The following is a 72,089-nucleotide window of genomic DNA, read 5'->3' on the forward strand; positions in this document are numbered from 1 at the left end:
TTATTAGACACCTGAGAGTTCACAGTGGCAACAAACCGTATGAGTGCTGTGATTGTGGGAAGTCCTTCAAATATAAGTCTACCCTTAAAAAACACCAGACAGTTCACACTGGAGAAAAGCCCTGTAGGTGTAAAGAATGTGGGAAGTCCTTTCGTCTAATATCTCACCTCACTGCACACCTCCAAGTTCACACTGGGGAGAAGCCATACGAGTGTAGAGAATGTGGGATGTCCTTTCGTCAAAGGTCTAAACTCAGTATACACCTCCGAGTTCACTCTGGAGAGAAGCCATATGGGTGTACTGACTGTGGGAAGTCTTTTAGCCAAAAATCCAGCCTTGATAAGCACCTGAGAGTTCACAGTGGCAACAAGCAATATGAGTGCTGTGATTGCGGAAAATCCTTCAGTGATAAGTCTTACCTCAAACAACACCAGAGAGTTCATACTGAAGATAAGCCTTATGAGTGTACTGTATGTGGGAAGTCTTTTAGGCAAAAATCCAGCCTTACTAAGCACCTGAGAGTTCACAGTGGCGACAAGCCATATGAGTGCTGTGATTGTGGAAAATCCTTCAGTGATAAGTCTTATCTCAGACTACACCAGAGAGTTCATACTGGAGAGAAGCCATATGAGTGTACTGAATGTGGTAAGTCTTTTGGCCAAAAATCCGGCCTTACTAAGCACCTGACAGTTCACAGTGGCGGCAAGCAATATGAGTGCTGTCATTGTGGAATATCCTGCAGTAATAAGTATAACCTCAAACGACACCAGAGAGTTCACACTTGAGAAAAGCCGTATGAGTGTACTGAATGTGGAAAGGCTTTTAGCCTAACATCTCACCTTTTTAGACACCTGAGAGTTCACAGTGGCAACAAGCCATATGAGTGCTGTGATTGTGGGAAGTCCTTCAATGGTAAGTACTCAACACCAGAGAGTTCACACTGGAGAAAACCCCTGTAAATGTAAAGAATGTGGGATGTCCTTTCATCTAATATCTCACCTCACTGCACACCTCATGGTTCACCCTGGAGAGAAGCCATAGCAGTGTACTGAATGTGGGAAAACTTTTAATCACAAATCTAGCATTATTAGACACATGAGAGATCACACTGGAGAGAAGTGTTAAATGTGCAGCAAATGTTTTACTTTTCTCAGTATAAGAACACTGAAGGCGACTCTTTGGGACCTGTTTTTCTGAATTTAAACCCCTTTTAATGGAACATGTACTCTGATATATTCCTCATAAGTTTCAGGTACAAGTGAGGATTGAAGGATCTGCATTTGTATTTGCTAACATGCCCAGACCTACTACCCAATTGATGTCACAGTGAGTATTTGTGGCCGAAGAGATTTCATCTCTACCACCTGGTTCACCTGAAGAGCGTACATCAGTCACAAACCCTGTGTGCTCACGGGAAATGTATTCTGTGTTCTTATTTGTGCTTGAGAAAATTGTGATTACTTCAAGTTCTTGACAGGATCTTCATTCCTTTCTCTCTGACTAGGGAATGGTTCTGACCTAGGGTTTCTACAGAGCACCCATCCTAAGCTAAGGAGTGCTACCACTTTCAGGGACATTGTGGGTCTCACATTATGTTTTTATGAATTGTTTTACTTTCTAATTCACCAGCCTGCAAATTGCTTACTGTCCTCTGTTCTGGTTTATGATCTTTAGTAAAGATGTTTTTTTATTTCATTGCTTTATTTTTTTTTAAATTTCACTCTCTGGATGATTTGATACAAAAGTTGTGATCTATCATCATGGTGAGATGAACAGATATGGTGGGGTCCCCCAAATTTTCTGTGCTTTGGAAAGCATATACTGTAATAATGTCAGAAAAATCACTCTTTGTCCAATAATGGCTTATTTTATACCACTCACCAAGGCAATGAAATAAAGTTTAAATAACTTTGTGGTTCCAATTTGCATATGGGGTAGTGTCCATTGTGTGTGTGTGTGTGTGTGTGTGTGTGTCCTTTGGCACTGTCTAGGTGGCCCCAATTTTCTATTTGTGTGTGTGTGTGTGTGTGTGTGTGTGTGTGTTCCCCATGTCTACAGTGTGAGTCTATGTGAACCTGGTCATAAGCCCAGCTCCTGAGCACCCAGCAGAGGCTGGGAGTGTTCTGCACCAGCGTGTTTCTGTGCTTGGGTTATCTGTATGTTTCTCTCTCAGTCTGTGCACCCCCACAATGAGCAAGTGCATAGGCATTCTCTGGAGAGGCATTGTAGAGGCACCCTCCTCTACATCAATATGTTCCTGTTCCCCACCTCCAGGTGAGTGCCTTCTTCCCTTCCAAGCGTCTGGTGTCCTTCTGGAGGTCCCATCTCAGGTCTCAAGGATGGATTAAGCATAGGGTCAGTTCAGAGAATTCCCGACTGTGGGAAGGTGGGGAATTGAGGAAGACTCTGATGACACAGGAGGTATAGAGTGTGGATTGGTAACATTTGTGAAGGACACTGGTCTTTGTGAAGGAGTTGGAGGATCCAGGATACTTGGAAAGGAATATGAGGATGAGTTCATGTGGGGGAAAGCTGAGGGGGAAGATTTCTAGGCTCCTCAGTCCCCACTGATAATGAGGAACTGGGCATCCCAGGAGAGGGGTGTCCCTTGCCATGTCAAAGCTAGGCTGACAAATAATAGAGGAAGGTGCCTGGGGCTTCATGGAGCATCACTCTTGGGATTCTTGGCTCAGGTCATCTACTGGGTGTGCATGGCCCACCCAACACTGGGGCCAGGAGGGAGAATTAGGACCAGTGTGGAGAACCGTCCAGAGACCCTTTAGCACAGGTTCACCATTGATGTCAACGTCAGCATTTTTCACCATCCTCACTGGGAGCTCTCACCAGGGCCATTCAAAAGAAAGGAGACTTGGAAGCAGGTACTGACTGATGTTAGTTTTAAAGAACAGGGATGCTGAGATGCTTTCAGTCCTATACCCTTCCCAGTAAACACTCTTAACATGTGGGTCTTGACCTTGACCAAAGTAGGGGAATCCATGCAGCCAGGGATGTTCCCAAAGTCACACTCAGAATTGGTGTCGAGTTTGCTGCCCATGACATCTTACCAAACTCCTTTTTTGGATGCTCACTCCTTTGAATCTTGAAAGTGATGGTTTTGGGCAGCCTGGGGACAAAATCCTGACTGACTACCAATGCCCTTGCACAGCCCAAAAGAGGTTGGCACCATATGGTCACCTTAATGAGGCCCATCAAGTATACCAGGTTCTGCTGCTGACCCCCTGAGGTTGGCTGCAGCTCTGTGATGTGCTTTAACCAATGAAATGTGGTGGGAGTGAAGCCTGTCACCACTAACAGAAGACTGGAACCACTGAGACTGGCCACCCTCTCTGCCCATCTCTGATAATGTCAACAGGTATCTACATGGTGGCTCCTCCTTTATGCCAGTCCCAGGAGAACCAGAATGGACATATGGTATGAACAAGAAAGATAACTTCTATATGCAAAGCCACTATAGCTTTCTGGGTGTAACATCTAGCCAGTCCTAATGGTTATAAAGTAGCAACTCTACTCTCTAATTTCAGCCTAACATTAGATGCCAGACCTCTGTTGTAGACACATGGTTTTGACTTCTAGTCCTGCCTTTTATCTCTATCATCAGGTAATCTACATTCAGTCTCTGAGCCTTTACTCTCTATGAGACAGAGGTTTAAACCATTCAGGTTGACACATCACCTGGTTGCCTCCTGTACACACCCTAACCAGTGCCAGTGATGAACTCTGTAATGGAGGTACATACACTTGACCAGAGTCAACCTGCAACCCTTCAGTTGAATGGCCAACACTCTATCCACTGAGCCAAACCAGGGAGGGCTAACATGTACACTTTTTAAACATGCCCTTTTGATGTTTCCATTCATGCCTACATTCCTGAAACCAAGTTCCTCCTGCCCTCCTCAGTGCTTCTTTCTTGGCAAATAATATAACTGATGCAAGGACCCATTCTGCCTTTGAAATAGCTTATTTGAAATCTATCCATATGAAGGAAACACTTATGAAACCCCATGAATCCTAGCCTTCCATCATCTACCATGATAGTTGTTCTTGTATCTATCCGTAGGTACATTAGTGGGTTACTTAACGTAAAACACCCAATATGTCAGGATGTGTGCAGATAGCTCAGTGGGTCAGAGCATAATCTCAATAACGCCAAGACTGCAGGTTCCACCTCTAGTCAGGGCACATGCAAGAAAATGTATGACCCTGGCAGGCCCAACATAATCCACTGTAGGAAGTTACAGGAACAACAAATTAATGCTTCTATCTCTCCCTATGTCTCAAATCAATCAGTATACATGTTTTATTCTCCCAGTCAGTCCACACACATGTGAACACCAGCACAGCTCAGGGACCCTATGGTGACAGGCAGCCAGGGTCCTCATGATGGTTAACCATGCAATGACCCAGGGAACAATGTGGGAGGTGCCCCTGTTGTCAGTGTGGAGTTTGGCGAACCCACCCAGGGTAATGACATCTGTGCTCCCTGAGACTAAAACCTAAGGGGCCCGGTGTAGATCTGGGTCTTGACATTCCCCTTGAGGTCTCTGCACCTTCCAGCCAGGGCTTGAGACTGGGCTGTTTCAGAATTCATGTGGTTGAGGAGCTCAGATTCCTCTCAGGTGTCCAGGCTGGGAGCAGCAGTGGCAGCTGGGCAGATTTGTATGGGCAGGAATAAGCCAGGGCAGTTGCCAGGGAGAGTTGGTGCTGGACCATGTGTGTGGACCTGCGGCCACTCTAGTCCCAGTTCAGGCTGGTGTCCACTCTATTCTTTGGAGCCATGGTTAGTGGGAAATGGAACATAAGTTACTAGGGTACTCATGACCTGGGAGTTGGCATGTGCTTCCAGAAAACTTGAGACTCAGTCATACCCAAACCAGGCCACTGTAATGAAGTGCTCCAGCCATTGACCTGCTCATGGAGGGAGAGGAGCTGTCTCTGCAGAGGCTGATGCCCTATCTCCCCAGCGTGATGTGCTGCAGGCTGCTGAGACTCAGGGTCCCCTTGTGGGATGCAAGTGTTTTGAAGTTTAGCCACTAAAATTGTAGATATTTATCAATCTAAGGAAACAAAATGGTCTTCTTTTTTCCTTATTGGGTCAACATCCACCATGGCCTGGCCAGTGTCGCTTAATGGTAAGAGTGTCAGCCTACACACATGAAGGGTGGTGAATTAAATCCTTGGTCAAGGGCAAGTACCTGGGTTCCAGGTTTAATACCTGGAAACTATTGGGGGCTCATGCAGGTGGAATCCAGTTGATGTGTGTCTGTTACATCCAAGATATTCTCTACCTTCATTTCCCCCTTCTTCCCTCCCTCCCTCTCTCTCTCCACACCCCATCCCCACTCTTCCAATCTGAATAAAAATCAATGGAAAAATATCCTCCTGTGAGGATTATGAAAAACAAAATAGAACCATCCACCACCGCTACCCTGACAAGGGGCCTCTGCCTGCACAGCCCACCCCTCCTTGTGCTGTCTTGCCATTTCCTGGGATGTTCCCACTGCAGCTTGGACAAGCTCTGTTTTTCCCAGGAGTTGGTAGAGAGAAGCCCCAGGCAAGGTCCTGGGAGGAACTTGGGTTCTGTCTGCCTGAGAGGAGCTGGTGAGGGCTCTTCTATCTCCATCCAGAGGTCTCTCCAGCCTGCTCCTCCCCATCCCCCAGGCACCTGGCTCACTGCATCTGCACCTACTTCTGTATTCGGGAGAAGCCCATGATGCTTTGGGCCCACAACCCAGTTCACCTTTGGAAAGTCCTGCCTCTGGCCAGCACACTCACACCTCTGAAGTTTTTGTATTGTTTGAGTCTGTTTTTCCATCTTTGGGGTAATTTTCCATTTTGATTTTATTAAAAATAAAGCTGCCCCCTCCACACACACGCACACAAAGCCAGTCCCAGAGGTAGCATGGATTCTCCAGGAAATGGTGCTATGTTTTTAGTTACGAGAACATTTGGTTATACATTGGCAGAGAATGTAACCTAATGGTTTTGTGAATTGTGCTGGCCCCTCTAAGGTGTTCAGCTTAAGTGTGATGCTCAACAGGCAAGAACTCAAAGATAGAGGAAATATAACCCTCTAACCCAATGGTCGAAAAATGGGCTCGCAAGCCACATGTGGCTCTGTGGTCCTTTGAGTGTGGCTCTTCCACAAAATACCACGTGTGGGCGCACATGTAAAGTACTATTGAAACTTCGTGGCCCATGCGCAGAAGTCGGTATTTTGAGTGTAACCAACCCCAGGTTGTGCCTTTTGTAACCAGTCAGCACTCCTGTTGGTTCTGATGGCATAGACTACACTGCTTGCCAATATTTCCTGCCACTGAGGCAAGGCTGTTGGCCCAGCATATGAGAACTGGCATGCGACAAACTGCTCTTTTCTAATGTGTACTGTTTGGTGAGCTCTGATGTACATATAAATCTGTGAAACCATCACACATGGGAGAAACTTATCTATCTCTAATATACACCGTAGAGCAAAAATAGATTTAAAATTTTGAGCACCCAAAACACAGAGTTTATTCTTTTCAAAAGTATTTTAAACATTACTTTCATTGTTTCTTTTAGGGAAATGGAAGGGAGTGTGGATGAGAGAGAAACATCTATATGAAAGAGATATATTAATCAGCTGCCTCCTGCTCTCCCCTAATGGAATTTGAGGAAGGCATGTGCCCTCACCTGTTCCAGTCACCTTTTAGTGTGGGGAATGATGCCCAACCAATTGAGCAACACTGGCCAGGACAGAGTACATTTTTGTATTATTATTTGTTAATTATCATATTAATTTATATACCAACAACTCTATATCTTCTTTTGGCATACCCTATATTTACCTCCTGCCCTTTTATAATCTCTCTCTCTCTCTCTCTCTCTCTCTCTCTCTCTCTCTCTCTCCTTCCCCCAGTCCTATATCCAGGCATTGATTTTTCTTCCATTACAACACATTAGTTCTTATATTTCATATTATTTTAGGCACTATAATGTGTGTGCTCTTTAATAAATATTGGTTTCCTTCATGCTGCACAGTTATTTTGAGATTCAACATAAACACTTATGTGAATAGTTATTTTTTTTATTGCTGAGTAGTATTGTGATCTGTGAGTTACCACTTTAACTATTGATCTGTCTATGATTTTGTTCATTTCCAGGGTTAGGATAGTATAAATAAATCTTCTGGGAATATTTGCATTCACTTCTTTATATAGATATATGTTTTACTGATCACAATCTTGTAGTGTAGGTGAATGTGTTACATTGTAAGATACGCGGGACTGTGATCTAAAATGGTCATGCCCTTTGCCCCCCTACCCACCCACAGTAATAAAAATTCCACTTTTTCTGCAACCCTGCCAGCACATCCCATGGTTAATCTTTTTAAATACTAACACCACAAATGAGTATAGTATCAACTCCCTTTCTTTTTAATTCTATTTACTTAAGATTTTTTTGGAAGAACCAAGATGGCGGCATAGGTTAACGTCGGAGTTTGCTGCTTTGAACAACTACTTCAAAAGTGAAACCAAAAAACAGAAGGGACATCACCCAGAACCACAGGAACGCTGGCTGAGTGGAAGTCCTACAACTAGGAGGAAAGAGAAACGCATACGGACACTCAGAGGAGGCGCAGTGCTGAAGTCAAATTCGGAGGTGCGGAGTGCACGGAGCGGGCTGGCGGCGGAGGGCGCGGTTGGCGTTTTCAATCGGGAGGGAGTCGCAGACTCTGAGCTCCAGATCCGGGCGAGTCTTTAGGGACCCAGACTCAAACGGGAGAAGCGGGACTGTCTGGCTTCGGTCAGAGCGAGTGCAGCTTTCTCTCCGAGGTGTGCAGCGGGTGCTGGGACTCAGAGAGGCAGAGCCCCTGGGGACAGGACTGAGAGCCACCATAACTGCTCTCTCCGGCCCACCCTGTTGATCCTGTGCGACCCGCCCCGCCCAAGACCTGCACTGAGGCATTTGCCGGATAGCCTCAGGCAAACGCCAGATTAGGACCTCCCTAGAGGACAGAAGTTCTCTCACTGCTGACACAGCTGATTCTCATAGCCACTTGGCCTGGAGGTCAAACCCTCCCTGGAATTAGCTACAACAATCAAGATTTAACTATAAGACTGCGAACAAAGACCACTAGGGGGTGCACCAAGGAAGCATAACAAAATGCGGAGACAAAGAAACAGGACAAAATTGTCAATGGAAGATATAGAGTTCAGAACCACACTTTTAAGGTCTCTCAAGAACTGTTTAGAAGCCGCTGATAAACTTAATGAGATCTACAAGAAAACTAATGAGACCCTCGATCTTATATTGGGGAACCAACTAGAAATTAAGCATACACGGACTGAAATAAAGAATATTATACAGACTCCCAACAGCAGACCAGAGGAGCGCAAGAATCAAGTCAATGATTTGAAATGCGAGGAAGCAAAAAACACCCAACCAGAAAAGCAAAATGAAAAAAGAATCCAAAAATGCGAGGATAGTGTAAGGAGCCTCTGGGACAGCTTCAAGCGTACCAACATCAGAATTATAGGGGTGCCAGAAGATGAGAGAGAGCAAGATATTGAAAACCTATTTGAAGAAATAATGACAGAAAACTTCCCCCACCTGGTGAAAGAAATGGACTTACAGGTCCAAGAAGCGCGGAGAACCCCAAACAAAAGGAATCCAAAGAGGACCACACCAAGACACATCATAATTAAAATGCCAAGAGCAAAAGATAAAGAGAGAATCTTAAAAACAGCAAGAGAAAGAAACTCAGTTACCTACAAGGGAATACCCATACGACTGTCAGCTGATTTCTCAACAGAAACTTTGCAGGCCAGAAGGGAGTGGCAAGAAATATTCAAAGTGATGAATACCAAGAACCTACAACCAAGATTACTTTATCCAGCAAAGCTATCATTCAGAATTGAAGGTCAGATAAAGAGCTTCACAGATAAGGAAAAGCTAAAGGAGTTCATCACCACCAAACCAGGATTATATGAAATGCTGAAAGGTATCCTTTAAGAAGAGGAAGAGGAAGAAAAAGGTAAAGATATAAATTATGAACAACAAATATGCATCTATCAACAAGTGAATCTAAGAATCAAGTGAATAAATAATCTGATGAACAGAATGAACTGTTGATTATAATAGAATCAGGGACATAGAAAGGGAATGGACTGACTATTCCTGGGGGGGAAAGGGGTGTGGGAGATGCGGGAAGAGACTGGACAAAAATCGTGCACCTATGGATGAGGACAGTGGGTGGGGAGTGAGGGCGGAGGGTGGGGCGGGAACTGGGAGGAGGGGAGTTATGGGGGGAAAAAAAGAGGAACAAATGTAATAATCTGAACAATAAAGATTTAATTAAAAAAAAAAGATTTTTTATGGTGAGCATTTTGTTCATACATTTACTTACACTATCTCTATCACATTTGTTAAAATGTCTGCTCAGAATCTTTTAACAATTTTTAAAATGAATTTATTACCTTGAGAGCATTATGCTAGGAAAAATAATCCAGTCAAAGAAAGGTAAGTATCACATGATCTCACTCATGTGTGGAATGTAATGAACAACATAAACTGATGAATAAAAACAGATCAGGAGACAGACAAGATGCAAGCAGACCTTCAAACCTCAGAGTGAAGGTAGGAGAGGGTGGATGGGTGGTGGGAGAGTTAAGAGATCAACCAAAGAAGTTGTATGCATATAAGCCTAACCATTGAAAACATACAATAGGGGAGTGAAAGCCTGGGCTGGAGTGTGGCTGCAGGTTGGAGAGAAAAACGGGGGATATGCAATGCTTTCAAAAATAAAGAATTTTAAAAAATGAATTTATCAATTTAACCAATAAGAGGACAGTGTACAATGTAAGACGTGTTTGAAGTTCACTCATTTCTCGGTGACTGCAATGACTTCTTTGCTCTATGGAACCAGAGGTTTTAAATATTGCAACGGAATTTTTTTCTCAATTTTTAACCCATGTAGAATTTAAACCCACTTGTACCATACACAGATTTAATCTGCATTGTTAACATTCTCCACCAAACTTAATAAGTCCAAGCACTCCATAATGCATAAAGTGAAGTCTACATGTGTAATCTTTGTCAATATCCCCGGTGCACATACTCTCATTACCGTGAAGTTCAAACTGGCAAAATGATGGCCTGAACGTGGACATGATGAGGTATTTCAGTAGCACATCATTACATTTTATTTCCACTATGCTCATACAGTAGCACCAAATATGCTCAAGAACTTTCATAATAAAACAGTAAAATTATTGGGATGCATCAAGTTTAAAGCTTTCTTGAAGTTTGATTCAAGTAGAATTGACATAAAATGGACATTTGAAAAGCACAATGTACCCGTTTGATGTTTTCATACATTCCTGAAACCAAGTTCTGCTGGCCCTTATCAGAGCCCACAGTGACGCCATAAGGTGAAGCCAGTGGTGGTCAGTGGGAGCCTCCCTGAGACAATCTGGGAAGGGGTGGCAGAGTCCAGTTGAAAGGCCTACTGGGAGCATGCCCCCTCCCCCCATTTGGGAGGTGAAGGGAGGTCTCTATAGCTGTGTGGACAACTGAAATTAGAAAGGGGAGTCCTGGAGAGCAACTAAGATGGCGGCATAGGTAAACACCGGGAAATTATCGCCTCACACAACAATTGAAAATTACCGCAAAGGACTGAGCAAACATCATCCAGAACAACAGGAAGGCTGGCTGAGTGTAAATTCCACAACTAGAAGGAAAGAAAAGCACGCTGAGAGCCAGAGGCCCTGCGGAGGTGAAGTGCAGAGGTACGGCGGCGTGCGCGCGCGAGGAAAGGGGGTGGCGCCTGAGGACGCGGCTGTCTTTTTGAATCACAAACTCCCGACGGCTCTGAACTCCGGTTCCGGGAAGTCTCTGGGGACCCAGGTCTCATACGGGGAGAGGCTGGTCTGTCCGGCAGCGAGCGAACTTGAGGGCGGCTTTCCCTCAGAGGTGCTTGCAGCCGTTACCGGAACACTGAGACGCACGACTCCGGGCGGAGAATCGGCCATGGCCGCTTTCTCCGCCCTCTGACTCCCTGAGACCCCGCCCCACCCAGGCTGCGGCAGAGGCTTTTGCATGTGAATGTACCTAACTGCAGCCGAACCAGGCAGACCTGGAACTTCCAAGAGAAGGCCCAAGGCCCCGCAGCGGCTTGCATTGCTTCACAGCTGAGCCTCTTCGTGGCTCCTGCTGTGTGGCCTCAGGCAGAGGCTGAATTAGCACCTCCTTAGATCCAGGAGCCACTGTACCCAGTGGTCAGAGGGGGTCCATCCAGACTGCAACTCCTCAGATCCATAAGGGACGCACTCAGGGAGCAGACTCAGTGAGCACCAAAGCCCCACTGAAGCAAGTCTTGCTCCAGAAGGGTGTCTTCAGCACAGAAGTTCTCCCACTTTAGACACAGCTGATTCTCACAGCCAATTGGCCTGGAGGTCAATTCCTCCCAGTGATTCTACAACAACCAAGGCACCAAGAGTGCACCAAGAGTGTCCACCCCAGGTAACTGGGGAGGCTGAGCTACTGGGCCCTACAGGACACCTGGCGCACAGGGCCACTCTATCAACACAGGGAAGCTGCCAAAATGCGGAGACAAAGAAACAGGTCACAAATGGCAGAAATGGAGGAAAGCAAACGATTGGATATAGAGTTTAAGGCCACGGTTATAAGGTTTTTCAAGAATTTTATGGAAACCGCCGATAAATTTAATGAATCCCTCAATAAGTATAGGGAGACCATGGAGGACATGAAAAAGGACCAACTAGAAATTAAGCATACACTGACTGAAATAAAGAAGAATTTACAGAGATCCAGCAGCAGAAAAGAGGATCCCAAGAATCAAGTCAAAGATTTGAAATACAAAGAAACAAAAAATACCCAACCGAAAAAGAAAAAAGAAAAGAGATTCCAAAAATATGAAGATAGTGTAAGGAACCTCTGGGACAACTTCAAGCGTACCAACATCAGAATTATAGGGGTACCAGAAGGAGAGAGAGGGCAAGATATTGAAAACCTTTTTGAAGAAATAATGACAGAAAACTTCCCCTACCTGGTGAAAGAAATGGACTTACAAGTCCAGGAAGCGCAGAGAACCCCAAACAAAAGGAATCCAAGGAGGACCACACCAAGACACATCATAATTAAAATGCCAAGAGCAAAAGATAAAGAGAGAATCTTAAAAGCAGCAAGAGAAAGACAGTCAGTTACCTACAAGGGAGTACCCATACGACTGTCAGCTGATTTCTCAACAGAAACCATGCAGGCCAGAAGAGACTGGCAAGAAATATTCAAAGTGATGAATAGCAAGAACCTGCAACCAAGATTACTTTATCCAGCAAAGCTATCATTCAGAATAGAAGGTCAGATAAAGAGCTTCACGGATAAGAAAAAGCTAAAGGAGTTCATCACCACCAAACCAGCATTATATGAAATGCTGAAAGGTATTCTTTAAGAAGAGGAAGAAGAAAAAGGAACTCTTACCATTTGCCACAGCATGGATGGAACTTGAGAGCGGATAAATACCACAGGATCTCACTCATTTGTGGAATATAATGAACAACATAAGCTGATGAACAAGGACTGATCCAGAGACGGAGAGGCATTGATTGGACTGTCGGGACTTGGAGGGAAGGTAGGGGAGGGTGGGGGTAAGGGGGAAAGATCAACCAAAGGACTTATATGTAAGCATATAGGCCTAACCAATGGACATGGACAACGTGGGGGTGAGGGCATGAGCGGGGGTGGGTGGGGTGGGGGGTAGAGGGTAACGTGGGGACAAGGACACATATGTAATATCTTAATCAATAAAAAATATATTAAAGAAAAAAAAAAAAAGAAAGGGGAGTCCTGGCTGGCATGTGGGCGCTGTGGCAGTACTTGGCCTTCTTAGGGGGCCTCACAGTTTGCCTCCAGCCCCAGGCTGCCTTTAGAAAGGCTGATGGGCAGCCCCTTCAGAAAAATCATTGCCAGAGGGGAATTTACAGTCCTGAATGCACATAAAGAATCCAGGGGCTTAAGCATGTTTGCTTATTTATGAGTAAAAGTGCATCTGGAAGGAGCTTTAGTAAACTCACCACAAGGATAGTTCTCCAGAGGAAAATGACAAACACAGAAATGTATAAGGAGGCAGTGATGATGGTAAGCTTCCAGAGAATTTCAAAAAACTAGCGGGAGGACACAGTAAAGAAAGGGGCAGGATATGCAATAGATGGAATACTATTTGAGATCATGAGGAGCTTTAGACACAATACATCTGTCTCAGGAAATCATCTTTGGAATCCCAACACCAGCCTCCATGTGATCTCCAGAGGATTCTCTGCTTTAAGAAAGACTGCAAGTTGGCTGACTCTTGCCTCCTGTGACACTGGCTGTATTTATAGACATTAAACATGGGTTTCACTGGGGAAACACAGTTTCTAGTTCACCATGGGCCCTCCTCACTCGTGTCTAGGTTTTGATGGAATCCCTCAGAAACTGCTTCTCCTGTGGGAAAGTTAATTTTTATCACCCAAAGATTAACCTAAGTTAAAAGCAAAAAGAGATGGCTTTAATCAGAAACCATTAGATTTTAGGGCTTAAATAAAAACAGGGTGAGGATCATGACTATGACACTAATAGTGTGAAGTTTTTCTGAAATGTGTTATTCTTTTCATGAAAGGAGACCGACTTCTATTGTGTTCAGATGATTCTCTAACTGTTCTAGAGAGATAGCTTTAGATTTAACCATATGTACTTGAAACATCAACACCTTCATTTTTAAAATTCTGTCCATAGGAATTGTTTATTAATTTTAGAGGGGGGGGGGGAAGAGTTATAGAGGGGGGAAGAAGATGAAACCAATAAAACAGGAAACATGGATCAGTTGCCTCCTCTTTTCTCTCTGAACAACGATCCAATTTGCAACCTAGTTAAGTGCCCTTACCATGAATCAAACAGGCCATCAATGTGTGGGGATGTGCTTTATGGGAGGATGTTCCAACCCACTGAGCCTCCTGAGAAGGCAGCACCTGAATTCTTTTTTAAAAAATATATTTTATTGCCGACACCGGTCTGGCTCAGTGGATAGAGCGTCGGCCTGCGGACTGAAGGATCCCGGGTTCGATTCCGGTCAAGGGCATGTACCTGGGTTGCGGGCACATCCCCAGTGGGGGGTGTGCAGGAGGCAGCTCATCGATGTTTCTCTCTCATCGATGTTTCTAACTCTCTATCTCTCTCCCTTCCTCTCTATAAAAAATCAATAAAATGTATTCTAAAAAATATATATATATTATTTTTTTCAGAGGGTGGGGAGTGAGGGCGGAGGATGGGGTGGGAACTGGGAGAAGGGGAGATATGGGGGGGGAAATGAGGAACAAATGTTATAATCTGAACAATAAAGATTTAATAATAATAAAAAAAGAATATTATACAGACTCCCAACAGCAGGCTAGAGGATTGCAAGAATCAAGTCAACGATTTGAAATATAAAGAAGCAAAAAACACCCAACCGGAAAAGCAAAATGAAAAAAGAATCCAAAAATGCGAGGATAGTGTAAGGAGCCTCTGGGACAGCTTCAAGCGTACCAACATCTGAATTATAGGGGTGCTGGAAGATGAGAGAGAGCAAGATATTGAAAACCTATTTGAAGAAATAATGACAGAAAACTTCCCCTACCTGGTGAAAGAAATAGACTTACAAGTCCTGGAAGCGCAGAGAACCCCAAACAAAAGGAATCCAAAGAGGACCACAGCAAGACACATCATAATTAAAATGCCAAGAGCAAAAGACAAAGAGAGAATCTTAAAAGCAGCAAGAGAAAAACAATCAGTTACCTACAAGGGAGTACCCATATGATTGTCAGCTGATTTCTCAACAGAAACTTTGCAGGCCAGAAGGGAGTGGCAAGAAATATTCAAAGTGATGAATGCCAAGAACCTACAACCAAGACTACTTTATCCAGCAAAGCTATCATTCAGAATTGAAGGTCAGATAAAGAGCTTCACAGATAAGAAAAAACTAAAAGGATTTCATCAGCACTAAACCAGTATTATATGAAATGCTGAAAGGTATCCTTTAAGAAGAGGAAGAAGAAGAAAAAGGTAAAGATACAAACTATGAACAACAGATACAGATTTATCAACAAGTAAATCTAGAAATCAAGTGAATAATCTGATGAACAGAATGAACTGGTGAGTATAATAGAATCAGGGGCATAGAAAGGGAGTGGACTGACTTCTTGGGGGGGAAAGGTTGTGGGGGATGCAGGAAGATACTGAACAAAAATCGTGCACCTATGGATGAGGACAGTAGGGGGGGGCGGGGATGAGGGCAGAGGGGGGTGGGAAACGGGTGGAGGGGAGCTATGGGGGAAAAAAGAGGAACAACTGTAATAATCTGAACAATAAAGATTTCTTAAAAAAAAATAGAGCATGGATACTGGAATGCTTCTATTCCTGTATCCTTCCCAGTCAACATTCTTAAAATGTGGGTCTTCAACAATAATGGGGGAAGCGAGGCAGCCAGGGGTTTAGCAAAGGTCACACTCAGAAATGTGTTCTGCGTTTGCTGCCAATGATATCTAACCCGTCTCCTTTTATTGAATTTCACTCCTTTGAATCTTGACAGTAATGGTTTTGGGCAGCTCTGGAACAAAATCCATGTGAATGAAGACAGAGAGAACCACACTGGCTGATTTCCACGGTCATTTCCTACCAAAACCCACCCATCTCCTTTGCCTCTGCACAGCTCCAAAAGAGGTGGTCACATGTGATCACATAAACGAGGCCCATCAAGTAGGTCAAGTTTTCATCCTGGCCCCCTGAATTTGGCTGCAGCCCTGTGCTGTGCTTTGATCAGTGAAATATGTTGAGAGTGAACCTGTCACTTCTAACAGAAAAATCTGGAAGCAGAGTGCCACTGTCGCTGTCCATCTCTGATATATGTAGGAGGTATCTACATGGTGGATTCCTTTTATACCAGTCCCAGGAGAACCAGGGAGAACATGTAGCATGACCAAGAAAGATACCTTCTTTAATATAATCTACCAAAGCTTTGGGGCTGTTTGTTATCCACAACAATATCTAGCCCATCCTAATGGTTATGCATTACCAACTCTACTCTCTAGGAGGCAGCAGAGCCTAACATTAGAAGCCAGAGCTCTGTTGTTGGAGACACATGGGTTTGACTTCCAGCCCTGCCTTTTATTAAACTCTACAAGCATTCGATTTACCTTGAAATAATAATGCATTTGAAGCATTGAATCCAGGGCCTGGCACATGTAGTAAACATTCAGTAACTCTTAACTCCATGGCTTCACAATGTGTACTGAGTATAAACATGTAGACAACGTAGGAAATGTCAACTTGTTCACCTATGTATGTTTTCAAACTTTGTTTTTAAACAAATATGATAGGATTATGTATATTTATCTTAATGTGATTTTTTTGATAAAACTAAAAACATGTGACGACTGGAGTGGGTCTTTGGTTGAGTGTAGTCCCAGGAACAGAAAGGTTATCAGTTTGATTTTTGGTGAGGCACAAGCCAGGCTTTCTTGGTGGATTCCCAGTAGGTGGAAGGGGCCATGCAGGAGGCACAAATCAGTGTTTCTTTCTTTTCCTTTCCCTTCTACTCTCTATACTAAAAATCAAATAAAAAACTTAAAAACAATATATCCATCCAGATTTGTGGTCTTCAGAAATAATTGAAATAATGATTTCCACCTCAGGGAGTATTCTGAAATGCTCATGGAATCTGAAATAATATCTCCAAATAAAACACTTCCCAGAAACCTGGGAACAGCCATCAAATCCTAAAGTTGCCATTTCCCAGTGGCACTGGGGTGCCCCAATACCAATGTTTGCAATCATCAGTCAGTGACTGGGATCCTGATGCCACCTGTTGGGCTAGAAAAATGAAGTTACCCAAAGGGCAATGCGCCCAATGATGGCCGTATTTAGCCAATGAAAGCCCAGGACAGGTGTATTTACTCGTGGTGATTGGCTTGTGTAGTACTTTCAGCTTCTTTCTCAAGGTGGGCATTTTGAGCCCTTTGTTCTGTTAACATATTCATAGGCCCCAGCGCTGGATCACAAGAGGATGACTTCAGAGGCAGTGTTCCCCTTGCGCAGTGGTTTGAGCTTGTTGAGCAGCAATAGCCAGTATTGAGGCCTATGTGCCTCCCTGACTCTGTTTTGCTTGCAGAGTTCTATTCAGCCTCATTCTATTTATCATCCAACCTTGGGTGCCCTTCAGGTCCTGAAGCCCCGGTCACAGCATCCAGAACAGTGATGTGGTGTGATAGATGAAAGAGAGTGACAGGCTGCAGTGCCACCCTGTAAGGTTTTGGTTGGAGTGGCTGAGCTGAAAGAATTCAGGAATCCTGGGCTTGTTTTGTATCTAAAGGCAACAGAGAAGACGAGGCGAAATATTGCGTGAGGAGTTTTAGTTTCATTCTCAGGAACCTAGCGCCATTGATGGTGGAGAATAAAAGAGGGACGTTATGTGAAGTAGGGTTCTAAACTTCCCAACTGCTCAGGGTAACAAGAAACTAGAAGGGAGAGGATACCAGTAGGGGACAGGAATGAGAAGTCCTTTGAAAGATAGCAAACTAGGCAAGAGTGTGCCTTTAGGACTGAGGCCCCGAAGTAATGTGGTCATCTGACCCTGGGCCTAGGGAAAGGTACTGAGTGACCAGAGCCCATGGATCCTGGCAGTGTTTGCAAGGCTCTCAACAGACCTTTACTTTCCACAAATTCCTGCAAATGCAACATCGCTGAGGGGTACTGGTTTGTGGGGCTTATTTAAGAGCCTCACACTCTTGTGGCCTCTGAGATAGTGGAGTCCTGGGACTCTCCTGCCACTCTCCCAGCCTTTGGGCCTGGGAAGCTTGAACAAACACTAAGCCCAGATCCTAAGTCCAGGTCTGGGGTTGTATGAAGTGCTTCCTGATTTTGGCAATTAGAGGAATGAGATGTGGGAGGTCCTCCCAGAATGTGTGAACACATGGATTAAAGACCAAACCACACTCTATCCGCTAAACCAAACCGGTTTCGGCTGTTCCTATTTTTTATTTTTTTTAGGTCATGCAAGTAGGATCAAGATTAAGAATTCTGAAATTTGCTTTTGCAGGGCTGTATCCTTAAATCTTTTCCTGATACTAAAAGGGCAGCAACCTTCTTTGAAACAAGGACATAGGAATAACGATAGCTGGATGTTGAAGCCCCTCATTCCAGGGGTAAACTCCTCCCCAAATCCAGCCTGGAAGTCCAAGGATTACTCTGTGAATTTTGGAACAACAAACATCAGGAACTTGAGTGCCAGTGGTCTGCCATCTGTTCTTTATAACATGCTTTGCCAGGGGAGCCCAACAGTGGGAAAATCTGGCTTTTCTGAGGTGCAGGGAGGGAAAAACAAGCAGAACACATCAGTCTCACTGAGTTAAGCAGATTGAAATCACAGCACCCGAAGGCTAAGGAAGCTAGATGTTGTATGGCAGGTCCCAGGAAGCAGGAGCTAGCAGTAACACAGTCCCAGTAATGTGCATAGGAGTCCTCTTGACTATGACTAAATACTGAAATGTGAAGCTCCACAATGCCACACAAGTAAGATGAGGGACCTATTAGTTGAACAGTTCCCAGAGATGACACAGAGCGAGGGCATGTTTGAGTTTTAACCAGCCAGTCACGAATCTTTGTTGAGCACTCATGGTATTCAATCCAAGCCCTAGGAGATTAATATTTTAAAATCTAGAGGAACCACACACAGGAAAAGGTTAAAATAAGTAAGCTAATAAGATAGTAATAAACCTAAATACACAACTAACAGAGTGTTAATACAGAGAAAACAGAGAACGAGAAAACAAAAAGTAAAGAACAGATGAGAAAAATAGAAAACAAATAGTAAAATGGTGGATTTAAGCCCAAGCATATTAATTACATTAGATGTGAATGGTTTAAACCGTCTATTTAAAGGCAGAGCCCTGTTTATTGAGCATAGTCCTGTGCACTGAAAGTTCACCAGTTCGATTCCAGGTCAGAGTACATGCCCAGATTGTGGGCTCAAGGTGCATGTGGGAGGCAGCCAATCAGTATTTCTCTCTCACACTGATATTTCTCTCTCCCTCCCTTTACTTCCTCTCTTTCTAAAAAAAAAAAAAAAAAAAAAAAAAAAAAAAAAAAAAAAAAAAAAAAAAAAAAAAAATCAATAAAATCAAACCAAAGGACAAAAGAATGGATAAAAAGTAAAATCTTTTTATATGATATCTAGAAGAAATAGACAGATAACACAGGTTCTATTCACAGATGGCATGTTCTGAATACAGACCGTTCCATAAACAATTTTTTAAAAAAATATGCTTTTTACTGATTTTTAGAAAGAGAGGAAGGGAAAGGAAAAGAGAGATAGAAACTTCTATGAGAGAGAAACATCATCCATCGGCTGCTTCCTGCATGCCTCCTACTAGAGATTGAGCCTGCAACCCAGGCATGTGCCCTGCCTGGGAATCCAACCAGTGACCTCTTGGTTTAAGGGGTGATGCTCAACCACTGAGTCACACCAACTGAGCCCCCAAACAATGCTTAAACTAATAAAACTAATATGTGAGTTTAGTATGAACACAGAATTCAAAATCAATCTTTAAAAGATCAATGTTATTTTTATATACTAGCAATAAAACAATCAGAAATTGAATTAAAAAGAACAACAACATCCTTTATTATTGTATTAAGAAACAAAATATTTCCTGGCCAGCATGACTCAGTGGTTGAGCATTAACAGGACACATGACTGGGTTGCAGGGTCCATTCCTGGTGTGGGGCATGCAGGAAGCAGCCTATAGATAATTCTTTCTCTTAATTGATGTTTCTCTTTCTCCCTCCCTTCCTCTCTGAAATCAATAAAAATAGATTTAAAAAGAAAAGAAAAATAGAAAACTAAAAAAAGAAACAAAATATTTAAGGACAAATCTAAACATATGTGCAAGTATTGATGATTATTGATAAGTATTGATGAGGTAAATTAATGATACCTAAATAAATGATGATATATATTGTGCTCATAGATCAGAAGACTCAATATTGCTAAGACATCAGTTCTTCCAAAATGTTTCTCTAGATTTAATGCAATTATGCTAAGATTCCTAGCACCTTTTTTTTTTTTTTTTTAAATAGCCCTAACTAGTTTGGCTCAGTGGATAGAGCGTCGGCCTGTGGACTGAAGGGTCCCGGGTTTGATTCCGGATAAGGGCATGTATCTTGGTTGCGGGCACATCTCCGGTGGGGGGTGTGCGGGAGGCAGCTGATCGGTGTTTCTCTCTCATTGATGTTTCTGATTCTCTATCCCTCTCCCTTCCCCTCTGTAAGAAACCAATAAAATATATTTTATAAAATAATAAATAAAAAAAAAAAAGACCAAACCAGTTCAGGGACTTGCAGGCATCCTCTTTTTAAAAAGAGGGAAGTAGCCCTAACCAGGTTGGCTCAGTGGATAGAGCATCGGCCTGTGTACTGAAGAGTCCCAGGTTTGATTCCAGTCAAGGGCATGTACCTTGGTTGCAGGCACATCCCCAGTAGGGACTGTGAAGGAGGCAGCTGATCAATGTTTCTCTCATCAAAGTTTCTAACTCTCTATCCCTCTCCCTTCTTCTCAGTTAAAACAAAACAAAACAAAAAAAAAAAGCACACACACAATAAAATATAAAAAAGTCTTTAAAAAATAAAATCAATAAAAAGAGGAAATTATTAAAAATGGGAGAAAATCAGGTCTAGAGGAGCTTTCTGACAACTTTGGAGTCTGTTCTGCAGGTGATGGGAGCATGGCAGATTTGCAGCAGTAGTGGCAGGTGATCTGAACCTGGTCTCATTAGACTCCTGGTGGCTGCAGCATGATGATCAATATGCCTATGAGGTAGGAGGTAGAAAGGCTAGGAAGGAAGCAGCTGTGATAGACTGGGTGAGTGTGATGGTAACTGGCTCATGATGGTGGCTGTGGAGATGGAAGGAGCAGTTGCATTCCGGATCGGTGATTTAGGTGTGGCCACCTGGATTTTCTAATGTGAGGTTGAGAGAGACAGAGAGGTAAGAGTCAGAGTTGACATTAAGGCTTGGATTTAGCACCTCAATGTATGAAAGCACCATCAACTCAGACAGAGAAATTCGTAGTAGGAAGTGTTATGTTCAAAGGAGATACAAAAACTTTTACTTTTTGGCCTGTTAGGGTATTTCAGAGAGCCATTCAAGATCACCTAGAATTCTGATGAGCCGTTCAATAGGAAGACTTCCTTAAATGTAGTGGAAAATGTATAGACCAGATAGGAGGTGTAGATCACCTTTGTTTGTTTGTTTGTTTTGAATTGGATGCCAAAGAATATTGTAAATAAGACGAGACTGTGGTTGGTGTTTATTTTTTTTCTAAACACTGGGATTTCTGATTACCATTGCTGTGGCTGAGTTGTTGCAGTCAGTTTGGTGGAATTGCTTAGGGCTGTGGTCGGCAAACTGCAGCTCGTGAGTCACATGCGGCTTTTTGGCCCCTTGAAGTGTGGCTCTTCCTAAGCCTAGGAGTACCCTAATTAAGTTAATAACAATGTACCTACCTATATAGTTTAAGTTTAAAAAAAAAATGGCTCTCAAAAGAAATTTCAATTGTTGTACTGTTGATATTTGGCTCTGTTGACTAATGAGTTTGCCGACCACTGGCGTAGGGGCATGAGTGATCATCTCAGAGACTCACTGGGCATGGGTAGAGGGCCATAAGTGATGAAAGGCTGAGACTGGTGAAGAGACATCAAGTGCAGTAACAGTGAAGGTGGGCTCTGAATATCTGAGATCTCATATGGTTCACATTAGGTGAGGTTGAAGGAAAAAAACAATCAGGGACAGAGGCCTTCATAGTAGGACACAACGCTTCCTTTATGGTTGTGGACTTTGATATTATGGGTAGTACATCACCCAGTTTGAATTTTCTAGGCATTCTCTGGGTCACACATGCTCAATAATGAGTATGAGGCCAAGGAGATGACTATGGGTGCTTAGGATGTGGGAGTGCAGGTGTGAGACAGGTGTGGTAGAAAAAAGTGGTGTGCACTTGGAGAGGGTATGTGAATTCATGGCTGCAGGGACCTGACATTAACATAAGAATGAAAGAAGGGTGAGTCCATTTCTGGTGGGGACTGGATGGTATGATATGGGGAATTTGGGGGTAATTCCTGAAAATAACAGTTTGGTTCTACATGCCAGATGAAGAGCTTATATGATATATAGTAAACTATATATGTTTAACTGCTGTTTCTTGTTGAGGGCTTCCCCAGTGATCAATAGGAATGAGATAGCAGACATCAGTGTCACCTGTGCTTGAAAACCTCCACTGGCGCCCTAACCGGTTTGGCTCAGTGGATAGAGCGTCGGCCTGCGAAATCGAGAGTCCCAGGTTCGATTCCGGTCAAGGGCATGTACCTTGGTTGTGGGCACATCCCCAGTAGGGGGTGTGCAGGAGGCAGCTGATCGATGTTTCTCTCTCATCGATGTTTCTAACTCTCTGTCTCTCTCCCTTCCTCTCTGTAAAAAAAAAATCAATAAAATATATTTTTTTAAAAAAAGAAAATCTCCACTGGCATGAGGAAGGGAGACAGTAAGAGGGAAATACATTACAGAGATAATCAATTAGAATTTTGAAAAACAAGCTAATTGGTTTGGATTAGCACCTGAATGTATGAAAGCACCTGAACTCAGATGGAGAAATTCGTAGTAGGAAGTGATATGTTCATAGGAGAATCATCTCTTTTATTATTTACCTTGAAATAATAATGCATCTGAAGCATTGAATCCAGGGACTGGCACATGTAGTAAACATTTGGACTGAGGCCCTGGGAGTGAAGCTGTCACTTCTAGCAGAAAAATCTGGAAGCATTGAGGGCCTCAGTCCAAATTTTAACCTATATGAGGACACTTCACAGTTGAACATTTGCAGAACAATACATTTTAACATTTTAGAACAATACAAGCTAATTAGGAAGCAACCTGTCGTTTTCACAGCATATTTGTGTGAAAAGAGGAAGGAACATCCCCAGTAGGGGAGCAAGTGAAGTTGTGCCTCTTGGAATGAAGCTGCATGAGAGGAGTGTGGTTCAAAGAATTATGTGAAGAAAAATGATGTAGTGAAATGTAATGGCCTCAGCAATCTGGGTTTGGAGTCAAAAAGGTGAAGTGTGATGCCATGTTTTTTGGTGTCCTGGAGGAATAATTGAGAGCATATTACCCAAAAAGACCGGTGCTGAATCACTCACACTCCCTTTATATGCAACAGCTCTCATTACCCTAACACCTGACACTCACTGTTATTGAGACGGGGTAGTGTGACTCACATTGAGGCCCAGAGCACAGGTATCTTCTATCTGCTCAACTCTCTTTATTGCTGTGGGAATACACAGCATTAGTAGGACTATAAGGAAAGATTGACTTTAATGGGACCAAGGCCTGGTATCTTCTCTGATGTGGGAGTAGATTGGGCAGATGGGTATGACAGACGTGGAATATTAGGAGAGAATCTGATCATGGTCTGTACTGTCCCCACTATGACAGGATATGAACTTTGAGGATGTGGGCATTGCCTTCTCTCAGGAGGAGTGGGGGCTTCTTGATGAGGTTCAGAGACTTCTGTACTGCGATGTGATGCTGGAAGTGTTTGCACTTGTAGCATCTGTAGGTAAGAACTTCACATCTCTCCTTGTGTCCTGAGGTGATGTTCTCTCTTACTTTATTCTCCAGGCATAGCACTCTATCTCTCACAGCCAGACCATGGGTTCTACAAATATTCCTCACTGTCTTTTCAAATGTGCTATGGCTGCCAGTGCTGAGCACTGTGGAGAGCCCTGAGCAATAGACTCCACAAACTTCTCTTACAACATTTGCCTCTGGAAGTGACAGAAGTTTCTGGGAGTCAAGGGTCTTACAGACAGCTTAACCGATCCCACCTGCTGTTTCTCTTCCTGGGAGGGTGACTATATTCATATCCATGGCTTCCACTTCTGCCCCTTTCCTATAGCTAAATTCCTGGGTGACTGTCTGTGCCAGATTTTTGTCTTTATTTGCATGAACCATGGGCTATTCTTTTTTTTTTTTCCTTTTTCTTTTTTTTCCCTTTTTTTTTAAATTAAATCTTTACTGTTCAGATTATTACATTTGTTCCTCTTCCCCCCCCCCATAACTCCCCTCCTCCCAGTTCCCGCCCCACCATCCGCCCTCACTCCCCACCCACTGTCCTCATCCATAGGTGCACGATTTTTGTCCAGTCTCTTCCCGCATCTCCCACACCCCTTTCCCCCCTAAGAATAGTCAGTCCATTCCCTTTCTATGTCCCTGATTCTATTATGATCACCAGATTATTTATTCACTTGATTCTTAGATTCACTTGTTGATAGATGCATGTTTGTTGTTCATAATTTGTATCTTTACCTTTTTCTTCTTCTTCCTCTTCTTTTTTTTTTCTTTTTTTATTTTCTTTTTTTTTAATTTATTGCTTAAAGTATTACAAAGGGTTTTACATATGTGTCCATTTTATCCCCCCGCCCTAGACAGTCCCCTAGCCTCCCCTATCCCCCAGTGTCTTATGTCCATTGGTTATGCTTATATGCATGCATACAAGTCCTTTAGTTGATCTCTTACCCCCCTCCCTCCTGCCCCCCAACCCTCCCCGGCCTTCCCGCTGCAGTTAGACAATCTGTTTGAGGCAGCTCTGCCTCTGTATCTATTATTGTTCAAAAGTTTATAATGGTCTCTATTATCCATGAATGAGTGAGATCATGTGGTATTTTTCCTTCATTGACTGGCTTATTTCACTTAGCATAATGCTCTCCAGTTCCATCCATGACGTTGCAAATGGTAAGAGTTCCTTCCTTTTTAGAGCAGCATAGTATTCCATCGTGTAGATGTACCACTGTTTTCTAATCCATTCATCTACTGATGGGCACTTAGGCTGTTTCCAGATCTTAGCTATGGTGAATTGTGCTGCTATGAACATAGGGGTGCATATATCCTTTCTGATTGGTGTTTCTGGTTTCTTGGGATATATTCCTAGAAGTGGGATCACAGGGTCAAATGGGAGTTCCATTTTCAGTTTTTTAAGGAAACTCCATACTGTCTTCCATAGTGGCTGCACCAGTCTGCATTCCCACCAGCAGTGCACAAGTGTTCCTTTTTCTCCACATCCTCTCCAGCACTTGTCGTTTGTTGATTTGTTGATGATAGCCAGTCTGACAGGTGTGAGATGGTACCTCATTGTTGTTTTGATTTGCATCTCTCGGATGATTAGTGACTTTGAGCATGTTTTCATATGTCTCTTGGCTTTCTGAATGTCTTCTTTTGAAAGGTGTCTATTTAGGTCCTTTGCCCATTTTTTGATTGGATTGTTTATCTTCCTTTTGTTAAGTTGTATGAGTTCCCTATAAATTTTGGAGATTAGGCCCTTATCAGATATGACATTGGCAAATATGTTTTCCCACACAGTGGGTTTTCTCGTTGTTTTGTTGATGGTTTCTTTTGCTGTGCAGAAGCTTTTTATTTTGATGTAGTCCCATTTGTTCATTTTCTCTTTCGTTTCAAGTGCCCTAGGAGCTGTATCAGTGAAGAAATTGCTTCGGCATATGTCTGAGATTTTATTGCCTTTGTATTCTTCTAGAATTTTTATGGTTTCCTGTCGTACATTTAAGTCCTTTATCCATTTTGAGTTTATTTTTGTGTATGGTATAAGTTGGTGGTCTAGTTTCATTTTCTTGCATATATCTGTCCAATTTTCCCAACACCATTTATTGAAGAGACTATCTTGGCTCCATTGTATGTTCTTGCCTCCTTTGTCAAAGATTAATTGAGCATATTGGTTCTGGCCGATTTCTGGGCTCTCTATTCTATTCCATTGATCTATATGCCTATTCTTGTGCCAGTACCAGGCAGTTTTGAGAACAGTGGCTTTGTAATACAACTTGATATCTGGTATTGAGATCCCACCTACTTTGGTCTTTTTCAGGATTGCTGCAGCTATTTGGGGTCTTTTTTTATTCCAGATGAATTTTTGGAGAGTTCGTTCTAGATCTCTGAAGTATGCCGTTGGTATTTTAATGGGAAGTGCGTTGAATTTATAGATTGCTTTGGGTAGTATGGACATTTTAATGATGTTGATTCTACCAATCCATGAACACGGCATGTTCTTCCATCTGTTTATGTCTTCCTCTATATCTTTTTTCAACGTCCTGTAGTTTTCTGAGTAGAGGTCTTTTACCTCTTTAGTTAAGTTTATTCCTAGGTAGCTTAATTTTTTTGGTGCGATGGTAAACGGGATTGTTTTTATAATCTCTCTTTCTGAAAGTTCACTATTGGTGTATAGAAATGCCTCAGATTTCTTGGGGTTAATTTTGTATCCTGCTACATTGCCAAATTCATGTATTAAGTCTAGTAGCTTTTTGATGGAGTCTCTAGGGTTTTGTATGTATAATATCATGTCATCTGCAAATAAGGACGGTTTTACTTCCTCTTTTCCAATTTGGATGCCTTTTATTTCTTCTTCTTGCCGAATTGCAATGGCTAACACTTCCAGTACTATGTTGAACAGGAGTGGTGAGAGGGGACATCCCTGTCTTGTTCCTGTTCTTAGGGGAAATGGTGTTAGTTTTTGTCCATTGAGTATGATGTTGGCTGTGGGCCTGTCATATATGGCTTTTATTATGTTGAGGTATGATCCTTCTACTCCCACCTTGCTGAGAGCTTTTATCAAAAATGGGTGTTGAATTTTGTCAAATGCTTTTTCTGCATCAATTGATATGACCATGTGGTTTTTTTCTTTCAATTTGTTTATGTGATGTATCACGTTTATTGATTTGCGGATATTGTACCATCCTTGCATCCCTGGGATAAATCCTACTTGGTCATGGTGTATGATCTTTCTGATGTACTGCTGGATCCGATTTGCTAAGATTTTGTTGAGGATTTTGGCATCTATGTTCATGAGGGATATTGGCCTGTAATTCTCTTTCATTGTGTTGTCTTTACCTGGTTTTGGTATTAGGGTGATGCTGGCTTCATAGAATGAGCTTGGAAGTGTTCCTTCCTCTTGAATTTTTTGTAGTAGTCTGAGGAGGATAGGTTTTAGTTCTTCCTTGAATGTTTGGTAAAACTCCCTTGTGAAGCCGTCTGGTCCTGGGCTTTTGTTTGCTGGAAGCTTTTTGATGACTGCTTCAATTTCTTCCATAGTTATTGGCCTGTTGAGATTTTTAGATTCTTCCTGATTGAGTTTTGGAATGTTGTATTTTTCTAGGAATTTGTCCATTTCCTCCAGGTTGTCTAGTTTGTTGGAGTAGAGCTGTCCATAGTATTTTTTAACAATCATTTGTATTTCTGTGGGGTCTGTTGTTATTTCGCCTCTATCGTTTCTGATTTTGTTTATTTGGGTCCTCTCTCTTTGCTTCTTGGTGAGTCTGGCTAGAGGTTTGTCAATCTTGTTTATCCTTTCAAAGAACCAGCTCTTGGTTTCATTGATTTTCTGTATTGTTTTTTTGGTCTCTATGTCATTTATTTCTGCTCTAATCTTTTTTATCTCCTTCTTTCTGCTCACTCTGGGGTTTTCTTGTTGCTCTCTTTCTAATTCTTTGAGTTGTAGAGTTAGATGATTTACTACCATTTTTTCTTGTTTTTTGAGATAGGCCTGTAGAGCTATAAACTTCCCTCTCAGGACTGCTTTCATTGTGTCCCATAGGTTTTGGATTGTTGTGTTTTCATTGTCATTAGTTTCCAGGATGTTTCGAATTTCTTCTTTGATTTCATTGGTAACCCAATCAATATTTAATAGCATGCTATTCAGCTTCCAGGTGTTTGAGTATTTTTGGGTTGTTTTTATTGTAGTTTATTTCTAATATTATGCCATCGTGGTCTGCGAAGACGCTTTTTATGATTTCAATCTTCTTGAATTTGGGGATACTTTGCTTGTGACCCAATATATGGTCTATTTTTGAATATGTCTTATGAGCATTTGAATAGAATGTATATTCCCTGGCTTTGGGGTGAAGTGTTCTGAAGATGTCTATTAAGTCCATCTGATCTAGTGAGTCATTTAGGATTGCTGTATCTTTGCTGATTGTTTGTCTAGAGGGCTTATCCAGTGTTGTCAGTGGTGTATTAAAGTCCCCTACTATGATTGTATTGTTGTCAATCTCTCCTTTGATATCTTCCAGGAGTTTTTTTATGAATTTGGGTGCTCCTGCATTGGGTGCATATATGTTCACCAGGGTTATGTCTTCTTGTTGTATTGATCCCTTTAGTATTATGAAGTGGCCTTCCTTATCTCTTGTTATGGCCTTCACTTTGAGGTCTATTTTGTCCGATATAAGTATTGCTACCCCAGCTTTCTTTTCCTTTCCATTTGCCTGAAAGATATTTTTCCATCCTTTCACTTTCAGTCTGTGTGAGTCCCTTCTAATGAGGTGGGTTTCTTGTAGACAGCAGATGTATGGGTCACGTTTTTTTATCCATTCAGCCACTCGATGTCTTTTGTTTGGAGCATTTAGTCCGTTTACGTTTAAAGTTATTATTGAAAGGTACTTGTTTGTAGCCATTTCTGTTTTTGTGTGGCTGTTTTCTTTCTGAGCTTTTTATTTCTTATTTTTATACCAGTCCCTTTAGCATTCCTTGCATTGCTGGCTTGGTGGTGATTCTTCCTCTTCTTAAAGGATACCTTTCAGCATTTCATATAATACTGGTTTGGTGGTGATGAACTCCTTTAGCTTTTCCTTGTCTGTGAAGCTCTTTATCTGATCTCAGTTCTGAATGATAGCTTTGCTGGATAAAGTGATCTTGGTTGTAGGTTCTTGGTATTCATCACTTTGAATATTTCTTACCATTCCCTTCTTGCCTGCAAAGTTTCTATTGAGAAATCAGCTGACAGTCATATGGGTATTCCCTTGTAGGTAACTGAGTTTCTTTCTCTTGCTGCTTTTAAGATTCTCTCTTTGTCTTTTGCTCTTGGCATTTTAATTATGATGTGTCTTGGTGTGGTCCTCTTTGGATTCCTTTTGTTTGGGGTTCTCTGCGCTTCCTGGACATGTAAGTCTATTTCTTTCACCAAGTAGGGGCAGTTTTCTGTCATTATTTCTTCAAATAGGTTTTCAATATCTTGCTCTCTCTCATCTTCTGGCACCCCTATAATTCTGATGTTGGTACGCTTGAAGCTGTCCCAGAGGCTCCTTACACTATCTTTGTATTTTCGGATTCTTTTTTCATTTTGCTTTTCCAGTTGGGTGTTTTTTGCTTCTTCGCATTTCAAATCTTTGACTTGATTCTTGCACTCCTCTGGTCTGCTGTTGGGAGTCTGTATAATATTCTTTATTTCAGTCGGTGTATGCTTAATTTCTAGTTGGTTCTTTATCACAACATCGAGGGTCTCATTAGATTTCTTGAGGATCTCACTACATTTATTGGCGGCTTCTAGACAGTTTTTGAGAGACCTTAAAAGTGTGGTTCTGAACTCTATATCCTCCATGGACAATTTTGTCCTGTTTCTTTGTCTCCGCATTTTTTATGCTTTCTTGGTGCACCGCCTAGTGGTCTTTGTGCACAGTCTTGTTGTAGTTAAGCCTTGATTGTTGTCGGCAATACCGGGGGTGATTTGACCTCCAGGCTAACTGGCTATGAGAGTCTGCTCTGTCTGCAGTGGGAGAGCTTCTGTGCTGGATATCTAGGGCAGTGCTAATCTAGCATTTGTCTGAGGCTATCTGACAAATGGCTCTGTGCAGGGCTTAGGCGGGGCGGGTCCCTGGGGATCTACAGGGCGGGAGGAGCAAGCAGTTATGGCTGCTCTCAGTTCCTTCCCTTGGGGCTCTGCCTCACAGAGTTCCAGCAACCACTGCAAACCTCGGAGAGAAAGCTCCCTTCGAGTTCCGACTGAAGCCAGACAGTCCCGCTTCTCCCGTTTGAGTCTGGGTCCCTAGAGACTCGCCCGGATCTGGAGCTCAGAGTCTGAAACTCCCTCCCGATTGAAAACAACAACCGCGCCCTCCGCCGCCTGCTCGCTCCGTGCACACTCCGCACCTTAGTATTTCACTTCAGCACTGTGCCTCCTCTGAGTCTGGGTATGATATTCTCTTTCCTCCTAGTTGTAGAATTTCCACTCAGCCAGCCTTCCTGTGGTTCTGGATGATGTCCGTTCCGTCTTTTAGTTGTTTTTTGAAGTGGTTGTTCGAGGCAGCAAACTCCGGTGTTAACCTATGCCGCCATCTTGGTTTCCCTCACCATGGGCTGTTCTTGTAAGACCCTCCTTCATACCAGGAACCAGCTCTTTCCCATCAGTGTTCAGATGCAAGTGCCACTGGCTACACCACATTTCTACCTTATCTTTTACCTACTTTACTCTGTCTGACATGTCATTTCACCTGTGACTCCTGGCTTCGGCTATGTTAACCTTTGTGGCATTTCTATATCACCTGTTCCTCTGCATTCCTGCCTCCAGTATTCTTTAACACTGACTTACACATGTGTTATGAAGTGCACATACATGCTTAAGCAGGTTTCAAACACCAGCTACTCATTTATTGAATTTTTCTTGGAATAAGACATAAGCAAAATTCTGCAGAGCTTGCCTATGTCACCTGCAGACAAGCCCTACTAAACACTGTTAGCGTAAGGAAGGGCTGGAAGTCTTACCTCTATTCCATGTGGTGTTTGCCATCTTTGTGTCATATTCCTGGCATAGTCTTCCTTCTTTTATGATCTGCAGAGGCCCAGAACTTCACAGAAGCCTCTTATTGGTGCTTCCTGCACATCTCTTCTGAAAATTGCATGGAGCCCAGGTGTCATGGGCAACATACTTTGTAATGGAACTTCCCCCTGTCACTGCAGTCTTCATTCATTTCCTCACCTTTTTTCTGTTTTCAGGTTGTTGGCATAAAAAGGATGAGGAGGAGGCCTGTTCTGATGAGAGTGTATCTATACAAGGAGAGTCACAAGTCAGGGCTTCTAAGACAGCTCCAGCAACCCAGAAGTCGCATTCCTGTAAGTGGTGTTTCTCAGTGTTAAAAGATATTTTGCACCTGACTGAGTCCCAAGCAGAGTACTTTCAGCACAAACACTTCTTCAGTGATGCATGTGTGAGAGAATTCTGTTCCAGTGCAAGCCCTCATCAGCAGGAGAGGGATGCCAGTGGAGAGATATCCTGGAAAGTAGCTATGGACAGGCCCTCATTTGTGACCAGGTGCAGCTTCTTCTTATCAGAGGTGCCTTCAAACAGCAGAGAGTTAGGGGAAGACATCCAAGCTCCCTCAGAGCTTCTCCAGCCCCAGGCCCCTCAGAACAATGAGGAGCCACACTGTGGCAGTGAGGTTTCACAGGAATATCTCAGTGGAAAAAGTCATCACCAGTGGGGTGAATGTGAAATAGCTGCCAGTCACAACCAGAAAGTTGTTGATTCTAAATGGTGAATGTTCTGGAGAACTGATTTATGAGTGTGACAAATGTAGGAAAGTTTTCAGACGAATCTTTAACCTCATTCAACATAAGAGAGTTCACACTGGAGAAAAGCCATATGAGTGTACAGATTGTGGGAAGTCCTTCAGTAACAGTTCCACCCTCATTCAACATCAGAGAATTCACACTGGAGAAAAAGCCTTATAAGTGTAGTGATTGTGGGAAGTCCTTCAGAAGTAAGTTTAATGTCAATAAACACCAGCGAGTTCACACTGGAGAAAAGCCTTATGAGTGTACAGATTGTGGAAAGTCCTTCCGTGAGAGTTCTACCCTCATTCGCCATCAGAGAATTCACACTAGAGAAAAGCCTTATGTGTGCAGTGATTGTAGAAAATCTTTCAGATATAGGTCTGATGTCAATAAGCACCAGCGAGTTCACACTGGAGAAAAGCCATATGAATGTACAGATTGTGAGAAATGCTTCAGTAAGAGTTCCACCCTCATTCAACATCAGAAAATTCACACTGGAAAAAAGCCTTATGAGTGTACAGATTGTGGGAAATCATTTACCCAAAAAATGTAACCTTATAAGACACCTGAGACTTCACAGTGGAGAAAAGCTTTAAATGATTAGGGAATGTTTCCTTTTTCTTACTCAGAATCACAACACTGAAATTGACGTTTCAGTGCACTGGATGATACCCACCCAGCTGAGGTACACGGTGAAAGCAGAGTTTATTCCGGTATTTTTATGTATTATTTTCTATACCAACAACTCTAACCCTACATTTTCCACACTCTACATTTTCCTCCTGCCCTTTTATAATCCCTCTTTCTGACTTTCCCAGTCTTCCATGCAATCATTAATTTTCCATCCTTTACATTAGATTAGTTCATATTTTTTATAATTTTTTTGCACTATAAGGTGTATACTTTTTTTACAAATACTGCTTTCCTTAATGCCACAGATATTTTGAGATCCAATACAAATTTATTATGTGAATATTGAATTTGTTTTATTGCTGAGTATTGTGTTCTATTGATAACAACTTTATATATTGAGCTCTCTATAAAATTGGTTATTTCCAGATTTGGAGTATTATAAATAAATCTGTTTGGAATATTTGTGTTCCGTTATTTAATAGATCTTTTACTAGTCAAACGTTTGCAATCTAGGTTAATATTTCACATTTTAACATTTGCAGAACTGTGATCTAAAATGGTCATGCACTTTGCTTTCCCACCCAGGAACAGTATATAAAAATTCCAGTTTTTTTTAACCCTGCCATTGCATTTGGTGGTTAATCCTTTTAAATGGTAGGCCTGAAATTGCCTATATGTGAAATTGCTTTCGTTTTAATTCTATTCCATAAGAATTTTTGATGGTGAACATTTTTTTTAATGATTTTTTACAGAGAGGAAGGGAGAGGGATAGAGAGTTAGAAACATCGATGAGAGAGAAACATCGATCAGCTGCCTCCTGCACACTCCGCACTAGGGATACGCCTGCAACCAAGGTACATGCCCTTGACCGGAATCGAACCCGGGACCCTTGAGTCCACAGGCTGACGCTCTATCCACTGAGCCACACCGGTCAGGGCTGAAGATTTTTTTATATTGTCTTTATCTCCTTTGTTAAAATGTTGGCTCAGGATTTTTGCCTTTTTTAAAATAACTTATTATTTTAACCTATATGAGGACACTTCACAGTCTGAGATATATATTTGAATTTCACTCATTCCTCTATAACTCAACTGACTTCTTTCCTGTATGCAACTATAGGGTTTTTTGTTGTTCTTTTTTTTTAATTGTGTTATTGCTTAAAGTATTACAAAGGGTATTACATATGTCTCCTTTTTTCCCCCCGCCCTTGACAATCCCCTGGCCTCCCCTACCCCCCAGTGTCTTATGTCCATTGGTTATGCTTGTATGCATGCATATAAGTCCTTCGGTTGATCTCTTACCCCTGTCTTCTGCCCCCCTACTCTCCCCGGCCTTCCCGCTGCAGTTTGACAATCTGTTTGAGGCAGCTCTGCCTCTGTATCTATTTTTGTTCATAAGTTTATAATGGTCTTTATTATCCATGAATGAGTGAGATCATGTGGTATTTTTCCTTCATTAACTGGCTTATTTCACATAGCATAATGCTCTCCAGTTCCATCCATGCCGTGCAACTATAGGTTTTTAATACTGTAAGGAAAACTGATTTTCTCAATTTTTATTCTATGTACAATTTAAGCCCACATGTACCTTATACTTACAGGTTTTATATGCATGGTTAACATTCTCCACCATTCTTCTATAAGTCTAAGCATTTAAAAATACATTAAGTGAATTCTAAGTTCATAGTCTTTGTTAATTTCCATATAAATACCCTCATTGTGGTTAGTTTCAAACTGCCAAAATGATGGCACTGAACAAGGATATATTTCAGTAGCAAATGATTATATTTTACTAGAGGCCCAGTTTACGAAATCTGTGTACAGGGCAGTAGGGAGGGAGCAGGTCCCTCAGCCCGGCCTGCACCCTTTCACAATCCAGGACCCCTCTGGGGACGTCCAACTGCCAGTAAGATCCAATTGGGCCTAAACTGGCAGTTGAGCATCCCTATTGCAATCCGGGACTGCTGGCTCCTAACTGATTGCCTGCCTGCCTGCTTGCCTGCGTGATCGCCCCTAAACCCTCTGCCTGCCTGCCTGATGCCCTTAAAATGCGCGCCTTCCTGCCTGAGTGCCCCTAACCACACTTCAATCCTGATATTATGACCTCTGAAATAGTGGTGTCCTGGGACTGTCTACATCTGTTCTAGCCTTGGACCTGGGGCACTGGAACCTCTTATTAATCTTTCCTGTACACTGCTTACTTTCAGACAATGGCATGGAAACAGTGTATTTTGTAGAATAGATGTTTGTATCAGATCATCCCCATGGGACCACAGTCAACATTCATTTCCTTATCATTCTGTGTTTTTAGGTTTTTGTCAGAAAATGGAAGATAAGGTGGCAACTTCTGTGTAGAGTGTATCTGTGGAAGGACAGTCACAGGTCAGGGCTTCTAACACAGCTCCAGCAAGCCAGAAAGCCCTTCTGTGTAAGTGTTGTTTCTCTGTGGTATAATATACCCTGCACCCGACTTAGTTAGAAGCAGCATTTGTTGTACAGAAAGCATTCTTTAGAGATTCATGTGTGAAAGTCTTCTCTTTGAGTGACAATCCTCACCAGTACTCAACACCATAGTAATCATATGGGAGAAAAGCCGTATCAGTGTAGTGATTGTGGGATGTTCTTTAGAGAAAAAGTTACCCTAATTCAGCACCACAGAGTTCACACTGGAGAAAAGCCTTAGGAGTATAGTGATTGTGGGAAGTACTTCCATGATAGCTCTAACCTCATTAAACACCATAGAGTTCACACAGGAGAAAAGCTTTAAATGGGAAGGGAGTATTTTATCTTTCTGACTCAGCATAACAACACCTAAGGAGAAGGTTTTAGACCCATTTACCTAAATATAGAAACCTTTTTGTCAGAACATACACTCTGCCAGATTCCTCATAAGTTTCAGGAACAAGTGGGGCTTTAAGGAGCTGCATTGCACTTGCTAACCTACTTTGGCCCACAAGCCTATTGATGTCACTGCGAGTATTTGTGCAAAAGCTATTTCACCTCTACCACCTGGCTCACCTGAAGAGTATGCAGCATTCACAACCCCTCCTTGTTCAGAAGTTGTGCTTGAGAAAATTATGAATACTCTGAGCTCCTAGCTGGATCTTCATTCCTTTCTCTATGACTAGAGAATTGATCTTACCCAGGTTTCGTCCAAGGCACCTGTCCTTAGCTAAGAAGTGCTACCTCTGTCAGGGACATTGTGCTTCTCACATCCTGTGATGAATTGTTTCAGATTCCAGTTCACTAACTTGCAAACCTCTTGCTGTCCTTTGCTCTGGTTTATGATCTTTTTGTAAAGGTGTTTTTTCTTTTGTACCATTAGTTTTGTTGGTTCTATTCACACCCTGAGATAAATGGAAACACTTGCGATCTCTCAGCATGTAGGGTAAACAAATATGGTGGCTCCTAAACTTTCTGTGCTTTGGAAGGCACAGCATGATAACAGAACATTTCTCTTTGTCAAATGTTGGCTTATTTTGTATTGCTGCCCAAGGTCTTAAAAGAAAGACTAGTACTTTCTGGTTCTAATTTGCAGTCTGGTGCCTCATTTATTGGTGAGGTCAATGTTTTTCATGAAGAGAAGGCCTTTGCTATCGTTCCGTGAACAATGTGAATTATATTCTCTATCACAGTATGTATTACCTCATTCTCAGTAATGTTAGGGGAAATCCTCCCCACATACTGTAAAGGTGCCATGTGCCGTGACATATGAAATTTCATATGCTGGTGTCATTTGTTGTAGGACTCTGGTTTTTAGATGGAACCAACATTAGGACAGAAACACTGTATTCATAGTGAATGGGAAAGACTACAGTGACTTAGATGAAAAGTGCCTCTTCTGAACATTTTCCACAAATGATCAAAGGTCTGTGGCTTGTGTGACCTTTGTGTACATTTCTCAGGACCTCCATACCTGTTTCCTGTGGCTGAAGTCATTGGCAGAAAAAAAATAATATAACAGGTTTCTTTTATTCCCCTGGCCTTTCTAGTTTGTTCACCTCAAAATTTGCTCATCAGTCAAGACCTAAAAGATAGGGAAAGGATAATCCTGTAATCAGCCTAAAAATGTGTCTTTGGTAGCCAGTCAGAATTCCTGTTGATTCTGATGGCAATAGTCTTCACTGCTTGCCAGTATTTGCTGCCACTGAGACAAGGCTTTCTGCCCAGGAAATGAGAATTGACATGCAAAAAAGTGCACTTTTCTAATGTGTACTACTTGGTGAGCTTTGACATAAGGATAAAACTGTGAAACTGTCATACATGAAATATGATTATCTGTAACCAATATACCAGGTGAGGAAAAAATTGATTTAACAATTTTAAGAATACTAAACAGAGATTCTTTTAAAAAATATTTGAATAGCCCTGACCGGTTTGACTCAGTGGATAGAGTGTCGGCCTGCGGACTGAAGGGTCCCAGGTTCGATTCTGGTCAAGGGCATGTACCTTGGTTGCGGGCACATCCCAAGTATGGGGTGTGCAGGAGGCAGCATATCGATGTTTCTAACTCTCTATCCCTCTCCCCTCCTCTCTGTAAAAAATCAATAAAATATATTTTAAAAAATATTTGAATAATTAGTTTTATTGTTTGTTTATTTTAGGGAGAGGAAAGGAAAAGGGAGAGGAAGATAAGATGTTCTCTTGCCTCTTCCCTGCCACTTACAGGTGATGGAGATGGGCATGTGATGGAGAAATCAGCTGACAGTTGTATGGGTATTCCCTTGTAAGTAACTGACTTTCTTTCGCCTGCTGCTTTTAAGATTCTCTCTTTGATTTTTGCTCTTGGCATTTTAATTATGATGTGTCTTGGTGTGGTCCTCTTTGGATTCCTTTTGTTTGGGGTTCTCTGCGCTTCCTGGACTTGTAAGTCTATTTCTTTGACCAGGTAGGGGAAGTTTTCTGTCATTATTTCTTCAAACAGGTTTTCAATATCTTGCTCTCTCTTCTTCTGGCACCCCTATAATTTGGATGTTGGTACGCTTGAAGCTATCCCAGAGGCTCCTTTCACTATCTTCGTATTTTTGGACTCTTTTTTCATTTTGCTTTTCCGGTTGGGTGTTTTTTGCTTCTTTGTATTTCAAATCTGTGACTTGATTCTTGCGACCCTCTGGTCTGCTGTTGGGAGTCTGTATAATGTTCTTTATTTCAGTCAGTGTATGCTTAATTTCTAGTTGGTTCTTTATCACAACATCGAGGGTCTCATTAGATTTCTTGAGGATCTCACTACATTTATCGGCGGTCTCACCAGTCTTTTCGAGGGCCTTATTAAACTTATCGGTGGCTTCTAGACAGTTCTTTAAAGTCCTTAAAAGTGTGGTTTTGAACTCTATATCCAACAGTTTGCTTTCCTCCAATTCTGTCGTTTGTGCCTGTTTCTTTGTCTCGGCATTTTTTATGCTTCACTGTGTTGATAGAGTGCCTTTCTGTGCTAAGTGTCCCAATTACCTGAGGTAGACACTCTTGGTGCACCCCCTTGTGGGCTTTGTGCACAGTCTTGTTGTAGTTAAGCCTTGATTGTTGTAGTCATCACTGTGAGGAATTGACCTCCAGGCCAATTGGCTGTGAGAATCAGCTGTGTCTGCAGTGGGAGAACTTCTGTGCTGGAGACACCCCTCTGGCGCTAGACTTGCTTAGATGGGGCTTTGTTGCTCACTGAGTCTGCCCCCTGAGTGTGTCTTTTATAGTTCCATGGAGCTGCAAACTGGATGGTCCAACTCTGACCTCTGGGCTTCCTGGCTCCTGGATCTCTAGGGAGGTGCTACTCCAGCCTTTGCCTGAGGCTATCCAGCAAAAGTCTCCCTGCAGGGCTTGGGAAGTGCGGGTCCCACGTGATCAACAGGGTGGGGTTAGCAATTATGGCTGCTCTCAGTCTTGCCCTCAGAGGCTCTGCTTCTCAGTGTCCCAGTAATCGCTGCAAGCCCCTCGAAGAGAAAGCTGCCCTCAAGTTCCAACCGATGCCAGACAGTCTCGCTTCTCCCATATGAGTCTGGATCCCTAGAGACTCGCCCGGAACTGGAGCTCAGAGCCTGAGACTCCCTCCCGATTGAAAATGACAACCGCGCCCTCAGCCGCCAGCCTGCTCCACATGCACTCCGCACCTTAGTATTTTACTTCAGCACTGCGCCTCCTCTGAGCCTTGGTATGCTTTTCTCTTTCCTCCTAGTTGTAGAACTTCCACTCAGCCAGCCTTCCTGTGGTTCTGGATGATGTCCGTTCCGTCTTTTAGTTCTACTAAGGCGTATTCTTTAGTAAATTCTTGTAACAGAGACAATTTTACTGAATTTTCTTTTTGGCCTTGAAGTTAACTTTTTAACATTCTTCTTTGGCATTTAAAAACTGTTCTTTATTATGGAAATGCCAATCCTGCTGCCAGAATCTAGCCAGCATCTTTTTTCCTTTGGGTCAAATTTGCCATAATCACTCTTGGGTTTTATTTTGTATATTTGTAAAGAGATTTTAGCTCAAAACTCTATCTAAATGTCCAAAATCGGATGATGCGCACATTAGTTCCAAGCCAGTTTTTCTCTTTACACGTGCATAGAAATCCCAGACGCATTTTTAAATTTCAGATCCCATGGCATTTGCTGTAGCTGTATCGGAAATGCAAGGAAATCATTATTTCTTCTCTGTGTGGGAGGTTTTAAATCTAATGATATTTTGTTTATTTCAGTAGGCAAGGGCAGCACCCAGGACAGACAGAATGTCTTATTCCTATGGATCCAAGGTCCAGCCCGGTACTTCTGGGGGTTGCTCGGAATAGCTCTTGTTTCTATTTTGTTCTCTGGCACGGGCTGGGTGCTGTGTAGCCTGCTGGCCTTGAGACAGCACAGGGACAGGAGATAATGCTCCTGTTATTTGTCGGGGCTGGGCTGGCCCCTTTTGATAGTTTCCCGACTGGTGTCGAGGCAAAGAATTTCCCTGGATATCTGTTTTAGATCTACATTCATTTGCCCAATGTTTTCCTTTTTTACATTTAGGGCATAGTCCATGTTGTTTGGGAGCTCTGCCATTTCCTTTATTAACCCCTTTATTAGAAAGACACTGTTTTGAGAGAAACTAAGATGGCGGCATAGATAAACACCGGGAAATTGCCGCCTCCCACAACAATTGAAAAATACCCTAAAGGACAGAGTGGACATCACCCAGAACAACAGGAAGGCTGGCTGAGTGTAAATTCTACAACTAGAAGGAAAGAAAAGCACACTGAGAGGCGCTGCGGAGGTGAAGTGCAGAGGTACGGCGGCTCGCGCGCGCGGGGAGAAAGGGGGTGGCACCTGAGGACACGGCTGTTTTTTTTGAATCACAAGCTCCCGACTGCTCTGAACTCCAGTTCTGGGAAGTCTCTGGGGACCCAGGACTCATACGGGGAGAAGCTGGACTCTCGGGCAGCGGGCGAACTTGAGTGCGGCTTTCCCTCAGAGGTGCTTGCAGCCGCTACCGGGACACTGAGACGCGCGACTCCGGGCGGAGAATCGGCCATAGCTGCTTCTCCGCCCTTTGACTCCCTGAGACCCCGCCCCACCCAGGCTGCGGCAGAGGCTTTTGCATGTGAATGTACCTAACTGCAGCCAAACCAGGCAGACCCGGAACTTCCAAGAGAAGGCCCAAGGCCCCGCAGCAGCTTGCATTGCTTCACAGCTGAGCCTCTTTGTGGCTCCTGCTGTGTGGCCTCAGGCAGAGGCTGAATTAGCACCTCCTTAGATCCAGGAGCCACTGTACCCAGTGGTCAGAAGGGGACCATCCAGATTGCAATTCCTCAGATCCATAAGGGACACACTCAGGGAGCAGACTCAGTGAGCACCAAAGCCCCACTGAAGTCTTGCCCCAGAGGGGTGTCTTCAGCACAGAAGTTCTCCCACTGCAGACACAGCTGATTCTCACAGCCAATTGGCCTGGAGGTCAATTCCTCCCAGTGATCCTACAACAACCAAGGCACCAAGAGTGCACCAAGAGTGTCCACCCCAGGTAACTGGGGAGGCTGAGCCACTGGGCCCTACAGGACACCTGGCGCGCAGGGCCACGCTATCAACACAGGGAAGCTGCCAAAATGCGGAGACAGAGAAACAGGTCACGGATGGCAGAAATGGAGGAAAGCGAACGACTGGATATAGAGTTCAAGGCCACGTTTATAAGGTTTTTCAAGAATTTTATGGAAACCGCCGATAAATTTAATGAATCCCTCAATAAGTATAGGGAGACCATGGAGGACATGAAAAAGGACCAACTAGAAATTAAGCATACACTGACTGAAATAAAGAATAATTTACAGAGATCCAACAGCAGACAAGAGGATCCCAAGAATCAAGTCAAAGATTTGAAATACAAAGAAACAAAAAATACCTAACCGAAAAAGAAAAAAGAAAAGAGATTCCAAAAATATGAAGATAGTGTAAGGAACCTCTGGGACAACTTCAAGCGTACCAACATCAGAATTATAGGGGTACCAGAAGGAGAGAGAGGGCAAGATATTGAAAAACTTTTTGAAGAAATAATGACAGAAAACTTCCCCTACCTGGTGAAAGAAATGGACTTACAAGTCCAGGAAGCGCAGAGAACCCCAAACAAAAGGAATCCAAAGAGGACCACACCAAGACACATCATAATTAAAATGCCAAGAGCAAAAGATAAAGAGAGAATCTTAAAAGCAGCAAGAGAAAGACAGTCAGTTACCTACAAGGGAGTACCCATACGACTGTCAGCTGATTTCTCAACAGAAACCATGCAGGCCAGAAGAGACTGGCAAGAAATATTCAAAGTGATGAATAGCAAGAACCTGCAACCAAGATTACTTTATCCAGCAAAGCTATCATTCAGAATAGAAGGTCAGATAAAGAGCTTCACGGATAAGAAAAAGCTAAAGGAGTTCATCACCACCAAACCAGCATTATATGAAATGCTGAAAGGTATTCTTTAAGAAGAGGAAGAAGAAAAAGGAACTCTTACCATTGCCACAGCATGGATGGAACTGGAGAGCGGATAAATACCACAGGATCTCACTCATTTGTGGAATATAATGAACAACATAAGCTGATGAACAAGGACTGATCCAGAGACGGAGAGGCATTGATTGGACTGTCGGGACTTGGAGGGAAGGTAGGGGAGGGTGGGGGTAAGGGGGAAAGATCAACCAAAGGACTTATATGCAAGCATATAGGCCTAACCAATGGACACGGACAACGGGGGGGTGAGGGCATGAGCGGGGGGGGGGGGGGGGCAGAGGGTAACGTGGGGACAAGGACACATATGTAATATCTTAATCAATAAAAAATATATATAAAAGAGACACTGTTTTGCCATGTGTCCTGTTCCTCCACAAAACACTTGTGTGTTTGACCTTTTCTTGGAACTGGTGCCGCACAAGCCAGCGGAGAGCGGCGGGAACGGCCCCCGCGGCTTTTTCTTTTCTTGCCAAGAAGCTTTAATAACTCTAAAAAGCGTTCTAACACAGCCTCTACATCACTACCCTCTTCAGTTCCAGCAGAAAAATACTCTTCCTCTTCTTTTACCTGAATAATACCAGATTATCATTATGACAAAGAGCAGCAGCTTCCTCAAAATCCTCCTCATCTTGAGGAGTTAAATTGTCTTTAAAAGTTACATTATTCCTTTTTAATATACTGTCTTTTTTAGAGCCCTGTTTTGTGCTATCACACTGCTTCTCTTTATTTTCTGGCTTAAGAGATGGTTGATTATGGTCATGCCTGGTATCCAAACAATCCCGTATTAAACTCCATAAGGAAAATGCATCAACCGGGGTCTTACTTGGCCCAAGGGCTTTATAATGATTGTGCATTTGTTCTCCAACTTTCTGCCACGTTTCTAAGTTAACGGTTCCTTCCTCAGGAAACCAAGGACAGACCTCCTGAATGAATTTTAAAAATTTTTCTACTTGCTTGTCATTAACCTTAGTTCCTTTACTATTGAGCATAGACTTTAACATTTGCCCATAAAGGGCATTTTCTTTAGATTCTAATTGCCCCATGCTTTACTCCCGATGATCAACAAATTGCCCCTCTGTTACCTTAATGAGTGCACTCTTTACGGAGGAGTTCCTCACCGTCATCTCTCCAAGCCCGACGGAACTCCCCACTTCCCAAATCCTCAGTCTCTGTTCGGGTGCCAGTTTTGTCAGGGCCAACCTGACAGGTTGAGCCGGGCTGAGGTAGGGAGGTGGGAAATGAGAAAAGAAAGAAAGGAAAGCGGGATCGGGAGGACTCCAGTTCTTGAGGAACTGAAGCGAAGTTTATTAGTCAGACAATCTTATTTATACACAACACAATCTCTAAGGGAGGGACAGAACAGAAGGACAAGTTCTCAGTATAGCATATCTCAGTAAATAGTTACAGACTTCTTGGTAAGCCATGAAAGGCTGTTCTCATTCTACTAAGGTTGCTCTTATTCTGCTGATAATCGCCATACAAACAAGCCTGGGAAAACTGTGTGGGTAAGGGTCCCAGCCTTGCTAGCCCCTTCAGGTGCAAGGACCTTGCCAGCTTACATCTGGCACTCAACAGATCCCCCTTCTTTGTTTTTTAGGCGAAGTTCATGTTTCAGTGTCTGACAGTTTTTTCTGTGTACATGTCAGCAGTAATATTTCAGTTCTGGATGGTGGACAAATGGTGGCAATGCAGGTCCGACTCTCTCTGGTTTGGTCCTGGGCAACCTGCAGCACAGCTGCTGACTGCTGGCATGATAAAACATCGTTACCATCTTTATTTCTGGACTGCTTCTCTTCTTGTTGTCTCACAGGGCCACTGCTATTCTGTGGCTGGAGCAGTCCCGTCAGTTCCTCTCTGGAATCCATTGTTGCAGAAGTTCACATGGTCTTGGAGTTGTTTTCTGAAAATATATAAACGTATTCTCGACCAAAGGTTAATAATTATCAGTGCTGAGCTGTGTGGAGAGCCCTGAGAAATAAACTCCACAAACTTCTTTAACATTATTTTCCTCAGAAACTTCAGGATGCCGCTGGGAGCCAGGCGTCTTACAGACAGCTTAATGGGTCCCACTTGCTGTTTCTCTCCCTGGGAGGCCAACTATATCTAGGTCCATGGCTTCCACCTCTGCAACCTTCCTCTAGATAAAGGTCCTGGGTGATTGCATGTGCCAGGTTATGGTCTTTCCTCACATTTACCACCAGCTGTTTCTTGTAAGACCCTCCTTCAATTGTTGTTTGTTCTAGTACCTTCCCTGAATACTATTGCAAGTGGAATTGCTCTGGACCAGGGCTGGCAGGTCACCTTTGTCATCTTTCATTAACACTTGAGATATTTAGGTTTTATGTATTTGTGGAGAAGGTGGTGAGGGAGAACACTAGCTTTTTTTCCACAGGGTGAACATGCAGGATGGTCTCAGAAGAGGCCTGGCCCTAATGACTAGCAACTAGCGGAATACATGACACAAGGGCTGTGCTCAAATTATACCAGGAACTATAATGATTTCATTAGTGTGTAGATGCAGGTGCCACTACCTACACCTCATTTTTACCTTTCCTTTCACATAATTTACACTTTCTGACTTGTCCTTTCACCTGTGTCTTCCTGGCTTGGGTCTATGTTCACCTTTGTGGCCTTTTTACAGCACCTATTCCTCTGCACTGCTGCCTCTGCAGTATTCTTCAACATTGACCTTCACATGTGTTATGAGGTGAACATACATGCTTAAGTATGTTTCAAACACCAGATACTCATTTATTGAATTTTTCTTGGAATAAGACATAAGCAAAAATCTGCAGAGCTTGCCTACGTCACCTGCAGACAAGCCCTATGAACAGTTTATTATCTTCAGAGTCCCCGAACTTCAAGAAGCCTCTTATGAATCCTTCCTGCACATCACTTCTGTTCAGAAAATTGCATGGAGCCAAGGTGTCTTGGGCAACACACCTTTGTAAAGGCAATTCCCCTTGTCACCACAGTCATCATTCATTTCCTCATCATTTTTCTGTTTTCAGGTTGTTGGCATCAAAAGGATGATGATGAGGCCTGTTCTGAGCAGAGTATATCTGTAGGAGGAGAGTCACAGCTCAGGTTCTCCAGAAGAGCTCCAACAACCCAGAAGACCCATATGTGTAAGCAGTGTTTCTCAGTGTTAGAAGATATTTTGCACCTGACTGAGTTACAAGCAGCACACTTTGAACACAAAGGCTTCTTCATTGAGGCACGTGTGACAGACTTCTGTTTCGGTGCAAACCCTCACCAGCAACAGAGGGATGCCAGTGGAGAGACGTCCTGCAAAGAAATATGGACAGGCCCTCATTTGCGACCAGGTGTAGTTTCTATATATCAGAGGTTTCTTCAAATTGCAGGGAATTTGTGGAAGACGTCCAAGCTCCCTCAGAGCTTCTCCAGCACCAGGCCACTCTCAACACTGAGGAGCCACACTGTGGCAGTGAGGTTTCACAAGAATTCCTCAGAGGAAAAAGTCAACACCAGGGGCATGAATGTGAAAAAGCTGCCAGCCGCAACCAGAAAGTTGTTGAATCACAGGGTGTATTTTCTGGAGAATGGATTTATGAGTGTAACAAATGTAGGAAAATTTTTAGACAAAACTATAATCTCATTCGACATATGAGAGTTCACACTGGAGAAAAGCGGTTTGAGTGTACAGAATGTGGGAAAACTTTCAGTCAGAAGTCTGATGTCAATACACACCAGCAAGTTCACACAGGAGAAAAGCCATATTAGTGTACAGTTTGTGGGAAGTCCTTCAGTAAGAGCTGTAACCTCATTCAACATCAGAGAATTCACACTGGAGAAAAGCCATATGAGTGTACAGAATGTGGGAAAACTTTCAGTCAGAAGTCTGATGTCAATAAACACCAGTGAGTTCACACAGGAGAAAAGCATATGAGTGTACAGATTGTGGGAAATACTTCAGTATGAGCTCTAACCTCATTCAACATCAGAGAATTCACACTGGAGAAAAGCCATATGAGTGTACAGATTGTGGGAAGTCCTTCAATCAGAGCTCTCACCTCATTAAACATCAGAGAATTCACACTGGAGAAAAGCCATATAAGTGTACAGGTTGTGGGAAGTCCTTTAGGCATAATTCCACCCTCAATAAACATCAGAGAATTCACACTGGAGAAAAGCCCTATAAGTAGTGATTGTGGGAAGTCCTTCAGATATAAGTCTGATGTCAAAACACACCAGCGAGTTCACACGAGAGAAAAGCCTTATGAATGTAAAGATTGTGGCAAGTGTTTCAGGTATAGCTCTACCCTTATTCGCCATCATAGAGTTCACATTGGAGAAAAGCCATATAAATGTAGTGAATGTGGGATGTCTTTTAGGCAAAATAGTCACTTCCTTTTCCACAAGCGAGTTCACACTGAGGAAAAGCCTTATGAGTGTACAGATTGTGAGAAATCTTTTAGTCAAAAATGTACCCTTAAAAGACACCTGAGACTTCACACTGGGGAAAAGCCTGAAATGTGTAGGGAATATTTCATTTTTCTTACTCAGAATAACAACACTGAAGGAGATTCTATCTTACAGAAACCTTAATATAATCCCTTTTTATCAGGATATACACTTTGCTAGATTCCTCATGAGTTTCAGGTACAAGTGAGGCTTGAAGGAGCTGCTATCCTGTCCAGGTCTACTATCTGATTGATGCCACTGTGAGTGATTGTGGCTGAAGTGGTTTCCCCTCTACCACCTGACTCACCTGAATATTGTGAACCAGTCACAAACCCTGCGTGCTCTCTTGTGCTTAAATAAATTCTGAATATTCTGAGCTCTTGGCAGGATCTTCATTCCTTTGTCTCTGGTTATGGAATGGGCCTGTCCCAGGGTTTTTCCAGAACACCCATCCTCAGCAAAGAAATGGTACCTATTTGAGAGAGTTTGTGGTTTTTCACATTATGCTGTGATGATTGACTTAGGTTCTATTTCACCAATCAGAACACCGCTGGCTCTGGTTTATGATATTTTGGTAAAAATGGTATTTTTTCTGTTGTACCATTAATTGTGTTGGGTCTATTCACTGCCTGCCAGTATTAGAAAGCACTGTTGTGATCTGTCACCATGTAGATGTGAACAGATATTATGGGGACATCAAAACTTCATTGCTTCAGAAGGCAGAGCATGATGTCAAAAAATCACTCTGTCCAAAACCAGCTTATTTTCCATTGTTACCACAGGCCTTGAAGGAAAGATGGCATGACTTTGTGGTTGTAATTTGCATCCCAGTACCTTGGTTATTGGTGAGGTCAATGGTCACCCAGAACAGGAGACCTTTGCTGTCCTTCTGTAAACAATATGAACTCTGTTCTCTGTTCACAGTATGTGTTATATAAGTCTCAGCAATGTTTAGGGGAGCTTCTACCCACCTACTGCAAAGGAGCCGTGTGCCATGAAATATGAAATTTCATAGTCTTGTGACATTTGTTGTAAGGCTCTGAGGCTAAACTATTGAGACAGAAACACAGTATTCATAGTGATGGGAGACACTGCAGTAAATTAAATGGCAAGTGTCTCTTCTGACGTAAATGCAGTGATGTTCCTGAGCCTGTGACTTGTGTGAACTTTGTGTACAGACATTCTCAGCACCTCCAAAAGTTTTTCCTGTAGCTGAAGTCATTGGCAGAGAATATACGTTATGGTTTTGTGGATTCCCCTGGTCTCTATATGGTGTTCACCTCAAAGTCATTTCTCAATTTGTAAGAACTCAAGGCTGGAGAAATGATAATCTTGTAATCAGTCCCAGGATGTGACTTTTGTAGCCAGTCAGCATTTCTGCTGATTCTGATGGCAATCGCCTTCACTGCTTGTCAATATTTGCTGTCACTGAGACAAAGCTGTTCCTCCCAGGAAATGAGAACAGACATCCAAGGAAGTGCACTTTCCTAATGTGTACTATTGTTGAGCCTTGACATAGAAATAAAGCTGTGAAACCATCACATATGAAATAATGTATCGTGTCACTCATAAACAAGGTGTGGCAAAAGTAGACTTACAGTTGTGAGTACACAAACCACAGAGTTTGCTCTTTTAAAACATAGTTTTAAATACATTTATTTATATTTTTTAGGAAGAGAGGAAGGCAGAGGGAGAGAAACGTCCATCAGCTCCCTCCTGCACACCCTCTACTGGAGACCCAGGTGGGACTGTGCACTGACCTGGAATTGAACCAGGACATTTCAGTGCACTGGATGACACCCACCCAACTGAGGCACACTTGTGGGAGCAGATTTTATTCCTGTGTTATTATTTATTACTTATTATTTTACACACCAACAACTCTAAACCTACATTTCCCACACACTACATTTTCCTCCTGCCCTTTTATAATCTCTGTTTATGAATTTCCTAGCTTTTCATGCAATCATTGATTTTTCTTTATAGTAAAATAGTTCATATTTTTTATACTTTTATTGGCACTATGAGGTGTGTACTCTTTTCCACAGACCGGTTTCTTCATGCTACACAGATATTTTGAGATTCAACACATGCTTATGTGAATATTGAATTTGTTTTGTTCCTGAGTAGTATTGCATTATATGGATAACAACTTTACCTATTGATCTGTCTATAAAATTGGTTATTTCTAGGTGTGGAATATTATAAATAAATCTGTTTGAAATATATGTTTTCAGTTCTCTTTATTGATATATTTTTACTAATAAAACTGTTGCAGTGTAGGTGAATGGTTCACGTTTTAACTGTGAACTACCGTGGTCACTCACTTTGTCTTCCCACCCACACACAGTATATAAAAATTCCAGTTTTTCTTCAACCCTGCCAGCATATAGAATGGTTAATCTTTTAAAATAGTAGGCCAGGAATTGCATATAGTTTTAACTGGCTTTCATTTTAATCCCATTCCCCTGAGAATTTTTGATGTTGAACAATTTTTCATACATTTACGGTATTTAAATTGTCTTTATCTCCTTTGCTAAAATGTTGGGTCAATTTTTTTGCTTATTTTTAAACAAATTTATTGTTTTAACCAACATAAGGATAGGTCACAATCTAAGACATAATTTTGAATTTCACTCATTCCTCAATAACTCAAGTGACTTCTTTGTATATGGATCTGTAAGTTTTGAATACTGGAATGTAAATTGTTTTTCTCAGTTTTTATTCTATGTACTACTTAAATCCATGTGTATCATATGCTTACAGATTCTACCTGCATTGTTAACATTCTCCACCACTCTTTTATAAATCTCAGCACTCAATAATGCAGTAGTGAAGTCTGTGTCTATAACCTTTGTTAATTTCCCTGGTAGAAATACTCATCATGGTGAGTTTCAAACTGCCAAAATGATGATACTGAACATGGATATGATGATATTTTCAACAGCAAATCATTATATTTAATTTTCAACATGCTGATGCAGTAACAACAAATAACCTTCAATAACATTCATAACAAAATATTAAAATAATTGGGAAATGGCAAGTTTTAAACATTTCTTTAAACTTTGATTTACACGTAATTGATTCTAAAAATATGTTGAAACATATTTTTTCTTTGTTTCTGAGAGGTTAGGGAGAGGGAGAGGGAGAGGAAGATACATCACTGATGAGAGATAATCATTGGTAGGCTGCCTTCTGTATGGCCCCTGCTGTCATGGAGCCTATAATCCAGTCAAGTTCATTGACCAGGAAACTGAAGATAATCACTGTAACTGGTTAGGACAACCAGGATCCAAAAGTGTGGTCATGGCTGTGCCATAGGCCCTGTGGACGGACTTGACCTTTTCATCAGGAGGCCTCACAGTTTGTCTTCATCCCAGGCTCCCTTCTGAAGGGTAGATGTGCCGCCCTTTCAGCAGCATCTCAGAGGGAAATTTACATAACTGAATGTAGATAAAAAGTCCAGTGGCTTACACATTTGCTTGAAAGTGTATCTGTAATGTACTTTAGTATACTGACCACAAAGATAGTTCTCCAGAGGAAAATGACCAATACCAAAATTTACAGGGGAGCAGTATCAATGGTAAGCTTCCACAGTATTTCAGAAAATCTGGCAAAAGTTCACAGTAATGGAGCAAGATATGGAACAGAAGAAATAATATTTGAGATAATGAGCCTTAGACATAATACATCTGTCTGAAGAAATGAACTTTAGAAACCCAACATCAGCTCCAAGAGGTTTCCAGGGGATTCCCCTTTTTAAGAAAGACTGCAAGACCTGGACAGCTCTTTCAGTGGTTAGGGCTGTGGATCAAGGAGCGAATGGTCTCTGTTTCCATTCCTGGTCAAGGGCCCAGACCTCTGTTGGGGGTTTATCTTTAAGCCCAGTGCAGAGCAAGTGAGGTAGACAACGATCGATGTCTCTCTCTCTCTCTCTCTCTCTCTCTCTCTCTCTCTCTCTCTCCCCCCTCACTTTCTCCCACTGTTCCACTGTCTCTAGAAGTCAATGGGGAAAAATGCATCCTAAAGTGAGGGGAAAAATGATAAAGACTGCAAGTTGGCTACTCATGCTTTCTGCTTAGTGTTTTTAGACATTAGAAATGGGGGTTTCTCTAGGAAAAGCAATTTCTCGTGCAACATGGGATCTACACTCCTCAGTTTTCAAAGTTATGTTGGAATCCCTCAGAATCACCTTCTCACATCGGTGAGTTAAATTTTTCACTCAAATACTAATCTAAGTTAAAAAATAATCATTTTATTCAGAAACCATTGGGTATTTTTGTGCATACATAAAAGCAATGAGGGGATCATGACTATGACACAAATTATGTAGGATTATTTTGAAATTTGTGGTCTTGATTCTATTAGCCTCTTATGTGAAAGAAGACAGGCTTCCACTGAGATCAGATGATTCTGATAAATATTCTTTATATAGATATGTTTTATTTATCAAGCTTTTGTGGTATAGGTGAATGTTTTACTTTTTAATACAACTGGGCTCAGAGGAAATATGCACCCGTATGCACCAGTCCTGGATCTTGCCACCCTTCCCAGACTTTCTCAGGGAGTCCTGCAGTGACCACCCTGGTTTTGCTTTCTGGCTGAGCTCTTACCACCTGTCATAGCAATCCTGCCCCATTGTTTTTGGGATGTCCTCCTCTAGAATGTCAGCTCCCAATGGCAGGGGATTTGATTCTTCCCTCATCTAGAACAGTCAACAGTGTCCACCCCCTTCATCCTTACTGATCATAGCTGTGCTTGCCCTTGACTGCTGCTTTCCATCCAGGCTGATTCATGTTTTCAGGTGCTTATGGGTGATACAGGAGAACACTGAGGGGTCAACTCCTAGGTCGAAGACTCCCCTATAGGAATCAGCACCTGGACATCCCTGGAGAGGCTGGGAGAGTCCTGTGAGACTCCTGTCCCTGAAGAACAGATCACTCCCTTGCCCATGTGAAAGCAAGGCTTATGCTTAATAGAGGAAGGTGCCTGGGGCTGCTGAGAGCATCACTCCCTAGCTTCAGTATCCTGGTAATCTACTGGGTGTGCATGGCCATCTGGGAGCACTGTGACCAGGAGGAAGAAGCAACCCCATGCTCTCTCCATTGGGGGTGGAGAAAACTATGGTGGGCCCGCATTTAGCACAGGTTCATGCACAGAATGAATAGAAACCATAGGATCGCCATTGACTTAAAGGTCAGCATTTTGCACCATGAGCCCCAGTGGGTGTGCTCACCAGGGCAATGCAAATGACAAAGAGACTTGGAGGCAGGGTAGTGACTGATGTTAATGTAAAAGGATGTGGATGTGCCCTAGCCAGTTTAGCTCAGTGGATAGAGTGTTGGCCTGTGGACTGAAGCGTCCCAGGTTCGGTTCTGGCCAAGGGTACATGCCTGGGCTGTGGGTTCAACCCTCAGTAGCGGGGCATGCAGGAGGCAACCAGTCAATGATTCTCTCTCATCATTGATGTTTCTATCTCTCTCTCCCTCTTCCTTCCTCTCTGAAATCAATAAAAGAAATATATTTAAAAGAAAAAAAAGAACATGGAATGCTGGAATGCTTGTAGTCCTGTACCCTTCCCAATCAACTCCCTTAATATGTGTGTCTTCACCCTCACCACAGTGTGGGAACTGAGGTAGCCAGGGATTTAAACAAGGTCACACTCAGAAGTGGTTATGTGTTTACTGCCAGTGAACACTAAAGAAAATCCTTTTTTCGAAGTTCACTCTTTTGAATCTTGCTCATGATGGCTTAGGGCAGCTCAAGGACAAATTGCACCTGGATGAAGAGAAAGTGAACCATTCTGACTGAGTCATGCAGTTAATTCCTACTAATCCCCATTCTTTTCCTTCACCCCTGCAAAGTTCCTCAGATTGATTGGCACCATGTGGTTGCCTTCATGGGGCCCATCAAGTTTGTCAGGTTCCCCCCCTGACTCCCTGAATTTGACTGCAGCCCCATGATATGCTTTGACCAATGAAAGGTGCTGGTAGTGAAGCCTGTCTTCTAACACAAGAGTCTGGAACCATAGACTGTCCACTCTCTCTGTTCATCTCTACTAATACCTAGCAGGTACCTACATGGTGGCTGCTCCTTTATCCTGGTCACTTGAGAACCAGGGTGGATATATGGCACGAAGAAAAAGATTCTTTAGTATAAGCCACTAAAGCTTCGGGGCTGTTTGTTACTCACTATAGCATATATCCTCTCCTAATGGATATCCATGAACAATTCTACTCTCAAGGAGGCAGCAGACCCTAACATTAGAAGTCAGCACTCTGTTATTAGAAACGCATGGATTGTTTTCCAGGCCTGCCTTTAACTCTATAATCAGGCATTTTACTTGAATTACTCTTCATAAAATAGATGGTTCAAACACCTCAGGTTGCAAAGAGGATTAAAGGGGAAATTGCTTGTAAATCATAGAATCCAGCGCCTGGCACCTGTAGTAAGTTTTCAGTCAGTGTTCGCTCCGTAGTTCCACAACGTGTGCTGACTACAGACATCCTAATAGCGTATGGAATGTAAACTTTTGTCCTTTGTATCCTTTCATATTATGTTTTTAAACAAATAGGATAGGATTATGTATATTCTCTCATAGCCTGCTTTTTCTCTTAATCATGTGATATTTTTATATTCAAATGAGATATCAGCCTCCTGGGGTGGTTCAGTTGGTTGAGCATGGTCCCATTCTCAGAAAGGTTTCCACTTTGATTCCCAGTGAGGGCACAGGAAGGGGGGCATGTGAGCTCAGTCCTCAATGTGGGGGTGGGCAGAATCCAGCTCATCAGTGAATATCTCTCGCTCTTTCCCTTCCTCTCTCTTTAAAAATCAATTAAAATATTATGTATATAAATCCATTGATATGTGTGGTCTTCAGGAATAATTGAAATAATACTTTTCACCTCAAGGAGCATTCTGAGCATTACAGAATCTGAAATAATATCTCCAAACAAAGAGTCAGTTGTAGACAACCCTCCCCAGACATCAGCCACCAGCCACTGAAGCCTAACGTTGTCATGTGCCAGCATCACTAAGGTTCCCAAACACCAATATTCCCAATGGTCAGTGAGTGACTGTAAGAAAAGTTAACTTCACATACAGGCAGACAGGGAAGGTCCAGTGCAAAACAAAGGCAGGTGGGACTTAGACAGGGCCAGACATGGCAGTTTGAGCAATCATAAATCACAGGCAACAACCATGCAGAAATAATAAAATGTTTCTGGACTCACAGTGGTAGACATGGGAAACTAGGGAGAGTCTACAACAATAAGGTGAACTAAGGCATAGAAACAGTGAAAGTTCAGGTTCCTTACTGGGAAATAAAAATTGAGGAAACCAATCAGGTGATGACAGGGATAGAGAGGAGGTTTGTAGCAAATAGATACCCCTAGACCACATGTCTTCATGGGCAACCCATTATTGGGTCCCCCTCCTCACTTAGGGAGTCTGAATCTGCTTGCAATAAATTTGCCACATTTTTGCTGAAATCTTCTGATCAGTTATTTTTCATTCTTTGGCTTTACAAGACAAGACCATGGGAAAATCCTCAGCTCACCATTCCTGTTACAAACTGGGATCTGAATTCCACCTGAGAGGGTTCAAACAGTATATTACACAAAATGCAATGCACCTAATGATGACTGAGTTTAACCCAGTGGTTCTCAACCCTGGCTTCACATTAGAATCACCTGGGAATCTTTTTAAAATCCTAACTTCTGGGCCTCATTCTCTGGAAATTCTGTTTCTTTTGTTATGAGGTAGGGCCACAACATTAGTAGCAAAGAAACAGGATATCCGGAGGATGAGGCCCAGAAGTCAGGATTTTAAAAAGATTCCCCGGTGATTCTAATGTGCAGCCAAGGTTGAGAATCACTGTTCTAGACAAGAATGCTAGGTATATGTGCAAAGGCTTGGAGTGAAGAACCAGCAGGTGTCCATTTTCTAAAAATTAGGGACTGGTAACAATGGGACAGGAGTCAGATCTAGAAGAGCTTTGTGACAACTTGAGAGTCTGTTCTGCAGGTGATGGGAGCAATGGGAGATGTGGAGCAGTAGGTGCAGGTTATTTGACCCAGATCCCCCTGTGGCTGAAACATAAAGAACAATATGGGTCTGAGGGATGTGGTAGAAAGACAAGGATGGAGATTGATGTGGTAGTTTTGGTGAGTGTGATAGTAAGTGTCCCATGATAGTGGCTGTGGAGGTGAAATAAGTCGTTGGATTCTGGACTGGACATTTAGGTATGGCCACCTGGATTTTCTAATTTTGAAGTGTAGAAAGAGGTATGAGTCAGTGATAATATGAAGGTTTACATTTGGCATCTGGAGGTATGGATTCAGCATCAGCTGAGATGCAGATATTCATAGTGGTGAGTGTAATGTTCATTGGGGATACCATAATTTCAATATTTTACCTGTTAGGGTATGCAATATTTCAGAGAGCACTTCATGAGTATCGGGAACTCTGAAGATCAGTTCAGGGTGAAAACTTCTCAGCCTGGGCAATTCGGCGGGCAAAGGGGCTTCGATCCCGGGCAAACTGCTCCCAGGGGCCCCTTCGGGCAGCCTGGGCTGGTCCAGCCCAGACAATCAGGAAACGGATGGAGACCTTCTCAGAGAAGTGCGCCTTTCTGGCCTTTTGGGGAGTCTCGGGGTCCGGATGCCGGGTGGGGGTTCCTGCAGACTTGAGCTGCCTTTGCAGTCGGAGGGGCAGCCGAGGAAGAGGCCAGGGAGGTGGTGGCTTCTCTCCTGGTAGATAGATGGCCACTCGGAAGGGCTCAGCTTCTCCCCATTCCTCAGCAGCTTCCACTCCCTCTGTCTCCTCTCCAGGTGGGTATGTCCAGTCCCTGAGGAGGGCACTCTGGGCCTGAAGGGAAGAACTTGGGTCTGAGCCAGCTGTCTCTGAATCATCTTTCTCATCCTCATTCTCATCTTCCTCCTCTGTATCTTCTTCTGGCCGGTACACCCAGGCCCTCAAGAAGGTACTTGTGGGGGGAATGGAAGAGGGACCCTCAGCTTCTCCCTCCTCCTCAGCTGCTCCTGAATCACTATCTTCCTCTTCCTCCTCTGTGTCCTCTCCTGGTTGGTACACCCAGGCCCTCAAGAAGGTATTTGTGGGGGGAATGGGAGAGGGACCCTCAGCTTCTCCCTCCTCCTCAGATACTCCTGAATCACTGTCCTCATCTTCCTCCTCTGTGTCCTCTCCTGGCCAACACACCCAGGCCTTCATGAAAGCACTTGTGGTGGGGATGGCTGACAGACCCTCAGCTTCCCCTGAAGCGTTGTCCTCCTCCTCTTCCTCTGTGATCTTATTGGGTTGATGCTGCCAGGTCCTGAGCAGGGGCCTGTGGCTTAGAACTGAGGAGTGTGGCTCTGGGTCGGCTTCTTTCTCAGCCTTTCCATCCTTTTCCTCAGATTCCTCCCCTGAATTACACTCCCAGGTAGTCAGGAGTTTAGAGACCAGGGTTGAATTATAGATTTTTTTTTGTTGTTTTCTTTTTAATTCGAGACCAAAGAGCAATTCAAGTAAGATGAGACTGCAGCTGTTGCATATTTATTAGTTAAACACATACCAGGATTTTGGTGTGAGCCTTGGTGTAGTCTGGAATGCTGTAATAAGTCTGATTGATTTGCTTAGGTGTGTGAGTGGTCATCTGTCAGACTCCCTGGGCATGGGGTAGAGGGCCATAGGCCATGGGACTTAAGTGCTGAAGGCTGTGACTGGGGAACTGGCATCAAGTGTAGTACCTGTGGAGAGGGGCTCTGTATATCTGAGATCTGAGGTGGTTCTCAATAGGTGAGGTTGAAGGGAAAAACAATCAGGGAAAGAAGCCTTTATAGAAGGATTCAAGGATGCCTCTCTGAGGGTGGACTATCACAGTTGAAATAGTACTTCATCCAGTTTGAATTTTCCAGGCATTCATTTTCTGGGCCACACATACTGAGTAAGGAGGAGGAGGTCAAGTAGATGACTATGGGGGCTGTGGCTGTGGAAGTGCAGGTGTAGTACAAAGAGTGTTGTGCATTTGTAGAGAATAAGTGAATTCATGGCCGCAGGGCCCTGATATTGACTTAAGAGTGAATGAAAGGTGAACCCATTTTTGGTGGTGATTGGATGTTAATATGTGGAATTTTAGTGTAATTGTTTGTAAAGGGGGATGTTTTCATGCTACATGCAATGTCCAGAGCTTAGGTGTTATATATGTGCACACCTGTCAGTTGTTGTTGAGGGCTGATACAGTGATCATTAGGAATGTGATAACATACATCAGTGACATCTGGGCTTGAAAATCTCTTCTGGTATGGGGAAGGCAGAAGGTAGGAGAGAAATACATTACAGAGTGGTGAGATAGAATTTTGTGAAAGAGGGTGATTAGAAAACAAAAACAAATACCAGGCCTCCTCAGAGCATATTACTGCTATCTTTGAAGTTGTGACTCTGGGAAAGAGGCTGTCTGAGAGAAGTGTGGTTCAGAGAATTATGTGACAGGTAGTGCAAAGTGATGGCCTTGAGTTCCAAAGGGTGAAGTGTATGCCTTCTTTTTCTGGGCCTCAGAGGGACAATCTGGGGCACCATAAGGGGAGAATGCCTGGTAAATCCAGTATCAAATCACTCACATTCACTTATGGCCAAAATCTCTCCCTACCCTACGTTGGGGACATCAACTGTATTGGCAAGAGGCAAGGGGACCTACATGTGAGGCTCAGAGCTCATGTATCCTCATCAGCTATTACTTTGATGGGACCAAGACCTGGTACCTCTTTAGATAAAGGTAGTAGAGGGAGAGGATGGTTGTGGAGGGTGGGGAGTGTGACAAACATAAAATCATAGGAGAGGTGCTGATCATGGGCTGAACTGTACCCATTATGACAGGATATGAATTTGGAAAACATGGCCATTGCCTTCTCTTAGGAGGAGTGGGGGCTCCTTTTTTTTTTTTTTGCACGATTTTTGTCCAGTCTTTTCCCCCATCCCCCACACCCCTTTCCCCCCACAAGAATAGTCAGTCCATTCCCTCTCTATGTCCCTGATTCTATTATACTCACCAGTTCATTCTGTTCATCAGATTATTTATTCACTTGATTTTTAGATTCACTTGTTGATAGATGTGTATTTGTTGTTCATAATTTGTATCTTTACCTTTTTCTTCTTCTTCCTCTTCTTAAAGGATACCTTTCAGCATTTCATATAATACTGGTTTGGTGGTGATGAACTCCTTTAGCTTTTCCTTATCTGTGAAGCTCTTTATCTGACCTTCAATTCTGAATGATAGCTTTGGTGGATAAAGTAATCTTGGTTGTAGGTTCTTGGCATTCATCACTTTGAATATTTCTTGCCACTCCCTTCTGGCCTGCAAAGTTTCTGTTGAGAAATCAGCAGACAGTCATATGGGTACTCCCTTGTAGGTAATTGACTGTCTTTCTCTAGCTGCTTTTAAGATTCTCTCTTTGTCTTTTGCCCTTGGCATTTTAATTATGATGTGTCTTGGTGTGGTCCTCTTTGGATTCCTTTTGTTTGGGGTTCTCTGCGCTTCCTGGACTTGTAAGTCTATTTCTTTCACCAGGTAGGGGAAGTTTTCTGTCATTATTTCTTCAAATAGGTTTTCAATATCTTGCTCTCTCTCATCTTCTGGCACCCCTATAATTCTGATGTTGGTACACTTGAAGCTGTCCCAGAGGCTCCTTACACTATCTTCGTATTTTTATATTCTTTTTTCATTTTGCTTTTCCGGTTGGGTGGTTTTTGCTTCTTCGCATTTCAAATCTTTGACTTGATTCTTGCGCTCCTCTGGTCTGCTGTTGGGAGTCTGTATAATATTCTTTGTTTCAGTCAGTGTATGCTTAATTTCTAGTTGGTTCTTTATCACAACATTGAGGGTCTCATTAGATTTCTTGAGGATCTTACTATATTTATCAGCGGTCTCACCAGTCTTTTTGAGGGCCTTACTAAGTTTATCAGCAGCTTCTAGACAGTTCTTGAGAGACCTTAAAAGTGTGGCTTTGAACTCTATATCTTCCATTTCTGTCAGTTGTGTCCTGTTTCTTTGTCTCCGCATTTTTTATGCTTTCTTGGTGCACCCCCTTGTGATCTTTGTGCGCAGTCTTGTTGTAGTTAAGCCTTGATTGTTGTAGGTAATACTGGGGGGGATTTGACCTCTAGGACAACTGGCTGTCGAGTGGTGGCTCCTTGGTGAGAATCAGAGACATCTGTACTGTGATGTGATGCTTGAAGTTTTTGCATTGTATCATCTGTAGGTAAGACTTTCCCATTCTCCTACTGTCCTGAGGTGATGGCCTATCATCCGTTTTTCTCCAGATGTAACTTTCTCTCTCCCAGATACAAACCATGGGCTCTGCTAATTTTCTCACTTTGCTGTTCTCCCCAGGGAGAGCCCCTCTGGTTCCACAGGTGATCCCACCCTCTCTGCAGTCAGACCTCAGCCCAGAGCTGTCACTTGGATATTTCCCACCCCCCAGATCTCACAGCTCCCAGGCCAGGGTAGAGATGGGGCCCTGGAGCTCAGCGGGGTATGGTTTAGGTTGTCCCCTCAACCACGGGAACCCATGGTACTGCCAGGGGGGTATGGTTTGGGATGCCCCCTCAACCACCCATGGTACTGCCCAGGGGGCCCCACCACCTGGGCTTGGTTGGCTATGTGAGTGAGACATTAGAGTTGGAAGCAGCTGAGGGAGTGATGAACAGGACATGGGAAAGAGAGCGGGAGACCCAACAAGGGCCTGGATGACAGCGACAGAGGTGATGAGAGGAGGAGCACAGAGGCTTTGGTGGGGGAGGATGGTGAATAGTTTGCTGAGCATTTTGTGTTGGAGGTGTCTTGGGACATCTAAGCTGGAAACAGATCTGGAGGTTCCCAGGAGAGGCTGGTGCTAGAGGTGTTGGAACCTTCTGGGAAGATTGCACTGAAAGCTGTGAATGTGCACAAGCTTGTCTTGAACTGAAAGTGGGGGTTGGGGGGTGATAGAGGATTGAAGTGACCCATAGAGAAACTAGTTCACAAAGAAATAGCGTAGCTAGTGTGGAGGCTGAGGGAGGGGAGGTTCAAAAAGGAAGGTCATGCCCTAACTGGTTTTGCTCAATGGATAGAGCGTCGGCCTGCGGACTGATGGGTCCCAGGTTCGATTCCGGTCAAAGGCAGGTACCTTGGTTGTGGGCACATCCCCAGTAGGAGGTGTGGAGGAGGCAGCTGAATCTAAGTTGAGTGGCCTTGGAAAAACCCAATGGATCACTTTAAGTGGACCTCCTGTTATGTTATAAATCCCACTTAAAAATGGGATTCAACTAATAGGAACGTAAAATAAACGCTGTTGCATGGTAAACAGGAAACCTCGCTTTCCCATGCTCTCACCTCCTGGCAAAGGGAGCTGGTGGATTCCAGGGGCCAGGGAGACTGGGAGGATGAGCAGGGACCCTGGAGACCCAACGCCCCAACAGCACTGCCAGTGACGAGCGGTGAGGAAAACTAGGACTCAATTCTACATCTCATTTTATTACAAAACCGTCCTTGTGTTCCAGAATCAATGGCTACTTAATACAAAATTCAAAGCACTCAGAAAATGGACCATGTTAACATTTCTTTCTCAGTACTTTAGCTCAAATGGAGAAAATCCTTATAGAACCCAAATCACCAGGTTTAGTACATCCCACAATGAGCACCTTTAGTAAGCAAGAGGAAAAAAAATGTGTCACGAACCTGGCCAAATACACACAGCAGTAGATGAGACTCCCAATGCAAACAAATGACTCCCGATAGAACATTCATAGAGTGTCCCCCCAACAAAGGTATACATAGGTCAGACTCCCAATGAATATGAATGACTCCCTTTGGAATATAAACATGGAGTGTCCACAAGAATGGTGTACAGAGGTCAGACTCCTGATAAAATGAATGACTCCCTATGGGATGTAAACATAGGGTGGTCCAAAAAATGTGCACACAGTGAAAAGAAATAATAAATCAACTCCTGAAGGACAAGAATGACTGCCTTTTGAACATAAATATAGGGCGCCCCCCCTCCAATGTACACACAGGTAAGACTCCGGTGGAAAAGAATGACTCCCAATGGAACAGAAAGTAGAGTTCCAAAAATATGTGCACACAGATTAACAGCTGACAACTCACTGAATTTTCACCCCTTTTCAAGTTTAACTGATTGGAAAAAATGGGTGAAGCCAAACTAAGCTTTGAATGAAGAAAATTTCTCCACTAGGCTTTTTATGGGGATACATAAAAGATAAAGTTGAGGAATCCAGGGCAGCTATGGAAAGAGATACGTACAAACACCAAACCGAAGGAACGATTCTTGTTGTTTGCGCCTCCTTCGCTTGCCTTAGTTCTGGTCCAGGCGCTGCTGCTGAGGAAGCAACGGAATCGCAAACACCAAGAATCACTGCGTTCTGTTTGTTCACATCTTCTGTCAACAGCAGCTTCGATGCCTGGACTGTGGCCCTTTCTGTGCCAGACACCTCATCCTTTATGTGTCCCCAAAAGAAAGTCCAGAGGATACATCTTTGTTCAAAGTTTAGTCTGGCTTCACCCATTACGTCAAATCTGTTAACCCTGAAATGGAGTGAAAATTGAGTTATCAGCCGTTAAAGTGTGTTTACATTTGGAAGGACACCCTGTGGTATATATATTTGGGGGACACCTCAAAGCACATATATTTCACAAGTGTGAACACATGTATGTAATATATTACAATTGGTTCCTACCCTTGGAAGTCACTCAGAAATAATAAATCAAAGTGTCATCCTCAATGGGGGACGCTGGGGCACTGCAGCCACTTTGCAAATCAGGCTGCACCTGCCTCTCGCACATGTTCCCCTCTGCACACTGTGGACACTTGCTGGGAGGGAGCGGGCAGGGCTGTTCACTGCCCCATCACCCAGGCCGGGCAGACGCAGTGTTTATAGAAATGTGGCCTCAGGAGCCAGCTGGAGAGAGGCAAAGCCTGAGGCCACCTGCCTGGAAGACCGCCCTGGCCTGAAGGACGTGGGGCCCAGGCCTGGCTTGGCAAGGCTCTGGGTTAACAGTGAGCCTGACTCTAGGGTCCACCCATGGCCTCCAGGTCTTTGTGGTTTGGCGGGTCTGGGCTTCTCCTGGGACCACCAGGCTTCCGGGAGAGGAAGTCACATTTCCGGACCATGAGGGTCCAGCCCTGAGCGAGTGCGTGCATGTGTGTATCTGCTCACCTGCACATGCACACACACATGCACAAGCACATGCATATGCACACACATGCTTTAATGGAGGTGAAGTAGCTAACACTTGTCCTAAGGGGCACACTCTCATAGTGGCGGCCTCTGGGAAGTCGGTTTGTCATTGTACTGTGAGCATCCCCAGGCCAAAGTGGATTTGTTCAAAAGATACCAGTGGCTGGAGGTACAAACAGGAGTTTCACATATGGGGGTGTGACCCTTAGGGCTGGCACAGTGTTGTCACTAACAGAACAAATGGAAGCAGCACGGGAACCCTTTCCTCCTTCTACAGCCGCTCGGGCACCGCAGGCACACAGGAGAGGAGGCCGTTGTCTTCGGAAGGCGTGTTGGTAGTTTGAAGGCTCTGGATCTGCTTTGGGGTCAGGAGGAGGTGGCCACTATGGGTCCTCTGGCCTTTCAGTATGGGTCATTGGTGGTCTTATATGATTTTTCTTTTTGATGGTTTTGGTATTTTGTGGGGTTTTTTGGTTTTTGTGTGGGCTTTTCCTAAATGTGGGAGGGTATTTGGTGGAGGAACTTGTAAAGGGAAGGGAATCTCCAGTATCTGGAAAAGGGAGAACCTATTTTTAAGGGGGTGGGATGTTCAAGGAAGATGAGGACTGAAAGCGTTTCAACACAGCCGGGCGGGCCGCTGGACACTTGTCTTTGTTCTTCCCTTTGTTCTTTTTGCGCCCAGTGGCTAAATGGTTATCCCCAGATCACCAGGAGAAGAAGAAAAGAACACAAAACAGCAAATAAATGAATTGAAGAACAACGAACAATAAATGACTACATTGGCTAAATGTATTTGGGAAATCAGAATCCTGTCCTGCCCAGAAGAGATGGAAACAATACCCACGGCACAACCAGAATTAGGACTCATGGTGAATCATTTAGGCTCCGACTCCACTTAACTAATTCAGTGGCAACCTTGTGCCAATGTTTTACTTAGCAAGTGAGGAGAAGTCTATATTGCTCTAGGACAGCCGTGGGCAAACTACGGCCTGCGGACTGGATCCGGCCCGTTTGAAATGAATAAAACTAAAAAAAAAAAAAAGACCGTACCCTTTTATGTAATGATGTTTACTTTGAATTTATATTAGTTCACACAAACACTCCATCCATGCTTTTGTTCCGGCCCTCCGGTCCAGTTTAAGAACCCATTGTGGCCCTCGAGGCAAAAAGTTTGCCCACCCCTGCTCTAGGAGCTGATACATTAGACCATTTTTCAATTTCAATATATTAAATTATTAAATAAGCATGTTTATTTAGTACTTGGCTTTTCTCACTCATCCTTTTTTAAAAAAATATGTTTTTATTGATTTCAGAGAGAGGAAGGGAGACAGTGAAAGAAATACAAAGATCAATGATGTTTCCATCACTGATCGGCTGCATCCTGGATGTTCCGTCCTTAGAATTGAGCCCACAACCCAGGCACGTGCCCTGACCAAAATCAAACTGTGACCTCCCGGTTCATGGGATGATGCTCAACCAACTGAGCTACACCAGCTGGGCTTACTCATCCATTTGAATGACAGGCTTCCTGACACCTTGGCTCACACACACTAACTCCTGCTCCTGTTCAAAGCCCTTGGAATACTTAATGGTAACTTTCTGTAGTAAAATGGGCTACCTCAACTATTCACTAATATATTTTTTAAATCCACACTGGAAGGTATTTTTCACATTGACCTTTAGAGAGAATGTGGAAGGGGGAGAGTAGATGGAGATAGAGAGAGAAACATCCATGTGAGAGTGTCACATCCACTGGTTGCTCCTCACATGAATCCCAGCTGGGGCCCAGGATCAAACTGGCAACCAAGGTACATGCCCTTGATCAGGAATGGCTAGGGCTCTACCCCTTTTTGATGCCAAAACACTCTCAACATCAAGAATGATTCCTGTTCAGCCCTGGTTTTGCTCTGTGGACAGAAAATAGGCCTGCGGACTAAAAGGTCCCAGGTTCGATTTAGGTCGAGGGCACATGCCTGGGTTGCAGGCTCCAACCCAGTAGAGGGCATGTAGGAGCAGCCAATCAATAATTCTTTCTCATTATTGATGTTTCTATCTCTGTCCCTCTCCCTTCCTCTGTGAAATCAATAAAAAATATATATTCAGAAAGTATTATTCCTGTTTAGGTCAATACGCATCCTCTACTCTAAACCTCCCCTTCATGACCTGTAAATTATAGTCTGACAATTGGTCTAACGTTCTGAGCATGTCATGTGCATGATCATAACTGATTCACCAGATTTCTGATGGAGGATTCAAGTTCATACATAGAAGAACCTCTGTTACTTCTTTCCCCCATCGCCACCTGCTGACCACAGCTCACACCACAAGATAAGTACCCACTACTCAATCCTGGGGCCACAGCCTGGTTCAGCATCTTCAGAGACCAAAGCAGCTTGAAGTGCAGGCAGTGCTCACAGGGGTTAAAGTTCAGGCACCATAATCCGTCAGAGCCGGGGTGGGATCCCGACTCCAACACTTATTTCCTGGGCCAGTGCTTCACCCTGTCAAACCTCACGTTCCCAGCACTGAAAAGGGGATAGGAATCGCGCCTACCTCACCCGGCAGTTAGGACTGAAGGTGGTAGATAAAGCGAGTCAACTCCCTAAAGTGTGCTGAGCCCAGGAAGCACCATTGCACGGCTGCGGCTACTATTATTTACCACTGACCTGCTCATTCATGGATCCCAATGACAGTTTGGATCTGTCAAGCATTTTTTTCACTGAAAGGTTTGCTAACTCAATTAGGCTGATTATATTCATTAAGTCAATTTAGACAATAACAGAAGTTGAGGTGGTAAATGTCACAACATTTAAGGAGCCAATATGAAAACCTCAGGCTAAAGAACCCCTCTAGATAAATCAAATGTTAATAAGCGTCATTATCATTTACCTGCATGTGACCATTTGACCGAATTCACCTGCTGTAAAGACTGCAAGCAGCTATGGCTTATGTCAGCCCTGCCCTAAGGGGCCCTGTGTCTCAGTGTTCTGGTAATTGCTGCAAGCACCTTTGAGAGAAAGCCGCCCTCGAGTTCCAAGTTCTGTCCGCTGCCAGACAGTCCAGTTTCTCCCTGTATGAGTCTGGGTCCCCAGAGACTAGCCAGGAACTGGAGTTCAGAGCAGTTGGGGGCTTGTTACTCCCTCTCGATTAAAAAAGACAGCCGCGTCCTCAGTTGCCAGCCCTTGCTGCGTGTGCCTCCGTACCTCTGCACTTCCGCACCTCCTCTGATTCTCAGTGTGCTTTTCTCTTTCCTTCTAGTTGTAAAATTTCCACTCAGCCAGCCTTCCTGTGGTTCTGGATGATGTCCATTTTGTCTTTTAGTTGTATTTTTGAATTTGTTGTGGGAGGCAGCAATTTCCGGTGTTTACCTATGCCACCATCTTGGTTTCTCTCTATTTACTTACTTTTAAAATATATAGTTTTATTAAGTTCAGAAGGAAAAGGAGAAGGAGGGAGATATATAAACATCAATGATGAGAGAGAATCACTGATAGGCTGCCTCCTGTATGCCCCATAATGGGGATCGAGCCCCCAACCTGGACATGTGCCCTGATCGGGTATGGAACGGTGATTTCCTGGTTCATAGTTTGACGCTCAATCACTGAGGCACATGGCCGGACTGGAAAAGATTTTAACAAAAAGATTTTGTACACAGCTTTCTGTGCAAGGAGTCTGAAATTAGCACATGCAAGGAAGACATTTAGAGAGCAAATATGCAGGTATCCTCTGAACAGAATTGAAACATTTAGGCTGTAAATCAATGAGCTAAATGTGTTTTAATTATTTCTAAATTAGTAATGGTTTTACTTGGGTTAATTAAACATTCATTCTTAATTTAAAATAAATGTAAATTGTTTTAAGTAGATGAAATCGTTGGACTTATGATGGGGGAGTATTGATTAGCATTTATGTTAACTACTTAGCTTCACTAACTGCTATAAAATTACTTAAAGTGAAACTGGACAACCAATGGGTCCATGCTGCTGGTTACTACTTGAACGAATGTAGCAGAGACTGGGTTGACTCATATATGGCGTTTATTCCATTAATGTGGGCAGAATGGGAGAGCAGCAGGCCATCCACAAACATCTGTTCTACTCTCCCCATAAGCCATCAGCTTCTCTTGGGTAGAATGATACACATTCCATGGGAAAGTAGAAATTACACCCTTGGGAAAGGAGGCAAGATACAGTGGTTAAGATGAGAGTTATAGGCAATGAGAGTTGGGGGTTCATGGCAGGCAGGTGCCTCAGGAAACAGTTTGCAGGCAATGAGGTTTTTAATCTAGGCCAGGGTCCTCAAACTTTTTATTTTTTTTTAAATTTATTTTATTTTATTTTATTTTTTATTTTATTTTAGTAAATCTTTATTGTTCAGATTATTACATTTGTTCCTCTTTTTTTCCCCCCCATAGCTCCCCTCCACCCAGTTCCCACCAAACCCTCTGCCCTTACCCCACCCACTGTCCTCATCCCTAGGTGCACAATTTTTGTCCAGTCTCTTCCCACATCTCCCACACCCCTTTCCCCACCAAGAATAGTGAGTCCATTCCCTTTCTATGTCCCTGATTCTATTATAATCACCAGTTCATTCTGTTCATCAGATTATTTATTCACTTGATTTTTAGATGCACTTGTTGATAGATGCGTATTTGTTGTTCATAATTTGTATCTTTACCTTTTTCTTCTTCTTCCTCTTCTTAAAGGATACCTTTCAGCATTTCATATAATACTGGTTTGGTGGTGATGAACTCCTTTAGCTTTTCCTTATCTGTGAAGCTCTTTATCTAACCTTCAATTCTGAATGATAGCTTTGCTGGATAAAGTAATCTTGGTTGTAGGTTCTTGGCATTCATCACTTTAAATGTTTCTTGCCACTCCCTTCTGGCCTGCAAAGTTTCTGTTGAGAAATCAGCAGACAGTCGTATGGGTATTCCCTTGTAGGTAACTGAGTTTCTTTCTCTTGCTGCTTTTAAGATTCTCTCTTTGTCTTTTGCCCTTGGCATTTTAATTATGATGTGTCTTGGTGTGGTCCTCTTTGGATTCCTTTTGTTTGGGGTTCTCTGCGCTTCCAGGACTTGTAAGTCTATTTTTTTCACCAGGTAGGGGAAGTTTTCTGTCATTATTTCTTCAAATAGGTTTTCAATATCTTGCTCTCTCTCATCTTCTGGCACCCCTATAATTCTGATGTTGGTACGCCTGAAGCTGTCCCAGAGGCTCCTTACACTATCTTCATATTTTCGGATTCTTTTTTCATTTTGCTTTTCTGGTTGGGTGTTTTTTGCTTCTTTGCGTTTCAAATCTTTGCCTTGATTCTTGCGCTCCTCTGGTCTGCTGATGGGAGTCTGTATAATATTCATTATTTCAGTCCGTGTATGCTTAATTTCTAGTTGGTTCTTTATCACAACATCGAGGGTCTCATTAGATTTCTTGAGGATCTCAATAAGTTTATCGGCGGCTTCTAGACAGTTCTTGAGAGACCTTAAAAGTGTGGTTCTGAACTCAATATCCTCCATTGACAGTTTTGTCCTGTTTCTTTGTCTCCGCATTTTTTATGCTTTCTTGGTGCACCCCCTAGTGGTCTTTGTGCGCAGTCTTGTTGTAGTTAAGCCTTGATTGTTGTAGTTAATACTAGGGGGATTTGACCTCCAGGCCAACTGGCTGTGAGAATAAGCTGTGTCTGCAGTGGGAAAACTTCTGTCCTCTAGGGAGGTGCTAATCTAGCCTTTGCCTAAGGCTATCTGGCAAATGGCTCTGTGCAGGGCTTGGGCGGGGCAGGTTGCACGGGATCAACAGGGCGGGTGGAGGGAGCAGTTATGGCGGCTCTCAGTCTTGTCCCCAGAGGCTCTGCCTCTCAGAGTCCCAGCAACCGCTGCAAACCTTGGAGAGAAAGCTGCCCTCGCGTTCCGACCGATGCCAGACAGTCCCGCTTCTCCCGTTTGAGTCTGGGTCCCTAGAGACTCTCCCAGAACTGGAGCTCAGAATCTGAGACTCCCTCCCGATTGAAAACGACAACTGCACCCTCAGCTACCAGCCCGCTCCGCACCCACCTCCGCACCTTTGTATTTTCTGCACTGCGCCTCCTCTGAGTCTCGTATGCTGTTCTCTTTCCTTCTAGTTGAAGAATTTCCCCTCAGCCAGTCTTCCTGTGGTTCTGGGCGATGTCCATTCCGTCTTTTAGTTGTATTTGTGAAGTGGTTGTTCGAGGCAGCTAACTCCCGTGCTTACCTATGCCGCCATCTTGGTTCTGCCTCTCCCCGGAGCTAGTGATGTCAGATTGCCAGAGGGATGTCAGACTGCCAGCTGTCAGACATCCCCCGAGGTGTCCCGGATTGGAGAGGGTGCATGATGAACTGAGATACCCTCCCCCCATGCACGAATTTTGTGCACTGGGCATCTAGTATATGTGTGTGTGTGTGTGTGTGTGTGTGTGTGTGTGTGTGTGTATACGTATGTATATATACAAAAATTTGTGCACTTTGGGGGGTCCCTCAGCATGGCCTGTGCCCTCTCGCCATCTGGGACCCCTCAGGGGATGTCCACCTGCTGGCATAGGCTACCTGGGGAACCTGGCCTAAGCTGGCAATTAGACATCCCTCTGGCAGCCCAGCAGCCCTCAGGAAATGTCCCCTTACAAGCAGGGAGCAGGCCTCAGCTGCAGTAGGACATCCTTAGCGCTGCTGAGGAGGCGAGAGAGGCTCCCACCACCACCACTGTGCTGCCAGCCATCAGCCTGGCTTGTGGCTGAGCAGAGCTCCCCCTGTGGGAGCACACTGACAACCAGGGGGCAGCTCCTGCTTTGAGCGTCTGCCCCCTGGTGGTCAGTGTGTGTCATAGTAACCAGTCATTCCCAGTCGTTCTGCTGTTAGGGTCAATTTGCATATTACCCTTTTATTATATAGGTTAGAGGCCTGGTACATGGGAGGGGTCTGGCTGGTTTGCCCTGAAGGGTGTCCCAGATCAGGGTGGGGGTCCCGCTGGGGTGTCTGGCCAGCCTGGGTGAGGGGCTGATGGCCATTTTCAGGCTGGCCATGCCCTCCGGCAACCCAAGCTCCCAGCTTCTCTTTCTTTTTTCCAATGGCAACAACCTTCACTGATTGCCATTATTTGCTGCCCCTGAGGTAAGACTGGTCATCCCAGGAAACTAGGAGAGAGATGGTAGAACCTATGTAAAGTTCCCATTTTAATTTTCTGACAAGACAGGGATATCCAGGCCTTTATTTGGAAGTGCTTCTTAAGGCTTTATTAAGTATATTTGTACTGAAATGCAACAAAATGCACTTTTTCTAATTTGTACTATGTGGTGAGCTTGGAAATATGGGTAAAGCTCTAAAAACATCACATGTGAAATAAACGTATCTTTCACCCATATACAGGTTAGGTCAAAGTAGGCTTACAGATAGGAGTATGCAAAACACAGAGTTTATTGTCTTTTTTAAATAAGTCTTTTATATAAACTATTTTTATTGACCTTTTAGAAAGAGAGCAAAGGAGAAAGAAAAAAATGAAGATAAGAGAAAGAAACACTGAACTGCTGCCTCCTGTCCACCATCTACAGGGCATCCAAGTGGGCATGTGCCCTGACCAGGAATGGAAACAGTGACCTTTCAGAGCAAGGAATGGTGGTCAACCAACTGAAGTACAATGGCCAGGAAAGAGATTATTCTTGTGTTATTATTTACTAACTATTATATTAATTTCCTTACCAACAACTCTAAACCTACTTTACCACACCCTATATTTATCTCCTACCTTTTATAATCTCTCTTTCTGCCTTCCCCAGCTCTAAATGCAGTCATTGATTTTCCTTCCTTAACAATATTAGTTCATATTTTTCATAATGTTATAAACACTTTACTGTGTGTATTCTTAAAAAAGTATGGGACTCTTTCATGATACACAGTTAATTTGAGGTTCAACACTAATGCTTATGTGAGAAGTTAATTATTTTTTATTGCTGAGTAATATTGTGTTCTGTAAATAACCACTTTATCTATTGATCTGACTATAGTTTCTGGTTATTTCCAGGTTTGAGATATTATAAATAAATTTTCTGGGAATATTGGGTTCAGTTCTTTATACAAATGTATGTTTTTCTTATCTAACTGTTGCAGTATAGGTGAGTGTTTTACTTTTGAAGACATGTGGAACTGTGATCTAAATTGGTCCTTCCTTTGCCTTCCCAGCCACTCACAGTAATGAAGATTCTAGTTTAACATTATGTGAGCACATGCGCTGTTTAATATTTTTAAATTGTAGGCCTGAAAATCAGTAGTGTTAAATTGTTTTGTTTTAACTCCATTTTCCTAAGAAATTTTTATGGTGAGCATTTCTTTATGCATTTATTTACACTCTCGTTATCTCCTTAGTTGAAAAGTTTGGTCAGAAACTTTTGCAAATTCTTAAAATAAATTTATGATTTAATCAATAGGAAGTCATTTCACCATCAAAGATATCTTCATTCACCTCACTCACTCCTCAGGGACTCAACTTCTTTCTTTGCCATTTGGAACTATGTTTTGAATACTGGGGGGAAAATTGTTTTTCTAAAATTGTATCCTATGTACAATTTAAAACCCACTTGCATAATACACTTATAAGATTAACCTAAGTTGCTAACATTCTCTACCATTCACTTTAAGTTGAAGCATTCAATAGTATATTAAGTGAAATCAAAGTTAGTAGTATTTATAAATTTTTCTGGTGTAAATACTCTCATCATCATCACTTTCAGACTTCAAAAGTGATAGCACTGAATATGGGCTGATGAGATATTTCAGTAGTAAATTATTATATTTTATTTCCAACAGATTGTTACAATAGGTATAAACATGCTCAAGAACTTTCATAATAAAATAGAAAAATAATTGGGAAGTGGCAAGTTTTAATCATTTCTTAAACTTTGTTGTAAGTATAATTGATTTAAAACATACATTCAAAAATATATTTTCATTGATTTCAGAGAGGAAGGGAGGAATGAGGGATAGAAACATCAATGATGAGAGAGAATCACTGATAGGCTGCATTCTGCATGCCTCACAATGGGGATTCAGTCAACCACCTGAGCATGTGTCCTAACTGGGAATGAAACCATGAACTCCAGTTTCATAGGTCAGTGCTCAACCACAGAATAACACCAGCCAGGCTCTTCGAAGCTTTTAAGGGATCCCGCTCAACCTGCAACCGAGGTAACAATGAGCAGCAACAGCTCATTATGGGCTAAACCCCGAACCTGTGCTCAAGGCCTACTTTAGTCTGATTCTCAAGTGAGCTCCCAGTAGTGTTTCTGGAGAGCCATAGGAGCCCCACCTAGTCTCTCTGCTGTTCCTTGTTCTATTTTTTTCATTATCCCCACCTTAAATAAATGTTCCCTGAAAATCTCTGAACTCCTTTTGTGAAGCTTTTCTGCATGAAGTCAAGAACTCAAACACTATACCAGCCGTGGGCAAACTACGGCCCGCGGGCCGGATCCAGCCCGTTTGAAATGAATAAAACTAAAAAAAAAAAAAAAGACCGTACCCTTTTATGTAATGATGTTTACTTTGAATTTATATTAGTTCACACAAACACTCCATCCATGCTTTTGTTCCAGCCCTCCGGTCCAGTTTAAGAACCCACTGTGGCCCTCGAGTCAAAAAGTTTGCCCACCCCTGCATAGGCCAAGCTGAGGCAGAGCAGCTCCAGGCTGATTCCTGTTCCCTAAAAGTTATGCCTGGGACATCCTGTATAAAGACAGAGCAAGGCATGATTTGGCTTACAAGACTTGGAAGAAAATGTAATGGCCCACAATCACTTTATTGTTGTTGATGAGTCAAATAAATCTTAATACTGTTCATTTTTTAAATGTCTTTATTGATTTTTTAGAGAGAAAGGGAGAGGAAGAAACATCAATGATGACAGAGAATCAATGACCAGCTGCCTCTAGCATTCCCCTTCCTGGGATGGAGTCCCCCCACCTGGGTATATGCCTTGATCTGGAATCGAACCAGCGATATGTTGGTTGATGAGTTCACGCCCAACCACTGAGCCCCATTGGCTGTGCACACTATTATTTTTTACCAGAGGACCAGTGCAGGAATTCATGCACAGGTGGGGTCCGGCCATCCCAGCCCCAAATAGGGCAGATCATGGTTTGGCCTGTCAGGAGGAGGAGATAGCAGGGGGTTGGCCAGCAGCCCGATCAGGGCCAGGACAGCTGGGGGAAGGGGCCACGGATAATTTGCTGGTGAGCCCCACCCCCAATTGTGGTTGGATGCAGATTGAGGGTGGGGCAGGCCATGGGGATGGGTTGTGGGTGGGCTGGCCAACTCTGCCCCAGAATGGGGTGGGTGTGTGGTGCTGATCAGGGGCCAGTGGCTTGGTGGAGGGACCATGGGTGGTTGGCCAGCTGGCCCTGCACCTGATTGGAGTGGCGGGGGGGGGGGCATTCTGGGATGGGGCTAGGTGGGGGGAGAGGTTGCAGGAGATTGGCCAGTCAGGCCCAGCCCCTACTGGGGTGGGGGGGGGTGATAAGAGGTGGGGGCTGGCCAGGGCAAGGGGCTGTGGGACCTTCAGGGTGGTGGGGGCCCATCAGGGGTGTGTCCAGCCATGAAGAGGGGCTTCAGGAGGTTTTCCTGTCAGCCCCACCCCCTGTTGAGGTGTGGTGGTGATCAGGGGCAGGGCTGGACAGGGGGAGGAGCTTCAGGAGGTTGGCCACCCATCCCCACTCCCATTTAGGTTGGAGGCATGCTATCAGGGGCGGGCCAGACAGGGGGAGGGGCTGTGGGCCTATCGTGGTGGGCGGGCTGTTCAGGGGCATGGCTGGCCAGGGGGTGGGGGCATTTGGCCAGCAGGTTCCGCTCTTGATTGGAGTGGGAGAGTCTGATCAGGGGCAGGCAGGCAGGGGGGAGGGGTCACAAGGTTGGCCACCAGCCCCACCCCCTGATCAGTTTGTTTTGCTGGCCACAGTGCATGTCATAGTGACCGGTTGTTAGATTGTTATGGCCATTACAGTAGCTGCCTTTTTGTATATATAAACTAGTGGCCCGGTGAACGAAATTCGTGCCCAGTAAAAGGGAATTAATTAGAGGAAATATTTTAATATTGCTATTTACCCTTTCTCTATAGAAGTGTCAGAGATGAAATAAAATTAGTAAAATGTATATGAAAATCTGCATTCTGTCAGAGTCAGGGGCATGTACAGGACCCAAAGTCAAGTGCCTGTCCACACGTGTGCACCTCAAAATTGTGCAAGACCAAGACACAGCCGGCTGAACCCCTGTCAAGCACCACAGGGCAGGGGGTGGGGCCTCAGGCCCCCCAGCCCAGCCTCAGGTCCCCCGGCCTAGCGCCTGGGTGGGGCATGCAGTGTCAGGTCACCCGGCACAGCCTCATGTCATCTGGCCCCGACA

At 43.4% G+C, this 72,089-nt stretch overlaps 3 protein-coding genes and 1 pseudogene across 4 annotated transcripts in view; 3 read left to right on the forward strand and 1 right to left on the reverse strand.

Moving 5' to 3' along the window:
- Positions 1 to 1,926, forward strand: part of LOC118654959 (gastrula zinc finger protein XlCGF26.1-like) — a 393,084-nt gene extending 391,158 nt beyond the window's left edge. For both annotated transcript variants that reach the window (XM_036306247.1, XM_036306251.1), the window contains exon 3: positions 1 to 1,926. This exon is cut by the window's left edge and continues 1,017 nt beyond it. In XM_036306247.1, the coding sequence (XP_036162140.1) occupies positions 1 to 785 (785 nt within the window). In that variant the 3' untranslated portion in view covers positions 786 to 1,926.
- Positions 1,927 to 15,403: 13,477 nt separating this feature from the next.
- Positions 15,404 to 35,104, forward strand: LOC118654964 (zinc finger protein 530-like). The gene is given in 6 exon segments (XM_036306268.1): positions 15,404 to 15,789; positions 23,575 to 23,698; positions 30,907 to 31,442; positions 31,444 to 31,629; positions 31,631 to 32,013; positions 34,656 to 35,104. Coding segments are annotated over 6 exon segments (1,482 nt in total). The 5' UTR covers positions 15,404 to 15,660; the 3' UTR covers positions 34,780 to 35,104.
- Positions 35,105 to 44,020: 8,916 nt separating this feature from the next.
- LOC118654966 lies at positions 44,021 to 47,073 on the forward strand (annotated as a pseudogene).
- A 6,871-nt stretch (positions 47,074 to 53,944) lies between these two features.
- LOC118654978 (protein phosphatase 1 regulatory subunit 15A-like) lies at positions 53,945 to 55,745 on the reverse strand. Its single transcript, XM_036306287.1, has 2 exons — positions 55,735 to 55,745; positions 53,945 to 54,962 (listed from the first exon to the last, which is right to left on the reverse strand). The coding sequence occupies exons 1-2, from the start codon at positions 55,743 to 55,745 to the stop codon at positions 53,945 to 53,947; spliced, it is 1,029 nt and encodes a 342-aa protein (XP_036162180.1).
- Positions 55,746 to 72,089: the final 16,344 nt, after the last annotated feature.

The sequence above is a fragment of the Myotis myotis genome, unplaced genomic scaffold (genome assembly GCF_014108235.1).
Source record: "Myotis myotis isolate mMyoMyo1 unplaced genomic scaffold, mMyoMyo1.p scaffold_m19_p_40, whole genome shotgun sequence".
NCBI lineage: Eukaryota > Metazoa > Chordata > Mammalia > Chiroptera > Vespertilionidae > Myotis > Myotis myotis.